This window comes from Aphidius gifuensis, linkage group LG3, assembly GCF_014905175.1.
Source record: "Aphidius gifuensis isolate YNYX2018 linkage group LG3, ASM1490517v1, whole genome shotgun sequence".
NCBI classification, from domain to species: Eukaryota; Metazoa; Arthropoda; class Insecta; order Hymenoptera; family Braconidae; genus Aphidius; species Aphidius gifuensis.
This window is the reverse complement of record NC_057790.1, coordinates 3,195,084-3,267,172: the sequence shown is the minus strand read 5'-3', so window position 1 is coordinate 3,267,172 and position 72,089 is coordinate 3,195,084. Positions and strand designations below refer to the sequence as shown.

The 72,089-nt window shown below is 27.5% G+C and overlaps 2 protein-coding genes across 2 annotated transcripts; both read left to right on the top strand.

Annotated features, from left to right (window-relative positions):
- Nucleotides 1–14,092: 14,092 nt before the first annotated feature.
- Nucleotides 14,093–46,137, top strand: LOC122853533 (chymotrypsin-2-like). The gene is made up of 4 exons (XM_044154034.1): nt 14,093–14,171; nt 45,246–45,443; nt 45,645–45,904; nt 45,994–46,137. Exons 1-4 carry the CDS (start codon nt 14,093–14,095, stop codon nt 46,135–46,137), a joined length of 681 nt encoding a protein of 226 aa, XP_044009969.1.
- A 570-nt stretch (nt 46,138–46,707) lies between these two features.
- Nucleotides 46,708–50,836, top strand: LOC122853532 (trypsin beta-like). Its single transcript, XM_044154032.1, has 5 exons — nt 46,708–46,711; nt 46,830–47,144; nt 47,227–47,489; nt 47,613–47,645; nt 50,804–50,836. Exons 1-5 carry the CDS (start codon nt 46,708–46,710, stop codon nt 50,834–50,836), a joined length of 648 nt encoding a protein of 215 aa, XP_044009967.1.
- Nucleotides 50,837–72,089: the final 21,253 nt, after the last annotated feature.

The window sequence follows — 72,089 nt, the reverse complement described above, 5'->3', positions numbered from 1 at the left end:
GCCTGAACTTAACTTCTTGAATACGCATTGTTAAAAAAAAATCACTCTTAGTTATTCAAAACTTGGTTTTACAGCGTGTATTTTTCTCTATAACACACCTCATAACCAGAGAATTTACGAGAAAGAAAATTTTTCTTTATCGTAAATCTGCACTGACTATATACAGTCGTGTTCATCCACCAAGATCTGTAAAAATAAAAATAATAAAAAAAACGAATTATTAAAAGCTCACAATATAAAAAAACTAATTCAACTACAAATAAAATAAAATAGTATAAATAATTAAACATAAAAAATTAAATATATTTTAAAATGACTTCTCACGAATCAAATAAAACGAAAAAAAAAAAATAGTATTTATACTAAATCTCTCAAATAAAAAAAAACACGAAAGTGTATAATTTTTTTTTTCATTTGATAATATACATGCATATGCTGATGAATCAAATAAATCAATAGACAAGTGAATATCACATAATATGCATAACACATAGCTTGTATAAATTGTTGTTTAATAGCAAAACGATTTGAGGGTAAAAAATAAGTAAGAGCTTGTAATGAAGACAGATATAAATAGACATATAAAAAATAAAAACTGTTTCAAAAAAAAAATTCAAAAAAACAGAAAACAACAGGTAATAATAATGATAATAAAAAAAAAACATTTTAACTTTTAAATAAACTAAATAGGGCAATCGTCCTTGGAGCAAACAAAGAGGCGCGATAAAAGGGTGGATATGAGCGTTAAAATGATCCCATTTTGCGCACGAGCGATGGATAATTCTTCAGCTACATTTGGAGTATTTATGATAGTTTTTAAAACGCAAAAAAAAGCCATTAAAAAAAGGGAAAACAATAAAAAAAAAAAAGGTCAACTGAAATATATATAACCACTTTTTCATTGCTTTTAGCGTCAATTATACTTACTTCGGGAATAACGTGCGAAGCATTGCGTAAATCGCTCTTGGAAATATCGACAAAGAACAATGATGAGGCAGCAAACCCATCGTTATGCTACTTCTTGGTGTTGCGCATCACGCCGTCAAAGAAATAACAAAAAAAAATCTGGAATAAGCAATATAAAAAAAAACATAAATAAATAAATAAATAAATGAAAAAAAAGAAAAATTATGAAAGAGGAGGTAACAAACGAATACCGCCCTTGAGGTCTACATTTATTTCTTAACTTTATCGTTGATGGTTCATCATCCAACCAGAATGAGCTCCCGGGCCTCGTGCACACAACTTGATGGCTATTCCAGTAACAGCTAATGTGCAAAGACTAACGTAAATGTACGGATCATCTGTTCATGCGCTCTTTACCTTTTTGCGCATCGATTACGATATTGCTTTACGATAGTTAGTCAACAGTTTTTGTGATCGTAAAGAAACGCCTTCCTCTCCATTTGACGTGTTATTTTCATCACTAAATGCCACAAAGTTCCTTCAAGGCACAAAAATATTTACTCGCAATTACTATCAGTAGAATCGACATTTACTGAGCTCATTTTGCTACTTTTTATCGACCACATGAATATAAACCTTTTCTTTTTTTTTTCTTTGTAGAAACGTTTTCATATTGTACATATATATTCTGCTTTATTTTATTTTATTTTTTTTGGTAGTTCATAAAATGTTTTATGAAAAAATCACAACGTTTTTGATGATCTCGGTAAGAAAATTTGTGGCAAATCATTGTATAAAATAACGAATTGATGGGAAAAATTGTTTGAAAAATACTTGAACTTGAAATTCCCATGGATACCAGAGACTTAATAAAAATAAAAAATAGCAACTATAATAACCAAAGCACAAAACTTCCCGTTTCTGGCTCATTTTCATTGTTCAAGTATTTTAATAGCATAAAAATAACACTGCCAACAGGTAATTTCTTTAAACTTTGATACAAACAGTCAGTTGTCTTTTCGATATTCAATAAATAACGCAATTCAATAATAATATCCATGGATACACATTCAAAAATTCGTTCAACAAACGAATTAAAGAAAAGAAAAAAAAAAAAAAACAGCAAAGAGTATATCTTTACCAACAAGCAATTTTTTTTTCTTTTATTTTTATGAAAAAATAATAATATGATATTCAAGTCAGTTACGCGGGTGAACAACGGGCACTGGGTGCCACGAGTTGAATGACAAACGATACCAAACGATATGGAATATTATTCAAGTATTTTGCTGGGTAATTGCCAGAAGGTGAGCATTTTAGCACGAAGTTCACATCAACGATATATCATGATTGGGTAGAATAAATTCATATACATAAATAAAAATATATTTGTATAACATTTACCTTTTAAATATCGAGGCACTCTTGAGAAGACACATCCCGGATATACAGTATTTATATTGAAGAGTCTAACGAAGACAAGCCATCAAAGATTAAATATCAAAAAAAAAATTCATCTGATATTGTGTGGTGTTGATGATGATAGACATACATCTTTGCACGTTCCCGGCTAATTTAACTGATGACCAATTAAATTTTTGGATTTCATCAGCAAGATTGTGATAAGCAAATATTTAAAACATAATTTTAAACTTGCTTCTTCTTTGTCTGACTTATTACCTGATTGGAAAATAATAAATTTAAAAATTATATTAATAATAAAAATAAATATACACAAAACAGAGTCAAGTTAACGAGTTTTAGCCAACATGAATATACGTACTTGATATAATAGTGTTGTTGTTGTTGTAGTAGTAGTATATATATACAAATTTTAATCTTTTCAGACCAGTCGCTTGGGGCAATTAATTAATTATTCTTCACAGTGTGTTCATATTCTTTATTCATAAATGAATAACTCCAGTGTGTGTGGAGGGCTATGTGTGTGAATATATATATATATATAATGTCACGTACTGACTTGACGATGGATACTGATTGTTGAGTCGTTGATCTGTCATAAGTGTGTCTGGAATTTTTCCACTCATTGCCTGATTGGTTTGGCAATCAATTTAAATTGATATGAATTACACGATGATTAATCAAGCAATCAACTTTTGCACCTATGGGAATTTTAAATATTAATTTTGTTAATCAAAATAATAACAATAATAATAATGAAATTTAAATTAGAAAGTTTGTGTATTGAAATAAAGAGCTATTGATTAAATTTATTGTTAATTTTTTTTTCTTTTTTGATTTCTTTTTGTTTGAAAATAAAAAATAAATAAAAGTAATTTTTTTTTTTTATGATATTAATTATTTTTAATTTATTTAAAATAATATATACCTATGCATAAAAGATCCATATCATCTGTTGGATCATTTTGACTGGCTTTTGTGAATCATATTATCTTGGTGTTTTAATCTTATTCGTCTTGACATGGCATTATATCACAATGCTTGTAATGGAAATGCATTATCTAGAATGATAAAGTTTAACAACTCTTGGTTGCTTGAGAATTGTTAGAGTTAAAAAAAAAAAATAAATATAATAAATAAATAATAAAATAAGAAAAAAGGTTGAATTGTACCTAGTCGTTATACAGTAGCCAGCATCATGCGCTAATGACCCTGAGAGATGAACCAAAGAGGCCAATGGGCACTGAGACTCGTCAAGACACTCCGTCATTGTGGCAAGAAAACCTAAAGATCAAGAGCCACCAAGAAGTCAGTCATTAATAATGAAAGCAATGCTTACTATATACATACAACAGTTAAAGGTGTCTTATTCACCCATAAATTTACTGCATGATAAAATTGATTAGTCAACGTTTTTAAGATCGTTTGTTTTAAATAAAATTCTCAAGACAAGACCTTTTTTTTTTTTTTCCTTTCTTTTCTTTTTCATTGTCTAAGATTTTGTGTATCTATCTTTTTATTTATTTTCTTTTTTCGTTTTATTAAAAATTGCCTGTTGAATATTCATTTGTTTTTAGGAAATTTTTGAAGAGTCATTTAAGTCAAGTTTTAAGTCTGTTTTGTTTGTCTGGTTAATGATAAATTCTTGGTATAATGATGAACATCACAGATCAGTCATTAATAATACGATCCGGGTGTCTTTTAACCGGCACCCCGTGACGAAATTGATTAGTCAACTATATCGAGATTATAAATACAAACGAAAAGTCCATGAAATGATGTTTAACAAAGATTGTCCATAGACAGTGTTAAATAAAATAAAAATAAATAAATAAAATTAAAAAGAAAAAATAAAAAAAAGTGTTGTTAACCTGGAACATTTGGATTAAACTTACCACCAAGGAGCAATCCAGCATCTTCTTTACTTGATGTACCATTTGAGTTTTATTTTTTTATTGAATAAAGTATGTTCATCGACATCGTGCAGGCGTTAGTCTGATCTGATGACACTAATGACGAAGCCATGTGTCGTTGCTAACTGGACCGAATGTCAACAGAAAATAAAAATAAATAAATTAAAACAAGTATGTAGTTTTGAGCATTACCACACATCAACAAGTGTATTTTTTCACCGCACTTGTTTGAATTTAAAAAAAAAAAACAACAACGTTCTTTTTTTTTTTTATGGAGAAAAAAAAATAAAACAAGTAAGTAGTGACATTAAAAAATAAAGAAATGATTTACCTTGCAACTGAGAATATTCTTTTCATATAGGTGTTGGTGAATTTATTGGTTATTTCATTTTCAAGGGTGGAAGTATGAACATCATTTTGCCCCCAAGGCCCATGACCAGCACCTCATTAACAGATAATTTACAGCATCCCCAGATCTCATAGCACTTGGAGCTGACACAGTAACTAAATACTCTGATTTAAAAACAAAAAAATAACAACAATAATATTAGTTGAGCATTTATTTTTTTATTTAAATAATAATAATAATAATATTTACCAAATTAAATATTAAAATTTTTATTGTCTCATTGTCAATATGAAGGATTTATAAAAACACCAACACAAAGTAAACGATACACCTTGTAAACACAAATAAAAAAAAAATAAAAATAAATACTTATATGTTCATTGAAAAAAAAAAAAAACAAAACAGCTGGGGAAAAAAATACGGTTGGATTGAACTTGACCTTGGGGGGGATGACGCCAATTTAGAGTCATTTTTTTAGCAAAAAATTAAACACAAAATAAATAAAATATTTATCTTTAACAATGATAATTATTGAAATAAACATGCACATTTTTAATACCAAATAATTAATGAATTATTTAATTAAATGAGTAAAAAAAAAAAAAGGACGCCGTCGTAAATTTGCACGATACATCGAACGTGTAATCGATATGACAATATAAATAAAAAAATCGATTTATATGCAATATGACTCTAAAATAAACTTTACAGTATTGCATAATAATTAAAAATTAATTTAATAATTTGTTATAATAAATATAAATTAATTGTTATGATGATAAATATTGAAATTAAATTAATAAATAAAGCAGTTCAATTACCCGAGTGAGATAGATGATTATTAATCACAAAATATATTGACATGTCAGTCATTGTTGATAAACAAATAGGTAAAACAACAATAAAATAATAAAACAATAATGTTTAAAATATCAATGAGTATTTATTTGACAAACTGTTGTGTTTTTTTTTTTTTATATTTAAAATATTAATTTATTATAATTGAATAAAATTATTTAATGCTGGTTAACCTAACCTATGACACTTTATTTATATTTTATAAATAATTTTTATAATTATTAATTTATCATTATCATTATTATTATATCTTAGGTTTTATTTAGTATGAATGATAATAAAAATTTTATGTTTAAAACTTTGTTACATTTCGTTTTTATCTGACAAGATAAATTGTATCTTTTTTTTTATTTCAGATACTTTTGGAGTTTAAATATCAAATAGGTATATTTATCAACAATGACAATTATATTTGGATTGTTATTTTCTTTAAAAATTGGAGAGTTGATATGATAAATAAAGTCAAAAGATTGGAGCTGATTAGAATGTGAGTATATGTAAGTGTTGATTATAAATGTCAGTTAGTTTATACATATATACACACAAGTAATGTAACAAAAAGAAAAAAAAATAAATAGCTAAGGAAAAGATGAAAGATAGAGTTGATACTAAACTAAATAATAATAATAACATCTCTTCACTAGATTCTTGCTGCAAGCATCATGCAGGACCACCCGGTGAAGCCAATGCAACAGACATCAGGCTTGAATGTGTTTGCCTCAGGTGTGAGTGATAAAATAATAATAAAAAAAAGAACATCACTGAGTGAGTAGGCTTCAAGGTATATTTAAAATAGTAATTTTAAAACGTTTGATCAATGATCATTGATAAAAACAATTTCAAATAGTCAACGTGTTTATTGTTGTCAATGTTTGTTGATGTTCAACTTGTGGTACTGGTTAACATGTTGTTGTTGTTATTGTTAATTCCAATGAGTTGACTAACCAGCTAAAATATCAATTAAATGAATTAATTAATATAAAAAAAATGATGAAAAATCAAGTAAAAAAAAAGAAAAATTGTTAAGTCTTTACAAGAAAATTACAAGTCATCATACAAACACATTTATTCAGCTTGATGGTGATGAAAAAATATTTAATGTTGACTATATACTACTGGCAAAAGTTATTTCTTATACCTTGAAGGCAAGTAGCCCTGGGTTAATTACTCTCTTGTGGTATCTTCCACACCTGGTACACGGAGGTCTACATTATGCATACAAAGACCCCGGAGGTGAGCTTATGAAAGGATCTGATTGAGTTCTGAGTATATGGCGTTTGGTTCGTCCCAAGAGCTGCTAATTAAACACCCGCGAAGAAGAAAAAAATATATATATATCTATAGTAGAAAAAATAAAATAAATAAAAAAATAAATACGATGAAGAAAGCATCCTGTACACATATCACTAGAATACTCAGAAATTATTTTTGTCTTCAAGGAGGGCTTGATATCTTCAACATTAGTTTGTTATATATACCTTGCCACCTTATTTTTTCTTGGCTGATTGATATTTATTTTTTAATCAATGGACAATGTATTTTTTGTTTCTTCATTAATTTACTTATTATTATTTTATTTTTTTTTATACATCAAGTTTAAAGTAGAGTAGTAAAATCGTTAATAACAAATGTTACATTGGCAATTTTTGTTGATGCCAACTAAGCTAGATGCCAAGTAGCTTGGCTCAATATATTTTTTGCACACCTGGTCTTCTCATCGTCTCTTCAATGTTCATCCAAAAGAGTCAAGCATTAATACAACTTGTACATACATATTTATATATATATTAATCTCGATTAAATTTATTTTCAAGGAACCATGTTAAACTTGTTCTCAATACACTTTTGTTGGACGTCGTTGTGTATAAAGAGGAGGTACACCAATGAGAGATTGGTAAAAGACATGTTGGAGGTGGTCTTTACAGTGTCAATGACGCCAATTGATTCTTGATGAAGCCAATGAGATTTTGCTGATTCGTATCGAATGCTGGTGAGTAAGATATAATATTCATTTTGAGCTGTGTGGGCTCAAAATTATCTGATGCTGAGCTCATCAAATTGTTTTTTTTTTTTTGTCATTCTTTATTATTCATTATTTATATATTTATTTTTCCATTTTAATTTTTAAGACCGGAAATAAACGTGTTATTGTAGTATTGATTGAATAAATTATCTTGACAACTAATACCACAAAATAATTTATTTTATTTTTTTAAAAATAAATAATAAGAAAAAGCTAAATATTATTTTTGTACACAGATGAGTATCATGTTGGATAATTCTTCAAGTTCGATGACTTTTTCTTCATTGTGAAGGTTGAATCAATCTACTCCCACTTGAAAATTTTTTCAAGTTGGATGATGCTTGTTGTGAGGACAACCTGAGATATATCTACCATGATTCTCTTAAATCTTTCTTGTTTTGGACAGACGCGTGTTAGGCACCTGTTGGTTAAATTGCACACGTTCCTTACTATTCTGCAATGTTCATTCGTGCGTACAAATCACCCCCTTTTTTCATTTGTTTTTTCCTTTTTTTTCGTCTTTTCGGCACTGAAATATTTTTACGGTTCGCCAAACAAGAACATTGCAACTGGTAAATGCCTCTCTAAAAATTATATTCAACAAATTTTTTAAATTTATAGTTGATTTATTTTCATCATGATTTAAAAATAATTTTTTTTTTTTCTTTTACTAAATTATCATTATTCGGTTTTTAAAGCTTTATTTTAAATAAAAAATTTATTTTCAAGCATACTCTTGAATAACCAAAAAGAAAACAAAGCCAATTATTTATTTTTTTAATTTTTATTAAATTTTATTTTACAGTAGCTTCATCAAGAATGACGTCAGCTTAAAATATCATCAAAAAATTAGAATACCAGGATGAAAAAAAAATAATAAAATAATTCAAGTTGGTTTTTTGTGTATGGATGATGATAAAGATGAACTCAGTTGATCAACAAATGTTCTACACGTAGGCTGGTACAAGAGTCTTCAAATATTTCTGGTAATTCATACATCTTATTTTGTCAATATTTAAATAAATTTTTACTTCATACTAATGTCTACACACAAATAGTTGTTGTAATATATATATAATACTTGTTTAGGTGGGTATATCGTTGAGCATAGAAAAAAAAAAAAACCACTCATCACAAGGGTCCACTACAAATCTCAATCGGTCTTTTTAGTTTCCTGGGGCCCTCAGCCTACCTATCATCTCTCATGCTATTCAACAACATACATGCTCGGTAATTATCTCATAATAACAGTGATTATCAACGCAGTGTCAAATTGCAGATTCACTTTATTCAATTTTATTTGTATATTTATTATTTTTTTTTTTTGATCATTACATTGAAATTTGATTCTAATTTTCATAAAGGTACCAAGAACATCATGCTCTGACAACCACACACTCCAACACACTGCAGGCACACACACACATGACATCTGGAATGGGATGGACAAATGAAAGAAAAAAAAAAAACTCATATACATTATACAAAAATAATTGTAACTGGTATGTATAAAGTATTTAACGAAATCATCAATGATGACGATGAGAGTGACAGTTGGCGGTAATCGTAAAGCCACCAAAGCAGGGGGTCGTCGTACTTTCATTTTGTCTACTCGCGCTTATAAACCTTCCCTTTGCTTTTCGTTACACGAGCACGGGGCACCCGCGTATAATTAGCGTAATAAGTAGTTTTTTCCTTTTTCATTATTATTATTATTACTTTTTTTTCCTACTTCGATGAGATTGTATGTATGAAAAAGAAAGAAAAAAAACAAAACAAAGCACTGGGTGAGTGAAAACAATGCCACGGATGAAGGCAGCTAATTTTTACTTGGTAGAAGGAACAATGAGTCCCTGCCAATGTGCGGTAAAATATAATGCTTAATGTTATATGCCTCGCACATCCTCCCTCGTTGCCCATTCACTTTCTCATTCATTCAATTTCGGGACTCAATTTCAATGAGACTTATAAAATGAGATAGAAAGGCACCCTTTAGCTAAATTTATAAATTTTTTACCATCCCAAAACAAAAATAATTCTTTATTTTTATTATTATATTATTTATTTAATTTATTTTTTTTTTTTCACCTCTTGTAAATTTTGTGTTTTTGTTTTGTCTCCTTCATTCTGGGGATATTTATTTGTGGATATATATTATGTATGATGGCAAAAAAGGTCGATGTTGTATATTATATATATATGTACACATGCCGACAAAGCAAGGGTTGTCTCACATTTTATGGAGGGGTGGTATGCCCTGAGGGGGGTTAACACACCCATCTTCATTGTGACAATGGGCCTTTTACTTTGGAAACGAATTAATTACGGTGTTTCAAACGATTATAATTAGATAGTCGATATTTTATACTGACATACATGCTGCTGATTGTTTTTTTTTTTTTTATAAAATGTTAAATTATCACCGACATCTGTCAATCAGCATATTTAATTATTCATTTTTAAATTATTAAAATTTTATAGGTATATGATTTAATGATAAAATTATTTTTTGATAATCATTTATTATATTCAAAATAATATGTAATATAATTTATTGATTTTATTATACATGTAGAACGTCCATGGTCCAGCGAGATAATCAAAAAAAAATGTGGTAGATTTTAGATGAATGTATTTAAAAAAAAAAAATATGGAACAGAGAAAATTCACAAGAACGATAAATGATAAGCGAGAAATCGATGATACATCAGATGCACGCTAATGCAAAAGTGTGTTTACATTGCAATAGGCCAGGAACTGTATAAATGTATACGTGTCATTAAGCATAACGAGATTGTTTGTATATGTTCATGTCTCTGATGACACTAACATTATATTATGACAATATTTTTTAGTATGTTATATACATATTTTATTATCAATAATTTCAAGTCTGTAAGGTTACCCAAGTGACATGCAATTCAGCCAATGCCGATGCACGCTCCATTATATCATACATTTGCCAGGAACATACATCGTTATCATATTTTTAATATTATTATTGATAAATTTTTTATTTAAATTTAATGATTATAACTTTGATGAAATGTAGGTTTTTTTTTATTTGTTTAATTAATTTTAGTTTGAGTCAGCAAGTAGACTAATTTAAATAAAAAATTTATCAAATTTAATATATTTTTAAAGCATCAGTTTAATGCTTGGATGAATACCTGAGTATTAAAAATATTTTAACAAAAATCATGAAAGTTTTGGGATGAAAATGATGACTTGAAAGTATATGTACATTATAAATGATGAAAAACGATTTATTAACTTGATCTTCAGAATTCTTAACTCTACTAAGAAAGAAAAAAAAAAAAAACGTATTACTGCTGAAAGAATCTTGCATCAAAATTTTGCGGTAATGTTGGAAGGTTGGTTAACGAAAACCACGAACCCCTGGTAAAACCACTTCTTCTGTACGCCACAAAAGTTGTCTTATTAAAGTGGATCCTGAGCAAGAAGAGTGTACGACGCAATTAAGAAAATGCCGCGGTCAGTGGAACTTTACTAATAACCCATAGAAAAAAAAAAAAAAAATGTAATAAATAAAATAGTAAGACAGAGAAAGAATGAGACTTGTTCTTAAAGTTTCTCAACTTGTATATAAGTTTTCTAAACTAGTATGTTGGTATAGTCAAACTGTTCTCATTCACTACCCACAAAATCAAGGGGGATGAAAATGACTCCAACAAAATGAACACAATTTCATTGGACAATTTATTTTTATTTTTTATTATTTTCTTCATTACCAAAAAGAATAAAAAAAAAAAAATCTGCCACTTAAATAACTTATCATTAATCAACCGAAAAACTAATTTTCTAAAATAATATTTCTCATAAATTTAATATATACCAATTTCTTTTTTTGTTTTTAATAAAAAAGGAAAAAAAATTATCTAATTTAAATCAATATGAAAAAAAAAAAATGATAGAAAAAAATTCAATAAATAAAATTATTATAAATTGATTTATATTTTTTATATAAATCATAATAAAAAAATTTAAAAAAGTAAATTAGAAGAAAAGAATTACAAGATCCACTTTGACTTGCGAATTACGATATTATTCTCTCGAGTCTTGATAATCTGTTTCGATCGGACGTGCTAAATTTACTTGATTTGTCCGTGCCTTGCAGTATTTCGATCGTGTTTCTTAGCCACACGCCGAGAATCGTCAGTAATGTGATGAGGGTTTGAAAATCAAGAAGGGGGTGATGCTTGTGGGCCCAGCCAACTCGATCGATATCAATAATAATAATAACAATGATAATATTAACAACAACAATAACAATAATGATAATAATAATAGGAAATGATCGCGACCGCAAGGGCACGTGATTCAATGACTATGCCCAGGAGGCGATGCCTCATTATTTCGATTTCCGAGTAACTAGTCGACGACCTTATGTCCGTCTCAAAATACAGAATGCCATCTTATTCCATCTGTACTTGTACCATTCCATCTGCATATAATAATATGAAAAATAAAATAAATTACGAGATTTTATATAAAAAAAAAAAAAAAACAAAATAATATAAATAAAAATCAAAGATGATTATAATAATAAAATATTCACAATATATTTTATTTTTTTTTTTATTAATAACCAAGATTTTCATTACAAATATAAATCAAACAAAATACATTGTTACTTATATTTGAAATTTTATTCTTTTATTAACTTCATGCCAACTTTTGAAATATTTTATGGCTCATAATTTGTGTCTACGAGGCAAAAATAAATGAAAAAAAAAAATATACAAAAATGTCTGGTATCGCACCTGTCTGACAAAGATTTTTAGCCTTGATTTCAAACGTTTTAGACCCTGCGAATTTAAAACGATTGATCGCATTCTCTGTGTCAAAAGAAAAAAAAACTGACAACACTAAAATAACTTGAAATATAATTTTTTTTTTTTTTAAAATTTAAGAATCATAATAAAAATATGATATATGTGTGTGAATATGGGAAAATTTTTTATCATCATAGTTATGTATATAATGATGAAATTTTCAGGAGAAAAATAAACTGTCTACTTCTTTGTTCCAATATATACAAGAGAACAAAAAAAAAAAAAAAGAAAAGAAGTTCGAAGGTTATGAGGTAATTATTTGAAATAACGACCATACAGGTTTGAAGTTTTATAACACATTAAGTACTTTGCTCATACAATTCTCTCACTTTGCTCGTACATAATATAATATACAACAATTTATTTTTTTCTTCTTTCGTTGCATCATATAATACATACAAATAATTTACGATCAACACTTTACAACTCTATTTTCTTTTGCAAAAAAAATAAATAATTTGTATATCAAAAATCATAATATTATAAGCATGATACTGATATTAAAAGAAAAATTTTTATATAATTTAAATTTAAACAATATTATCCAAACAAAACTAAGCAAACATAAATTATTTTTTAATTCATTTTGCAACTCTTCAACTTGATTTTTTTTATTTTTTTATTTATCAAGTACTCATAATGATTTAACGAGTCGCGAGTAATTTTATAATTTGACCAGACATACGAGGGATAATAGTAAGATTGTTATGATGATGCTTAAGCTATATATATATAAACAACAAATGCTCGTCATGCAATATATAAAACAATGTTTAAAAAAGATACCTCCCACGCCAACAAAAGACAGACTGTACCAAGTCTTTGGAATCTTCTGGCGAGCCAAAGTAATTCCCTCAATTATGAAATTATAAAATCCTGTTTACACCCCCAGGCAACACACTCTCTTGTCTCTCACTTTCTTGTTTAATCTTCCCTTGTTGGTCTCTTCCATCCCTCTTGTTCAATGCATTTTTTTTTTGATGCTTTTGTTTCATCCAAGTTCATCTACATGCACACTGATTTGTGCCTTCAAGCTCTTTAAAACTTATATATATAAAAAAACTTCGATTATAGGTATTATATTGAATATTGTTAATGAAGATGAGCAAACTGCTTCGTCTCGTATATCGACTCTTATTATTTATTATTATTTTAAATACCCTTAATTTATAATATTATTTTTTATTTTTTTAAATATGTAAATTATTTAATGTCCCAAGGATAAAATAAAAATTATTAATGAAAAAATAAAAACCATACCATCGTTTAATATATTAATGGTTTTTTATTTCTTCACTATACTTGAGACAAAATATTTTTGGATTATGAAAATAGAGTGTATTTTCATGTGGTAAAAAGAAAAAATAAATAAATTTTATTTTTTGAAAAAGATTTTCTTGTTGGTTGTAAAAAAAAAATTTATATTTGTCGTTAGGGTGGTGAAAAAATAATAAATATAACTGAAACAACCCTTGCCCAGACACTGGCAAGTTTTCAGTATCGTTCATAATCTTGCCTCGTATCTGCTCGTGACTTTCATAGTTCATTTTAGTTATACGTGATATTATAGCTCATAAGTGTACAAGTACAAAAATAAAATAAAATTACCACTTTGATAAAACAAATTATAACCATTTTTTTTTTTTTTTGTCATTTTATATCATTAATGTGTTTGGCATTTAATATTTATTTTTATATTTTATAAATTTTATTTTACAGAACTTGACTGCTAGGCTCAATGAAGACTCAATGATGGTTACAAAAAATGACTATAGATTTATGTCGATTGACAACACCAGCCAATGAAAATCAATGTCCAACAAGGCCTGATACTAAAAATATTGGTGAGTATATGGAAAAAAATTATGTTTAATTTGTTGATAACAAAAAATATTTAACAGCTATTTTTCAATGATCAAGGTAACTTGTTTATCAGTCAAGAAAATCTCAATGTTTTTTCTTTTGTCACCCTGTGTTTGATTTATATTTTTTTCTTTACCTTGTACCACTTGCACTGCATCAAGACTAACCATTTATTTTTTTTTCCTCTATTTTATAAACTGCCAATGATGCGAGGGTTATTATCTTTCATCTTTTTTTTCTCTTTCAGATGCAATTCTGTGTCGCTCAGTATGTTTGACTCCCAGCTAACGGCCACTGACGAATCAGCTCTTTAAAACGACAGGATAAAGCTGCAAAAAAAAAAAAAAAACAACAAAAAACGAAGCAATAAGAAAAAAGAGTGAGAAAAAAATGATCGTTTCAGAGTCTAATGCCGAGGTATTGTGAACCTAGTTAGCGCTGACCGTAGACCGCCCACGGCCTCAAGATATTTTACACGAGTGAGGTTTCATTTCTTAGAGTAGGTATCTCACAAACACATGATTCATTTTGATATCCACGAAAAATTATTGATCGATTGTGAATTAGTGGCTAAATATCGTTGCCTTGGGCTACGACACGTTTAAATGAAGATGGTAATCATTGAAAGGTAAATTCCCGCGCATCAATACAAATTCTTCTTTTGTCTTTTTTTTTTTTTTTATTTATCATTATCATTTATTTATTTTATTTTTAACTCAAAGATGATCTTGAGGGCATGCAAAAGGTGAACACCTTGATACTGAAGCATGTGTTACTTAAATATAGCAAATTTATCATTTTTATTTTACTCCATTTCTTCTGAGATTGATGATTAATTTTTGCTGATAAATCAATCATACCCTAAGCTCTTTTTTTTTTTTTTTCTGTCTTGATTGAAATTTATTTATTCATTTATAATCACAATATAAAAATGAAATTAAAATAATATATAATAAACACGTGTTTCATGAATTACATGATTATTAAATTTTTAAAATAACTCAACTTGTTTGAAAATTGAATTTCCTGAATGCCCACGCATTCCACTTCAAACTGAAAAAAAAATAACAACAACTGATTCAATCTCTGGTTAGAGTGTTTATAGTCAAGTTTTTGTACGTGTACATATTTTTATAACCATCTCAACTTACCATTGTCTCTATTATTCACTGAGACATATTGCAATTAACGATTCATATTAAGCAAAAAGACAAATAGCTCAAACATTTATATACAGCATATACATTCGATAAACCATCTTTGAATATATTATTTTTTACTTGTTGTTATTACTCTTGTTTTTATTTATTATTTTATTATTATTATCAACATCATTATTTTATTTTCCATTAAAATGTCCAATGCACACACACACACATTATCACTAAAAATTCCATCAATGAATATTTGAATAATCAAATTTTGACACCTCAAAAATATTTGCTAATTAAAAAGTAAAAAAATAAAAATTCAATTTAATTGTTAACAATTAAATTTGACTTAAAAAGCATTTTTTTTTTTTTTTTCATGTGATTAATATTGGTCAAGTTATTTGCAGATGATGGGTAATAAAATAAATGCATTTAAAATTGGAATTTATAAATTATACCAAGTGCCTCAGGGACTGTGTGTATATATAAAAATAAAAGGACCAAGGAAAAAAAACCGAGCATTAAAAAATAATATATATGTAAAAAAACAAAAAAAAAAAAAACGTCACGAGGGCAGAAATAAAATGACAAGTGGTATGTATACACAACGACTATATACATATCCTTTTTTTAAAAATCTATCTGTGCATAGTGCTGACGTGAATGTTGCCTCGTTGACACTTGGCCCCATGTTCGCTGGATCTCTTTTGATTCAAGCGCATTCGCGAGACATCTTCTCCTCTCCCGCAGTGCAACAAAATAACGCGAAAAAATGAAATAAATAACAACTCAAAATATGTATAATACAAACAAAGATAATTTCTTTGTATTGGTCAAGGCACTGAAGGCACCACATCATACTCTACTCAATCTTCTTTGATACAGAAATAAGAGAATTTTTTTTTAGCCAGAAATAAAAATACATAAATAAAAATCAACAACAACAACAAACAGTAAGATTGGCAAAAGATGCAAATGCTTGCGTTAGCCATCAAAATCTAATTAACCAGCAAAAGAATAATGCGAAGCCAGACGTCGAATAAAACAAGCTGAACTGAAAACGACGGGATACGTGCGAGAAAAGGGAGAATGAGGTGTGTGGTAAAAATAATAAAAAAAATAAAATAATAAGTTAAAAATTAAAAATAGAAAAAAAAAAAAAAAACAAAACAAAAATAAGAATGCATTCATGGTCATAAGAGTTTGGAGGTGTTGGAGGCCAGCATGGTTCGTTGCAGTTTTGCGCATACATTGGTCCAAGTATTTATACTCTTTGCTGACCTCTCTTTTTTATTCTCCAGTAACCCTTCTTCAAAAAAAAAAAATAAAATATATATAAATAAATAAAATAAATTCTCTATGTATACTAAAGATTGTTGAGCTGGGTTTATGTTGATCTCCATATATACAACACCCTCAAGCAAGATTATAAACTTTAGCAATTATTCGTTATAGAAATTAATATTCTCAAGTGTCCAACTGGGTGTCCAAACAGTTTAAAATTAAAAAATAAATAATATATAAAAATAATAAATATTAAATAATTTCTATCTATAATTATTCATCCAAGAGTCCAAGACAAACGGTGTGGTTACGCATTTTTATTTTTATTTATTTATATTGTGTTAAGAAAAATATGTGGACACCCTTGGGGCAGTGTGTGTGTGTGTGTATATATATATATTTACAGTGTACCTGATGAGTTAATTGAACGTACCATATTTAAAACAGCAACTTGATTTATATAATACAACAGAGTGAACATGTTCACCATCAGGTAGATGTAGAATCATCTTGCTCGTGAATATTCAAGAATAAAAAATCGTAATGAAGAGACTGTTATATTTTAATTGGAATTAGACCTTGTGACATGAACTTTCTCAATCATATGTATTTTTTTTTTTTCTGTTCAATATACATAGTCATCATTGATCATACTTATATTTATTTATTTTTTTCTCATAATCAAATAATATCAAAAAAAAAATATAATCTCAATGTCTTAAAATAATATTCAACATATATTTAATTCAGTATTGTGTTTAAATATATTATGAAAAATTTATTTTTTCATTATTAATATCATTATAGTGTTTATTGAATTGTCATGGAAGGTAACAAACTGTTATTCAATCATTTATAATAATTATCAAGTCGGTGGTGAAAGGATTAACGGGGCCAAATGAGTTGGTTACATTTTGGCCCTGAGAAATCAAGTTCGATGCTATAAAATCATGAAAATAATAATAATAATAATAATAATAATAATAAAAGGGCCCAAGTCTTGTGTGGGTCGTGGGTTAAATGCCAATCGTGGCCAAGGCATTGTGCTCCAAGTGCCCGCAGGCTTTATTCTCTCCATCTCACTTCTGATTTTTTTTTTTTTTGTTTTATTTATTTATTTTTTATTAACTCTCTGTCGTTGTTGACTTTTTTTTTTTATTTTTTTCTTTACATTAACTTTCATTTGTGTGTTATCTCGTCATAGAATAGTTGTTGGTTTATTAACGCTATCGATGCTAAGATTTTATCAGCAACTTGGATTAGTATACCAACGTGGTTGATGTGATTTTTTTTTTTTTTATTTTTCAATTTTACATCCTCATTCCATTCTTGTCATTATTGTCTCGAACAGGTACAACGACCAACAACACATTCATTTTTCATGTTTGTTTTTATTGTTGATATTATTATTATAGATTTATTTTTTTATTATATTATTTACATCCCACGCAATGATGTTACAGCTTTGGACGATTCATATTCTGGAATTTGATTATTATTGGATAATTTAATTCTATATTTTTAATATAAAATTATTATGTTTTACATATAATATTTAAGAGATAATGATTTTTTGATACTTTTTATTATATTGACAACTTATAATGATTTTAATTGCGTTAATATTTGATGACATATTGTTTATTTCTTTATATACATTTACATGCTAAATTTGAATATATTTAATTATTGTCTTGTTGTTAATCAAATTTGATATTTTAATACATTTTTGATTAACAACAAATTATTTATTATTGATTTTCTATGTTGTTTGTATATCATATAAATAACAGTATGCAAGTTAAATTATCAACTCAGTTAATTAATAATATGAAAATTTGTAAATTCTTGATATGTACATTGATGACAAGTTATCAATTTTAAATTTTGATTTTTTATTCAAAGTTTTAAATTTGACATTAAATAATCATATAATAAAATTCAATATGATTGTTTTTATTATATTGTTTATTAGCTTATAATAGTCAAAATTTCAGCATTTATTATTTTAAGTTGTTGAGTTATATGTGTATTTATTCTTTATTTTTTATTTAAATTATCATATAATATTGATTCATGTATTTTTAATTTTATAGACTGTATTAATTTTTATTTAATTAATTAGCAAAAAACTTTATATTAGAATTATATATTGTTGTGCTAATGATTTATTAATCAAAGAATCAGGTATTAGTAACTTGAGCAATATAATGTTTTGAATCTTTTTTTTTATTTTATAAATTTCAAGAGACTCAAATATAGAGATTAAAGACGAAATCAAAGTACATTTCAGTGTCAATTACTTTTTTCTTTTTACTTATTTGAAACAAAATAATGATTTGTTTTTTTTTTTTATCTTGTTTTGCAACGTTAATTTGCAAATCTTGTTGATCGTAATTTGTTATATATTTTTCTTTTTAAAAAAACAGTGTACATTGATTTTAGCAAAATTTAAAAGTCAGAATAACAAATGGAATTTAACATGGTAAGCGGCAAATTCAACAAGAGTGGTATTTTCTGTTAATTTAAAAATGAAATCAATTATTGGTGCTAAAAATTGGAGATCAATTGATTGAAAAAAAAAAAACAACAAATACCATTAAAGAAAAAAAATAAATAAATATGATAAACATAAATAAAATTGAAATAATAAAAAATCAGGTATATATGTTATGATAGTCTCGTGACGCTCGTGAGAGCCAAGGGGTTTACAATGTCCAGTATGAATTTACCTATTGATGTGCCGATTGTGTTTAACATCATCTCTTTTCTTATAATATTCGATCTGCGAATGATTCGAGTAAACGGCTGTTTGGTATCGCTCGCGATCACGATTTGCCTACAGGACCAACTGTGATCATTGCTTCTCGTTTAAAAATAAAAAAATATCGTCTGAAAATATCGATTGTCATGACCACATAAATATATATATACACACTGAAATTTCATATAAATATAATTTTGCTATTGTTTATAATTTTAGCTATCACTGAATTTCCATAAAGCACACGAGTTAACAAGTACAAAAATAAAAAAAAATATTAGAAATAAAAAATCAAGTTTATAATTTAAAATATAACCACAGGACTCGCGGTGTCTTTTGATTTTTTTTTTATTATTTATATATAGATATAGTATTTTGTCTTTTACATTGTCTTAGCAAGTATTTCTTTGGGTGTTGGACTGTTGGATATACTACAGTGCTTCTGTATATATGTTTACTGACGTGTTTGATTCTCTAGCTACTGAATGTCACGAAGAACGTATTGCAGGACTATTGGCACGACATACAACTATACTATCATTGAATGGCTTGAAAAATAAAATATAGTTATATTGTAAGAATGCATTTTTCAGTGGTTATAAGTAAGAGACATTCAAGATGTATATTTTGCGATACGTTATCCTGACTCGATATTGAAATAACAAAAATAAATAAATATAAAAGAAAAAAAAAAAAAAACAATTGGTAATTTATTACCCAACGGGTAGAATATTACGAATGAGCCATTCGCGGTAGTAGATATAGAGGAAAAAAAAAAAACTACTGTTTGGGAGGTAGGAGGAAAAAATAAAAAATAAAAATCCACAGAGACAAATATAATAGTTGTGCCAGATTCGTTTGAAATATAAATTCAAAGGTACTTTAAACGAATGTATATATAAAAATGTTACCAAATCGAATAAAGATCCTAGCACTGATATCTCCCTGAAATCCGTACCGATCGTATCGTATACAATTTTATAACGAATATCATACCATCCCCTCAACTTGTTATTTATACATAACCGAAACATTCAACTGACAACAGACGGATCAACAGACCCCTTCTTCTTTTATTTTATTTTTTTCTTTTCTTTTATGTCACTGCAGCATAATTTTTTTTATTTTATTTATTTTTATTATTATGAGAGCGTTTTTTTCTTATACTACAATTTAATTTTACTGATTAATAATTATATATATGATTTTGGGCAAAGTTGGCTTACTTGTTAATTCATTGCACCAGTGACATAAATTAATTTTAATTTAAAAATAGAATTTAATATTTTTTTAACAATAAATAATACTTGGACCATGATGAAATTTTTTTTGGAAATAGTTGAAACTTATTTCTACTTACCTGACAAATTTCAAAAATATCTATACACAAAAATCTGTAATAATTATTTCACAAATCTCTTGAAATTATATTATAATTTTTTATTTTAAAATTCAATTTCCTAAATATTTTATACATCATGGTGAAGAAATATCTAAACTTACATTTTTATCAGGTATTAATTTATACCTGGCTTTGTTTGAGGGGTTGAGAATCAAATATAAAAAAAAAAAAATAATAAAAAACCATATCTTGATCATTGGACATAATATGATCCTAAAATAACAATGAAAATATTTTGATGATCTACGACTAACATATTTTGCTTGACCCCATATCAACCAATGATTATAAAATAAAAAAAATAAAATAAATAAATATGCATGCTTAAATATTTAGTGAGAAAAAAAAAAAAAAAAAATTAAAATTCATAAATTGTTAAATGAAATAAAAAAAAAATTAAAAAAGTAAATATGAATTTATATACAGGTCGATGTTGTTGATGTTGTATATTAGTATATTAAATATGTGTGGGTGTCAGGTTAATGTTGTCTTCACCAGTGTATTTGTGAATATTTATTTATCTGTCTTTTTTTATTCTGTTGATTTCATGCACTTGCAAGAGCCTGATTAAATATATATTAAAAAATGAGGATAGAAACCAAAACACCGCGGGGGTCGTGGCAAGTTTTTTTTTTTATTAATTTTTTTTTACATTTGGGTGGGGACATATTGAGGGTGCGGTCTCAACTCATTTTAGCTTCTCTCAGTGTGTTGGACTTGAGATAAAAAATTAAAATAAAAAAATTACAATGAACATGTAGATGGACGCACCTTCAACGAGAACGAGCTTGTTCCATCAGATTTTCATGATAAATATATATTCAATGTATATTCTCTCATAATAATTAAATTGATAAATTGTTAAATATACTATTATATTGATACACATATTTTAAAAAAACATATAATAATTTTTTTTTTTTTTTCTAATTTAATCGAGTGTAAAAATTGAACTAAGCATCAGTGAATTTTTTTATTTTTTTATTTTTATATTGGGGTAATGATTAGGTTTTTAATCGAAACGGAAGTTTGCATTTATTTTTTTTTTTTCATGTTGATTCAACTCCCATGTTCTGACACAATAAATATATTTTATTTGACCTTGATATGAATTATTATTATTGTTATCATTGAGTTATTAATAAATGAATTTTAAATTAAAAAATAATAGTTTATAAATATTTATTATTATTTTTATTATTGGGTTTTTTAAAATGAGCCATGGTGATCAGTCATTAGGACAAGGTAAAGAGCTACCAAGTGTCCGTAAAAATGTTTGTCTCTAATGAGCCGATGATAATGGTCAAAATTTGTTCTTGACCAGTCTTGACAGGTATAACGTGTACATTAATACACGCTCAAATGATGATTCCGCTTGAAAACATAATGCGTCTCTAAACCGTCCACTCTTTCGTGACCAATACAAATGCTCTGGATCATAATGAAAATAAAAAAATAAAAAGGTTTGACAAATGTCTGTCGATTACATTGTTCAATGACTTTTTTTTTCTTTTTTTTTTTTTTTTTTTCTTTTGATTTATATATTGTCAATGTATATCTTGAAAAATATCAAAATATTTAATTTAAATTAAATTTGATATACAAAATTAAAAAATCATTTAAATATTTATGAAAAAATTAATTTAAATAATTTAATTATTAATATTAATAAAAATATGATGAAAAAAAAAACAAATTATAAAATTAAATTAACGTATAAAGATAAAAAATAATATTAAATTTAAATTATTAAATTATTTATTAATCAAAAAAAAAATTATAAAAATCAATATTATGTAAATTTAATAAAATTTTTTGTTGTTTAAAAAATTTTAAAGATAAATAATTGAGTTAAATTTGTATTAATGTTGTTAATTAATTTTTTTTTTTTTATATTACAGACTATTGAATTTTGTTAAAACAAATGTAAAAAATAAATAAGAATAAGTGACTCCTGTCAGATAAGTCATAATAGCGGCTGAGCTGTTGTTAATCACACCAAGATAGCGCGCTAATGTACGCATTTATTTGAAATATTAAACCGTGCACGAATATATATATGATGGGTTGGTTGGTGCTTCAAGTGGTTAGCTGGACAAGGATATGAAAATAATAAAATCAAATAAGATAAAAATAATAATGTTGAATGAAACAAGAGTTCTTATTTAACTTCTCTTTCAGAAATATAATGGTCCACGTGATATGCCAGTGCTTATACTCTTCATTCTTAATATACAATTATTGATGATGATAATTAACCAAGATTTTAAACTGTTGCACATCGTGCATTTGCAACACGCACACAATACATACACTGCATCAGTTCATACATACACAAGGCATTAAAACAAAAAAAAAATAATATTAAAAAATTCAAGGTGATTGAAATTAAAATGAAATATTAAAACCCATGTCGAGAAAGAACTTTCAAATTAATATCAATCTAAGGTTACATGAATAAATACAGTCTACAGTATATATATTTTTTTTTCTTTCAATCTTTATTACTATCACTTAAAAATTATTATTTATTTTTATATTTTGATTAGACAATGATAATGATGATGATGATCAAAAATAAAAAAAAAAGAGAGAAGAAGGAAAAAAAAAAAATGTCAGTTTAATCTGCTCTGTCATAATACAGAGTCATTTTTTAAAAACCCGATGGATATGGATGTATAATATATATTTACATTTAAACATGAATAAAAGAAAAAAAAATATTAAATATGTGTTTGATAGAAAAATTGAAACTCATCGTCAAAATCAAAGACTCTTAATATTTTTCACTTTTATTTTTCAACTGTATTTATCAAATGAAAAATAATAAAACAAGTATTTAAAAAAAATATATTTATATAGCACATTACAAACAAAAATTATATAAATTGAATATAATAAAATAATATAGAAAAAATAAGTTTCAATGAGTTAAATAGTTGAGGGTGGATAAAGAAATTTAAATTAAGGAATGTTGAAGGGAGTGGTGTATGTTGTAGAGGGGTCAATGAAAGGGGAAAGAAGAGCAAGAGAGGGATCAGGGGGTTTGTGACCTTTTTCAAGACTTTGCCCAGAATGACACAGGTTTTTTTTCTGTTGGTGATTTATGTCCAATGTTGTTCTTCAGGGTTGGACATCATCTCATAGAACGATCTACAGCGTTGATTTTTTTTTTCTTTTTGTTATTTTTCAATTATATCTATGTATCTTGTTTATTATTTTTTTTTTCCATCTTTTAAGTTGCTTCATTAACCTTCCAACACATTACCATTTAATATTATGCACATGTTAGCATAAAACCTATGGAAAATTTAACTATATAATATTGCTATTTCGTGATGTTTAAACGTGTAAACTAGACTGTTGTAAATTATTTAGGTTGGCCAATTGCCCTCTAGGTAACATTTGTTTTATAATAATCGTGCAAAAGCGCAATGTGAAAGTTAAGTATTTTAAATGAATATAAATTAACCCTCTTATATTTTTATGTATGTAGATATATTATACATATTATACATGAACATATAAACACACGAGTATAAATGAGCCTGATGGCTTTTACAATATTATCATTTTACCAAGATGAGAAGAAATAATTAATCATTTAACATATTCAATATCTCATGGTTAATGTTTCCAAAAAGATTATATTCTCATTTTCCATCAGTATTATTAATTTTATTTATTTATTATTATTTTAAATCTAATCGTTTATTTATTTATTCACGCTTTTACAAAATTTACGAGCTGGATTTTTGTTTTTTTTTTTTTTTATAAAATTACTTTTATATAATTAATGTCAACATTAAAAAATATATCGATTAATAAAATTCAAATTTTAAATTTATCAAATGCAATCAAAAAATTCTTTTAGTTTTTTTTTTTAAATGTATAGGTATATAATGTTGTTTTTATTTTTTTTATTTTTCTGCTATGTCTGCTTGATTATTGTATATATATATTTATGTGATGGAATGGAATTAGCACCTTTTCGATAAATTAACATACAAGATGTCTAAAGTCGTTTTTCTGTCACTTATGAATTTCCCCCCCTTTTGCAAGTATTTTGCATTAACTCTGCAAATATAAACTCAAGTGGTTGGACGAGAATTAACTGGCCAAACTAAAAATTCATAAATAATATATACCTATATAAAAATAAAAAATATATTTATTTTTAAATAGAGGGTACACGCCTCACGTCACTAAACAATCTCTACTTTATTTCTCATTACGAAAAAAAAAAAAAACAAAAAAAACAATAAAAAATACATATTTTATCAAAGAGCAAAAAAAGAAGAAGTAAACGAAAAAAAATGAATATATACAAAAATAAAATACAGAAAGGGACACATGATAAAAAAATGAAGAAAAAAAGTACCAACATAAATACAAACACAATTTAAAATGATATTACATAATGCATCCTCATATTATTGAGTAAACACCCGGGTTTTGCATTGAATAAAATTTATTTATTTATTTTTTAAATATATATAAACGAGAGAGTATCGATATTGAATGTGAATAAACAGTGTTTGCCTCGGGGACGCGATTATTAAACGGGCCATGATGCAGGAGGCGAATGTACCTTTTTTAAACCTACGACGATATACTCAGTATATATACATAAAGAGTAAAAGAAAAAAAAAAATAAAAAGAAACGAACGAATTACATTGCAAATGCGTCACGTATTTATTTTTTTTATTATTTCATTATTATTTATTTTTTTTTTATTATTTTTTTTAATGCCTTGAGCGACTTTATAAGCATTACTGGAGTATATATTAAAATGAGGATATATTTTTATATAGTGTATATTCATTTATATAGCAATTCATTTTGGGCCATATGAAATAGTCAGAGACAGGGATAAACAGATAAAGTTATATTAAAAAAAAAAATTATCTCAAGATAATAGTGATTAATGATCATTGAGTGTGTTGAATAACGTGTGGTCGCAATTTGTTAAATATAACGCCTCTATATTTTATATATCATGTAAATATAAACATTTTTTTTTTATTAATTTATGAATTATTGAATTTAAAAAAAAACAATATTCATTCAATTACTGAGAAATAATTTTTGATTTTTTTTTATTATTAATATTAATTTAATTATTATTTATTGTTTATTAATTTGGAATATTTATATTGTTTTTTTTTTTATTATTTCAAATTTATAAATATCATTTTTAAGGGTGTGTTTGAATGCATGAACTGCCATCTAGCGTAAAGCGTTTAAATGTACAATATACATGTTAAAAATTTTATTTTTATTTCTTTTAATTCTTTATTTTTTTATTTTATTTTTGCGCATGCTAGCGATGAACAAAGTCTGTCGAGACGAGCAATTTTCCCTAATTAACACATTAAGACTAATCAAAGTCAGTTGGTTCATTTATTGTATATAAGAGAAAAAAAAAAACCCACTCGCCTAGATTTAACCATTCACTGTCCAAATTAATTCTTATTATTTCTATAACACGATAGTGGGTCGTCAATTCAACATTATATTTTAATATTATTATCTTGGACTAATTTACAGTGCTTGAAAATTATTGATGGAACTTGTTAATGTTAATTTTTTTAAATTTATAATTAAAATATTTTAAAAATTTATTTATTCAATTTATTAAAATGATAATTATATTTTATTATTTTATTAATTTATTAAAAATTCAAATTGTTTTTAATTTTAAATTCAAGTTTAATATATTTCTAAAACTTTAACAATATTAAATTATTAAAATTTCATAATCCATATACAAGTTTAGTTGAAGCACCAAAGTTTTTAGCAATTACTGCATTCTGAACATTCTTGGGATGAAATAACTATTTTTTAACTTAATTTTATATATAGCTGTATGTAGTGTTATTTATGGTTTTTGCCATGAAACGATACTATAGTGAAAAAAAAAAAAAAAACATCAAGTGTACAAAGTGTAAGTAAGATCACCGATTCAATGTGACCCAAGATAGCAAAGACAGTCAACTTGCATTTTGTCGTGTCGAAAGAGTCGAGGGATATCAGTGGGTCTGTGTTCAACACGTGCCCGGTTAAATATTTCAACCAGTTTTTTGTCATAAAAATAACTATATTTCTTTTTAAAAAAAAAAAGATATTGAAAAAATTTAAAAAAAAAACAACATAAAATAAAATACTAATGTTATACAGGTGCGACAAAATAATTTAAAATATTTTATGTTATATTTTTTATTATAATAGATATAAAAAATTTGATATTTAATATTTTTTTATTTATTAATATTTTGCAGATGTTAAATTATTTCAATAAAAATACAAAAATTTTATTTATAATTTCAATTTTTTTATGGTGGTTTATTCATATAGAGTTTGGGTCATATATGGGACGATCACTGCCATCTGTGAAGCAACTTGTGGACCATCTATGAACATACAAACACACACGTGTAATAAATATATACAACAAGTAGATACGGCCAGATATATGTATGTGGTCAGACATGCCAGTTTACACAGTGGCAAATGCTCTCAAACCTCCACTTATACTACTGTCTCTTTTATTTTTTTTATTATTATTTTTTCCCCTCACAAGTTAGTCGTTATTTTTTTTAAATATAATAAAAAAAAAAAAAGAACAAGTAATTCATGACATTTATTTTCCAATTGTTTCACTTGAAAAAAAAAAAGAAAAAAAGTACCATCAATAATGTAACTGCTATTATTATCTGAAGGAAAAAAAAAAAATTAAATTGAAAGAAAATAGAAAAATTGTAAATTTAGTTTGATAAATGAAATGGATTTTTTTTTTTAAAAATTTTTTTTTATCAATGTCTATGTTGTAGAATTAATTTAGCAGTTTTTAATAAATATTTCACGTGTGTGTGTTGAAGGTGGATTTTTTTAAAATGATTATTTTAATAATTTCTCATATATATATTTATTTTTAATTTTGTAGAAATTCAATTTTATGAAGGGGCTACGGATGTTATTAACTCAAAAAAATCATGGTAGTTGTCGTTCAGGACGCCTTGGAGACGCCCGGAAGGTCTTTTCATCCGGATAAATATTTGAAACGTCTCGTGACAGTCTTGAGAGGTTCATTACGTGGGATTACCAGTGCCAACTCCTCATATCGACGACTTAGAAATTCTCACCGTGAGTTTCATGAATCAAAGTCTTTGGCGCTTCTTGATTCAAATGGAACGAATTAGTTCGTTCGCCCGTCGCGTTTCGTTTAAAGATTTCATTTTTTTTTTCTTTTTTTTTCTACCCTCTTCTCTTTTACTGGCCCTCTCCTTGCCTTCCCAAATACGTAACGAGATGCTCAATATATATCTCAGTATTTTTTTTTTTTCTTTTTCAAAACACAAATTCAAGACTATACTTTCAATCATTTCTTCCAAATTCATTCAATCAAAAATCTTTGATGTCAAAAGAAAAATAAAAGAAAATATACTTCTGTGCTTGAAAAATATTATTTTGCCTTGAATAAATTATTATTTAGTTGGAAAAAATCTTTAAAATTAGTTGAATTTTATAAATTTATAAAATCAACAAAAGTTCGTTTACTAGTTATTATTTAAATGTTACAAGTACTCAGTTATCTAAGTTTTTTCGTGCTTATTTTTATAAAACCCATTTTGGTTTTATTAAAATAATAATGCTAATAAAATTATCTATTTTTTAAAAAACAGCATTGATAAAAATTCTATATTAAAATGGAAAAAAAAAATATATAAAATAGAGTCGAGAACAATACATAAATAAATAATAAAAAAAACTTGACAATAATCGTAGTAAAATGTGAATCTTGTCGTGAATATATATATCATAATTCATAGGAATATATCAATTTCAACATTGCTTTCAAATTGCATTCTGCGTTGTATTTTCTCTCATCAGTATACATCAGGCTATCGATAACAATCATAATCGTATAATCAACTTTTATATTTTTTTTCTAGATCATCATTATGAGTATATACAATATCTATCTGTATACATATTTCAATATACATTGTACGTATTCATTTTGAGCTTTTTTTTTTTTTTTCATTTTTTACTCATCGTCAATATTCGGTACGCAGTTATGCGGAAACTCGTTATCCAAAACGAAATATACGTTGTACACCTCGAGCAATACACGAGCATTATATACAACAATATAAAATTATAATAAAAATAATAATAAACGGTCACAGTTCATTAGTGTTGGCTTTAGTTTTTGTTTAGCTCTACATGATTTTTATTTTAGCACACTTGGATATAGTTTTCTTGTTTTTCTTTTGACATTTTTCCAACAGAAAAAAAATATCAACGGTATACAAAAATAAAAAAAAACAATATATAAAAATATAGCTGAATAAAAAATTCAACTGTGTATGTAAATACTAAATTATAAATTTTTTAAAATAAAATCGAAAAAAAATAGAAAGGCACACTTGACGCTTCCTAAAAATAGAATAATAATAGTATAAAAAAAAAAAAAAATATTTAACAAATTGGCCTTGTCCGAATCGGAGCATCAAATGTATGCATGTTTGTGTGTGTATTTGTGTGTTCGATGAATGATAGTGCCGACTTGACTGGCACAGCAATTAATTTAAAAAAAAACGGTAAGTTTCTAATTCCAGCAGGTACACAACAGTTGGATATATATTGAGAGCGGTATTTTTGCAAAGAGATTAAAAATAAATTCCATGAAACAAAGAACAACCTTAAACCGATTTTGATCAGCCCTTATTCATGCTATATATTTGCGTATATTTTTATTTAACTCATTCCATAACCAAGCGGCAATCTAATTAATAACGGATCGGCGCCTGATTCTTTATTTCACCTCTACTTTAGTTGAGTTGGCCTTGCTAAAATCTCCACCCGATCATCATCAATACCTATATATATCTAAAATACAAACAGAAAGTATCGATGGTTAGTGAACACTTTTGCGGCTCTTTTTCTCATCATTCCCCTGGCCACTTTAAATTTAAATTGAAATGTTGGAAAAAACAAAAGAATTGACTATATTGCAAAATTAAACAATGAAATATCACGAGGGTGATGAGAGACAGATAGAAATAAAAAAAAAAAAAAATAATATAAAAAGAAAAAAAAGAGAGAAAAGAATGAGTGAGTTTGTGAGGGTGGTAGTGGGTGGAGGTATGGGGTGTATTTACAATACCAAGTTGAAGGGAAAAAAATATAAAAAAAAAAAAAAGAACCACAAAGGCACTTTCACACCCGATTGAACAAACTCTGCATAATAGAAGTAGATCCTGCTCAAACAGTTGAATCGCCATGCAAGAATTTCTAATAACGAGTTGTGCCCGCGGTCTGACACCGTATGTAGATAAAAACTATATGTCTATATAGCCAATTTTATTTATTGCCTCAACACATTTTTATCACTTCAACTGTGTGTACGTATATACGTAGGCTTGCAGAGTACTCGAAAAAAATAACCAGAATTCATTGGTATCAAGTCACACACAGAGAGACGGATTTTTTCGTTACAAAGAACTCAAAAAAAAAGTATATAAATATATATACTATAAAGGGTAAAACTCGCTGAAAAAGAAATTGAATTGATACAATTGTTGGAAATTTTTTTTAGACAAGTATATGACTCTTTTTATGTTTTTCATTTATTCAATTTATCAAATTGATTGTTGTTTTTTCTTTTATCATAACAATGATGTTATAAAAATTAGGCCAATGATTATTGGATCTTTATGTACATATAGAACCCCTTTTTATTTGATTTATTTTAAACATCAGGAAGAATATATATCATCAAAACAATATGTCTCAAATAAAATTAACAGATTTTATTTACATCCGGTTATGTGTGTCTATGATTGAGCGTACATAGAACATTGAGTGTGTAGTCTAAAAGTTGTTGGATATAAAATAAAAAATACTAAAGACTTTGATTATTGAATAAGGCGCTTATTGTTGAATGAATAAAATTGATGCGGGTCTGATTAATTTAGAGCGCGGATGATAATTGATTATGCTGTCGTGTATTTATTATAACAAGATGCAAAAGACAATATTACAATTAATAGGGGAAGTGAATGAAGAGTTAAAGTCGAGTAAACCATGAGAGTATTTTAGTGTCTTTGCGCGCGATGCCTTGATCATTGAAAGCATATGAAATAATGAAAAAGGCTCACAGGACGCAAGCAATTATACTGTTTAATGATGGTATATAGTCGAATGTTACATCCGTTATAATACCAAACGTGTTGTTTTGGTAATTACCAACCTAATGCCTAACCCGCCCCCATCATTATGTATCTTGCAACTCAGCAAGGTTATACAAGAGACATCAAAAACCAAAAGTATACGCATTTAAAAACCTATACTCAATAAACAGACAAAGTAGTCTTGGGTATGTTATTTTATTATTATTTTTTTCTTTATACAATTCTGTGAAATAAATTAAAATGTTATACATTTTGAATAAAAAAAAAAAAGATCTCATTTTTACTTTGTGGTAAATTATTGTTCGCAAGAGTGGACAAAAACTCAGTCATAAATTAAAATGTAATTTTTTAAATTCACAGTAATGAGTGTGACTTGAAAACTACACAAATTATCATTATATATAATTTATATATATAAGTAATTTATATTTTAACATTGCAAGAAAAAATTAAAAATAAAAATGCTGACGTGGGCGTGACTTTTGCTAAGAAACCAGACGAAAAGAAAAATTAAAAAATAATAATGAAAGGAGAAAAAAAAAAAAGAAGAGGTAGTCCGCCAGGAAACAGAGAGGGCTGAGTGAGGGTAGTAAAAAAAGAAAAAAATAAATAAATAAAATAAAAGTTGAGGGTGGGCAGAGAGTTTTTAATCCAGCGAGTCACCCTGTGTGGAAATGATTCCGTTTTTAAATTAAAGACGAGAATGCTTGGTCCAACAAACGAGAAAAGAAAAAATTCAGCGAGACAAAAAATGAATAAAAAAAAACTATACAAAAAGGTAAAGAGAAAAAGTGGGAGACAGTTTGCTATGAGGAGAAAAAAAAAGAAAGAAAAACAAGGAACTCATTTGCACTTAAAAAAATAATGAGCGATAAAATTAATGTCGTGGTATCCACAAGAATTAACGGCTGGTACCGAGGTAGCAAGTGGGTGGGAGAAAAGAAAGTACAAAAAAAAAAAAAAAAAGATAAAGAAAATGAAAATAATGAAAAAATAAGTACAACAAATAAAGGAAGAAAATCTTTGGCACGAACGTTAACAAATGAATGGTCGCTTTATCGGGCGGAAATGATTTTGATTCAGCAAATGAAAAAAAAAAAAAAAAACTTGTAATTTAAATATCGTATAGCGTGAAAAGTATATAACAGGGAGTTTTCTTTAATTGGATTTTTAATTGCCACGATTTTCACTACATTAATCCATCCTGTCCCATCTGAATCTCTTTTTTTTTTTTCTTTTTCTTTTACCGTGACTTGTCGTTAGCCGATTATTATTCTTCTCATCATCACCCCCCCTCTTAAAATACGTACAACATTATTACATGGTCTTCATATTTTTTATTTTTTTTCATCTTTTTTTCCCTCTTCCTAAAAAGATTCTTATCTGGTTTCAAATATCCTCTCTTGAGACCAGTGGTTTGTGTACTTTTAATTATTGTAATCTGAAAAAAAAAAATAATAATAATAAATATACATAAATTTTTTTTTCCAACATTTGTTATAATTTTATTTTATTTTTCCACTCTAGAGTATATTTAAAAATTTTTCTTACAAAGAATAAACAACTATGAATATTCCTCATTAATTTAATATTCAAAAAAAAAAAAAATACTTGAGCATAAAATTATGATACAAAAATATTCTGTATTTTATTTATTTTGTTTATTGTATCCATTGTTTAAAATTCAAAAAAATCATCAAAAGCTCTTTACATTTCTTTTCATCTTATTCACAAGAATTCAAGACAACGATAATAATCTCGACAAGTCTCTCAACTTCTCATTGTACAATATAATTTAAACGAGTAATGTGTCTATATGGCAACATTGACGACAAGTTTATACAGTAAAATTTACGCTCCACATCCGTTACCTCAGTCTTTTCACCCCGCGAATAACTTCCTCCCTCTTTATGTCTCTTAAAATGTGTATCTATCTTTATTTTTGGCGTAACAGTGCGGCAAATAATAATCGCAATAATCGCAATTCGTCGACGCTAGGCCAATTTGAATATGAATCCGAGTGCGAACAATGTCATCGGGGGTTTATATAGGTACGTGCCGTATCTCCCCCACGAATCGAAAATATAAACTGTCTATGTATATATCGCAATACATGTGTATTGTCAAGCTTGTGTAACTATTATACAACTACATTTAAACTATATATACAACAGCCATCGAATCATCATATCTATCTCGCTCTTTATTTCAAAACTCACTCGTTGGTTCGTTACTAACTGTCCGTATACTGTTAGTTAACTAGCCCGTCCCGGTGACAGTCACGTAGTGAAATTCAGGGACAACTCGTTCCACTATATAACATGAACGGAGAAATGAACAGTATTACAAAAGGGGGTTGGCATCAGATAAAAAGAGAGAGAATGAACTCAAACTCAAACTCAGTTGTAAATTGGGGGCGTGGGTGGATTGGCGAGAAGGAAGGGAGGAGAGAATAGAGGAATAGAAACACATTTGAATCCGGAACTCTCATCAGAATCAGTGCTCGCTACGTTTAACCCGATAATTAAACTTGTCGTTGGGAAATAATATTCATACCCTCGACCATCGTTCTATGACCGATCCTCAACCCTTTATACCTATCACCAATTCACAAACCACCCACTCATATACTGCACCACCACCACCCATTTACAAATGTATATATACAAATTTTAACTCATTTCTTCATAATCGCTTTTACGCTGTTTCACATTGAACGTGCAGATTAACTTAGCACGTAAATTATGTACAATTTTATAAATTGTATAATATACATATGCATGATGCTAGTTTATTTCTTTTTTTTTTTGTATAGTTAACCCTTTTAAGATAGATATCATTATGGTATTCATGTAAATTTTAAATTTGTTGAGATTCATTTGGCGTGGGGTTTATACAATTTGTAAAATAATACATTAACTTATTGGCGCTGAGAGAAAATATATATGATTCATCTAATGAAAATGAGTTATAAATAAAATAATTGTATTTTCAATTCATTATTCATACATGTATTTAAGTCGGGTAGTTTTATGAATATTTGTAAATATTAAATGAATTTAATTACACCCTCTCATTGAGAGTCTTGAGGTGGTCTTGCACGCAACAAATATCTTGCACGGCGCCATCGTGCTTAAAGGCATATGAAGGTTTTTATTATTTATATTTTTTTAGCCAATATTTATTTATTTATTTTTATTTTATGTGTTAAAGTTACTTAGTTGTGCGGTGGATCGTGCTCATGGTAAATATCAGAGGAGAAAAAAAAAGTAGTAGCAGTATAGACAAACAAGAAAAATAAGAAAAAGTGATGTTGATGTATATAGAAGAGGGGTGATGAAGGGAGGTCATAGTCTTGGAGCAATGCGCGATCTCATAAACGTTGTTCGCGTGGCTAAGAAACATTCGAAAAGTGGATGGTTAAGCCTGCGGCAAAGGTAGTGGCGATAGTGGTGACTGGCCCCAACAATTACACGGGAATAAAAGCAAATAAAAAATGCAAAAAATTAGATAGAATAAAAGAGAAAAAAAAATATATAAAGAGAGTGAGATGAGTAGGTGGTAAGAGGGAGGTTACAACAAGGGTGAGAGATAGTTAAAACAGAAAAAAAAAAAACATAGTATAGGGACAAGAAAAAACAAAGCTAGACAACAATAAAATTGTTAGATTTCGCGTGGAAGATTGTTGCCATGGGTAATAGTAAACCATTTAAAAATAGAATTTTATATATATCTAACCAGCTTGATTTCGATTTCGTGACTATCACCGTTATATGTAATATGCATTGTTTTTTTTTTTTTTGGATTACATGCTTTACGTGTCCCCCTTATGATTCTCTCATTTCAAATTTTTTTTTTTTCTATCTATTAATTTTATTTTCTATATATATATTTTTTTTTTTTGAATTTCATTTGTTATATTGAAAGAAAAAAATATTCACTAACTTTTTTATTTTACAAAATTATATTTATTTTTTTCAATTGAGACATTCAATTGGGAAGGACAGGTCGCTGCATCTGTTGGCAAGTGCACAAACTTAGAGTGCCGGTCGAGCGACTTAAATATATATAAGCTATTTTCTCCCTCTACTGTACAGTGTACGCCAAGGGGTTGTGTCCAGTCAAGTACAGGCCAACCCCACTGCTCTTCCAATCCCCTGAGCCAACGAGTTTTCTCAAGTAAGCGTGATTACAGCATTCTTTTACGACCATCCTTCCTTTTTCCATGCTTTTCCATTACGTCCACCCTCTACCTCCTTCTCCCTCCCATGTCCTTCTTATTTCTATTTTTTTTCTTTTTCTTTTTTATATTTTTTTTTCAACTTTTACTCAACCTATCCAGACTCAAGTGCACAGTAAAAAAAAGCTTAGAAAGGGAGAGAAAAAAAATAAAAATAAAATAATACAAGTTGATTGTATATATAGAGCTTGAGGCCTAGTTAGTATGCATAGTACGGGAATTCACCGGGAATGAAATGTCAACCCGAGACTCGTCATGCTGGCCTTGTGTCCTTTCTAAACCACCATACAGAAGTACATGAACATTTATGTGTGGAGATATTTTTTGGTTGGTGTACACAACGATCAACATCCTTCAGTGATCTCATTCGTATTTTTTTTTCGTCTGATATATACTTTTTTAAGCCTCTTCAATTTTTTTTATTTCTATCGAAAAATAAATAAAATAAATATAAATAATTTTATTGATTGCATTTTCATTTGAAGCAAATTTAAATAATTATATATTAAATATTTCTTAAATTTATAAACAAGTTTTTTTTAAATCGTCAGTGAAAAAAAAAACAATAAAATTCAATACAAAAACAATTCATTTTTCACACTAGTATAAGTGTCAATTTAAAAAAAAATGAAAAAAAAAAAACAATAAGGGGTGAAGTTGTAAAGCTGTTTCGTTAATCTTCTTTATGGTTCTTTTTAAATATTAGAATAGAATTGTAAGAGAGCGTCAAAAGGGTTACACCAACATCACTTGACAGGATCACCATAACGTTAGCACGGCAATTAATATTTGACTATGGAATGAGAGGATAAAGAGAGAAAGAGGGGATCAATGAGGGTAGTATACAGAAGAGTTGAAAACCAAGGCAAATCGCCGACGGCATAATATGCTTTATGTAAAATATACATATAAAAGGGGGGTGAGGTTGAGACATTAGTTGGACAAGTAAAAGAGAGAAAGAGAAAGGGGTTGACTTGTAGTATGCTTCGTGATCTCGTCGACCGGATGGTAGACTCACGCGTCAAAAAGGGGTTGATAGTAAAAGATATATACTATGTTATAGTACAGTGAGTCGGTTGGTTAACAATGCTAATAATATCCGAATACTAGTTCTCTGAGTTTTGAGATGAAGGAAGTAAAAGAGATGGAATAAAATACTTGATATAACAACAGAAAGAGATGATAAATATGTGAGTACATTCAAGTCATTCATATCATCCCCCTCAGTTCGTCGATTTCTCTCTCTTTATACACATTTAAAGTCTTGTTCACAAGTCCAAATCACTTTGTCTTCAGAGTCAAAGGGTTACAGTATTCGTGAACCCAGGAACTTCCGTTATGATTTCATCATCAAGTGAATATATGTTATATGGTAGTTGTATAATGAAGGGGAAATTAGAAGATCGTCTGCAAAGCCAATTAAACCTTCATTCATAGTCAACTAATTATCTTTTGCAATCATCCCTAACCAACCACGTCAAAAGTTTCACAGCCCTTGCATATTATATTCATATTCGTATATTATACATATATAAATTCACAAATATACATTAACAATATCTATATATATATAAAGTATCACGCGTCATTTGTCCAATCAGGGGGAGGGCACCATTGGGTCGTTAGCCGTTTGTTTCGAAATAATGGCTCCGGACAAATACATATGTAGATACAGAATGAATATAATTTAACATGAAATCGGTATTAAAAAAATTTTACATACAGAATATATATCTATTATACATTTAATGATGTCAATTACTTAATGAACCACTTATTTTTTTAAATTAATTTTTATTCAACAAAAATGACACTAATGAATCATTTAATTATAATTGAATTTGATTTTTTTTAAATAATAAATTGTTATATATTTAAAAGAAAAAAAAAATTACTTTTTGGTATATACTTTGATATATTTAGAAAATAAAATATAAAAAAAAATTTTAAAAGGTTTATTTTATTTTTTTTTATCGTACTTAAAGTTTGAATGTTGAGTATATGTATATACTATCGAATTTCCAAGCCATGCTACCAGACAAAGAGCTTTGAATTTTTACTGCAAATGTAGATAAGGGATGATTCGATCGGTCTAATGTCACGAGCATCCGTTCTCAAGAATCTTGGCCACCATTTGTCCGAAACAACCCTGGAATCTTTAAAGGTGGCCGTAACGACCACCAGGGGGTCGTCGCGGCCGCGAAATCGATACTACAGTTTCTCTAAAGTTGTTGTACTTGTAGTAGTTGTGGAAAATGAGAAGGAAAAAAGAAAACGAGAAAGGGATGAAAAGAGAGAGAAAGAGAAAAGTAAAACCGCGAAGAAAGATCATCTGCATACATTGACCTCTTTACTCTTCTTACTTGGTTGTTTTATCTCTCTTTCTTTTGGGACATTTTAGACTGGTTGGTGGTTTCTTCAGTAATCCCCACCTCAATGTCTTCAACCCTCTTTCCACTTGCTCATGAATCGTTCTATGTATATGACTTGAGACAGGATCTTTAGCCCAAAGGCATCCTTGTCCAGTTTACAATCACCTTTCTCAGCAACGTGTGGCTTTAGTTGCTTTTACTTTTTGGTGTCCTCAAAAAGACGAGGGATGAATGAACGACAATCGGCCAGAGGGCAGTTCAAAACTTGACATGGGATGAGTTACGCTGGGACAAGATAAATTCAAATCCAAGACTCAAGTCCCAAACCGCAAATCACCCATACTATTTCAAACCTAGGATCATCCTTCTCTTCGTCTGACTTTGTCCTGCTTCATATATTCTTCTCTTCATTTCATACTTTCTCATGTTATTTACTTTACCCTCTTTTGCAACAAAACCTTAGTCGCTTTATATTTTCATCCAATGTCATGCGATTGGGTCAGAAAAGACGACATTTGGATTTAACATTTCCACCTTTTTTTTTATTTTCTTGTCCATCTCCCTATTACTTTATTTTTTTTTTTCCCTATACTTTTCGTTATTCGAATATCTTTTGCCTTTTGATAAACATCATTTTGTTGATACTTATTTTTTTCTATATATCTATATTGACATGTGTAATGTACATATATACATACATCAGATACAACTATTTATTATATTTCAGGACAAGTAGAAATCACGTACAAAACTCGTTCAAAGGTTAATCTTAAGTATAAAAAAAATATTAAAATATAAAAAATGATATATAATAAAAAATTTAGAATGGAAAATAACAAGCACAACAATATTTTCAAGATAGACTTAAATTACAGTTAAAACTTGACAAGTTAAGTTTTTTAATATTTTCAAAATTTTGACGTGACTGAATTGAAATTGGTATAAAATGATGTATATACATAATAAACATATACATTAAACATGTGTACAAGTAAAAAATAAAATTCTGGTATTTCAATTTTGCAAGAAAACTACTCAATTTCATATTCATAATGTACCTCTATACCTTTTTCAACATTTATAAATTTTATAAATACAAAATATTTCAAATAAAAAATACATATATTTTGATATTAACTTCAACTTTTAACATATTAAAAAAATTTTTTAAAGTGTTAAACAAGTCAGTAAGTTACAAAAAATTCTATACTGATGTCCAATATTAAAAATAAAAATAAAAAATCATTTATACAAAAGAATGGACGTATTGTTAAATAATTTTTAATTAATTAAACCATAAAAATTTGTCCTAAAAATTCTATAAAAATTGATGAAACCATGGAGAACATTGAACAATGCAAATAACGATTTGAAGAATGAAAAAATTTGGAAAAGTTTGATGATGATTGAAATGTAAATTTGAAGATCAATAGAATCAAACAATCTCTCACCATGATGTGTCATCAATAAACATGCATATACATGATTTGATTGTAGCCAGTTTGTCCGCATATATATCTATGAATATGTATATCATATTAATATTCATGTTGATACAGTATAAATGTGTTCAACATCCATTTATTCAGTGATAGTTTTGACGTGTTACATTTACCAATATAGTCAAATCAACTGATATGAATTTTCCCACAGCTATAAAACATAAAATCTCCGTGCAGATATACGCATCAATATTGAAAATGTTTAACATCATGTTGGTATATTAAATATTAATATTTATATTTGCGCGCATGATCTACGTACAGTGTGTTTAATATATATACATATGTATCGAAAAGCAAAATGAGCAATACCATTGAAAACGGAAACAAATTCTATATACACCATGGGCCACCACTGCAACATCAACAGTCATCTACCATCAATGCGCGGAACTTTGAACGATTATTTTGTTGGAGAATGAGGTATATATACTGTGGACCATTGGGGGAGAATGGTTTGGCTGTTAAAATTTGCATGCATATGACACCGCACACCACTGTGCTCTAATATCACCAAGCTCAAATGGAAATTAAGTCCCGAATCGAGAGTAACAATCTGCTTTTATCATCTCCATTTTATTTTTTCATTTATTATTATTTTCATTTCATTTCATTTATTTTTTTTGGTTTCTCTGTTGCTCAATACGAGCTAGCTATTATCATTACTACCCCTTTAGCTATGTGGACATTAAAATCATTTTGAAATTCATGATTTAGCAAATGCAAATGTGTATGTGATGATGGTTTACTTCATGTATTTATTTGGTCAAAATCAATATTCAATTTTGTTGTATATATACAGGTAATATTCACGATTTTGGATGAGATGATTAATCACCGTTACGAAATAGCGGATGTATTTGAGAAATTCACAATTCAATATTTACTCGTGGGTGTCGGTACTTTGGTCTATCTATATTTTGTATATGCTTTAGGCTATTTAATAAATACATATACGTTTTGAGTAAAATTATAGAATTATATTATATATGGATTTTCAACGTGCTTAAACTGGAAGCAACCGACAATGCTTCCAGCTGTGACCAAAAAGGGAAATAGAAGAAGACTCCTATGACAAGACATTATATCATCAAGTCACACACATGTACACATTTATTATCATTTACATATACTTGTAAATTATAATACAACAACACAGCTAATAATATTTTGCTACTATATTTTGCTAAGCTTTGTTTTATAAATATATGTATACACAATTCGCCAAAATGCCGAAACACATTTCTAATATAATATAGTGGATAAAAAGGTATATTATTGTTGGATGCTCGGTTTATTTTTTTATACATCTTTTGCGCCCTTGTTTATTTATCGCATATCAAAATCTATAGATGTGAATTCGTGTTACCCAAGATGAAACATTTGCACGAATAAATTTTATCCTTTTGGCTTTTTTTTTTTTGATCTTGGACCACATATTGACGTTGCGGCTCGTGGCCTGTTGTCTCTCTAATAGATGATTTAAATTTTTCAATATACATATTTGCATTTTTTATTTTTTATAAAAAATTTGAATTTTTTTTTTCTTTCTTATTTCGGCTTCTGAAGCAACTTTTGCACAAGTTTTCGATGTATGGCCTGTGTCCTTCCTTATTTTATTATTTATTTTTTATTGCTCTTCTGTTTTATAAACTCGACGAATTTTAAATTTTATTTATTTATTTTTTTTTCCTATATATTTTATATCATGATTTTTTTATTTTATATTTTTTTTGTGTGTTTTAGTTTTTGTTTGAGGCCCACCGCGTTATTATTGTAGTCGTCGTATATTTGGAGGACTTTACCAGGCCGAATTGGTACTGCAAAGATGAGAGAAGGATGACTATAGACCACGAATCAACAGGGGGTTGAGGAATAAAAATAAAAAAAATTAAAGTAAAAAAAAGTGAGAGAGCAAGAGGGAGCGAATGATTTTGAAATATTTGTCGCCGTGCATAAATTCGAAGGCGGCGGTCGCGCATACTTAAATATGGTCAGAGCATCTTTTCTATTTTTTTTTTTCTTCATTTTTTATTTGCATCTTCTGTTATTTTATTATTCCTTTTTTTTTTTTTTAGCATTGCTTTACCAACTTTTTTACTGCTCCCTCGTTCTAGTTGCAGTTTTTTCTCTTCTCTTAATTTTTTTTTTTTTTTTTCCATTGCCGCTTCTGCTCTCTGTAAATGTTACTGCCGCTGCACTTACCTCACCTTCACTGTATATTTCTATTCTTTTTTTTTTCTTATTTTTAAGTTTAATATTTTTTTTTTTTATCATCTGTTTTCTTGTTTTTTATCTTGAACTCCCCCTCATTCTTTTGGGTCTCGACCTCCATTGTCTCGTGAGCGCTAATAAACTATCCCGCGGGGGCCACCCCCGTGTATAGATATTCATTATTATTATTTTTATTATTATTATTGTTATCATCATCATCATTATTATTATTATCTTACGTTCGAAATGCAAAAAACGAATCGTCGCCGTTTTGTATTGCAAGATGCACCCCCATGGCGTGCATTATGGAATTTTTGCTCTTTGTCTGTCCTCCCTTTTCACATCTTCACGTTTAATATATATTTATTTATTTTTATTATTATTATTCATCATCTTACGTAGATATACATACCATATATACAAACTGAATTCTCTTGTATTATTATTTTTTTTTTTCGATACCAAGGGGAATCAAACGTGACCGCAACTCGGGTCATTCTCATAATTTTACCTGTCTTGTATAAACCATTTCTTTTTTGGTTTTTTTTTTTCATTCATGTTCGATTATTTCTTTACAGTCTATTTGAGTTTTTAATTCTATTTATTTATTCATTATTATGATGATTTTTTTTTTTTTTTAATGCCTATGTAATACTATACAATTTTAATAATTTCCTTTTTATATTTTTTAAATTCATTCCGTCAATTTGTATTTTTTTTAGGAAATTATAATAATAATTTTTTTTTTTTTTTTGTTTTCCAACTGGTCTTAAGTTGAGCGAAAAAAAAAAAAAAAAACAGCTCATCGGCGTTTGAAATCGAGTCACACTCGGGGGAGCGTGCGCGCCCGTAACATTATATTCTTTCGTAGTCGGGGAATCTGGTGAAATTAAGATTACGAGATAAGGCTCAACGGGCGTATACCGTCTTCGTCGTAATGGCCGCAGGACGGCTTCATTTCAAATCCACCTCGAGCACACACAAAAGTCTAAAAACCACAATTTATCTTGTTTTTTTTTTTTTAATTTTATTATTTCTTTAAACTTTTTTTTATGATCTTTTCTTTGCTCTGCTTCTTTCAGTTATATTCGTCGACATGTAATGATAATCGTGTAATAATCGTAATGCTGATAGTCGTCGTTGAAAGAAAAAAAGGTGGGCCGTTTATTTTACTTTTTTTTTTCTTTCGTGTGAGGGTAACTTTGAAGTTGGAAATTGAAGAAAAAGTAAAGAAATGATAGAGGTAAAAGTACAAATAAAAAGTCTGTGTGTGTGATGGTGGAAAATTGAGGAAGGAAATAGAAGAGCACACAGAGTGGATGCATATATGAAAAATTGAACTGTTAATAAAAAAAAAAAGACATATAATGATAATAATGTAAAAAAATTAAATAACAAAACTGGGTATCTTATGGAAGACGGGGTCAGAATAATACAGGAGCTCGTGTGGGCATGATTTTTATAATTTTTTTTAATTTTACATGATAGAATAAAAGAGTCATCTTATTTTGTTTTATTTTTTTATTGTCGCAAATTATAAAAAGAAACTTGACAACGGGTAATATGAGAATCTCATATAGTAGTACCTTAGATTTAATCTTTAGCATGTGTTTTTTTTTTTTTTACTACGTTTATAAAAGAAACACTAGACTATTTATACTTTGAAGTGATGGACTTACACCAACAAACAAGATCAAACCAGCTGGAAGCTTCCTGGAAGTTAGGTAAATTAAAAAAATAATATTTAAAAACAAAAAGTATCATAAAAAATTTAATTTTTTTTTCTCTTTTTCTTTCATTATTATTATGTTGTTTATAATATTTTTTTTTTGCTTTTAAGGTTATCCAAAAGAAATGAGAGGTCATCTGGACCATCAAAGATGCATTCTAAGCTTTTTTTCATTTTTTTTTTATAAAAATATTCAACTGAGTTTTGGGTATTACTGTTGGAGTCAAATAAAATATCAAGATGTCAAGAAAATAAAGCGACAAATTTCTAGATAAAACTATAAATTTAAATTTCATGGAAAAACATTTTTTTTTTTAACGCCTTCCAAATGTCATTCTCTCAGGCAACTTCCGTTTGGAATAATTTTTACAAGTGCAATATGCGCACAAGCTACCTTCCCTATACAATTAAGCTAACCAATAACAGGTTGTCAGTATAGTGGTGACAAAATTTTTCGTGTCTCAACCCAACAACCATTATTATTTTAACAAAATTTTTGTTACATTATATATTTATTTTTATTTTAATGTTTAAAAAATTATCCTGGAATTTAAAAAACTTACTGTATGCACGAGACAATAACGAAAAAAAGTAATAGTATTTTATTTATTTATTATTATTATTAAACCTTATATTTTGTCTGCATTTAAACTGGTTACGATCGATACTGGCTGGTGTGGAGTTTGCAGTCACCAGGCTAACCAGTTGTTACTGGTCGTTGAGATAAGAACTTGAGTATTTTACCTCGATGGAATGTCCGGGTTTATTATATACAGATAAACCAACATTTATTCTAGAAATGCTAAAATACATTTTGATTATTGTTGTAAACGTTGGAAAAAAGAAAAAATTAATTTTAATGAATTAAAAAAATTTATTATAAAAGAAAATATAATTTATTTTTAATGATTTTTAATAGCTTCAATAGATATTGAAGCTATATGAGTAGAAATATTTTTCAAGCATATGTATAATGGTTAAAAATCCTTAAATTAAATTAGCATATTTATTATGTTGAGGATAATAAATTGAAGGCAAAGTACATATAGAATTTACGAGTTGTTGTGGGGTTCAGAGCAAGGTGTGATACGAGGGATGAAACGGAAACAAAAGACCGATCATTATCTTCCCTCGAATACACGTCACGTTGTCCGGCTGTGGCCTCTCTCTCTCTTTATCTCCTTTTCTATTTTTGCTACCCTCATTTTGATACGTCCCACTCTGGACTACTAGTGTCCCTTTGCTTGAAAGAGGTAGTCTAAACCACTCCTCTGTACACCAATCGTCTATACACAATACAAAAACATACATACATATTTGTTATTGCTACCACCACAAAGCATGATAAAACATTACTCTATTATCACATTGTTTTTTCGAATATTTTTTATTTTTTTATCTTTAATTTTTTAAGGCTCAAATTATAAAATGGCAATACAAAAATTCAAGTATGACATTTTGAATTATATAAGAATATTTTTTTTAATTTTTGAATATAATAGATTTATACTTGCCATTTTTATTGACGATAAAATTGTAAATGATATCTTTGAGTACACAGTTATGACTATACCCTCAGAATAACAAACACATCTATATTGTTTGAGTAAACAAAAAAGAAAAAAATTGTTATCTATAATTTGAGTAATTGTTGAATTTGATTTTAATTTAGTATAATGTATAAAATTTTTTTTAGTTCAGTTTTTTTAATATTTTAAATCATGACGAAATTATAAAACTGCAAATAATAATTTAAATTTAGCCATGTTTTTTAATTTATACACATTTTTTTTTAAATAACGTTGATAAATTTGATATCTTAAATAAAAAAAATATATTTTATTCAGCAAAAATTTTTTTTATCTGAAAATAAATATCATTTTAAAAATTAGACAATCAGTCAAGATGAGATTAATAAATTTTTAGTGGGTAAATATAGATAAACAGAGTGAATATATTCTGTCTGACATACGCACCTATATAAGAAGAAACAACTTGACAAATGAAAAATATATATTAATTCAAATTTTATAACAAAGTAGATTCTAAAAAATAAGTCGTTATAAAAAATCATGCGTAAAGTCAACATTATTATTTGGAAAATATGTTTATGTTTTTTTATTTTAGGTAAGTATATTTATTTCAATTGTTTGGCATATATTTTAATAATTTTTTTTCTTTATTTATTGTTGATTAGTCGTGAATGGAAATTTACCAAAAAAAATATTTGGTGGTGAAGATACATCGATTGTAAAATATCCCTATCACGTATCAGTGCAATATCATAATTATCATTTTTGTAATGGTGCAATAATTTCACAATATCACATTTTAACAGCAGCAAATTGTGTGATGGCTGATCGTTATGTTGTATATGCAAATATCCAAGTGTTAAGTAAGACTGACCAACTGAAACCAAGCTATAACGATCTTAGAAAAATTTATCAAGTTGCGTATGTAATATTTCACGAAGGTTACGATCCATACAATAATTGGATCAATGACATAGGTATTTGTTTCATGATGATTTTTATTTGCTAATTTATAATACATTTTTGAATTCATATAGATATACGTTTTTTTTTTTAATTTTCAGCAATTCTTAAATTGTCATCAGAAATTAATTTTAGTGTGTTATCTAAAGCAGTTTCAATGCCAACAAAAACTCCAAGTAATACTGTACGTGTAACGGGTTGGGGTATAAATCCAGTGACTGGAATCATGACAAATGAACTTCAGCGTTTATTTGTTGAAACAATGGCCTCTTCAAATTGTGTTAAAAAATTTCGTGACCATACATTTCTTAGGGCATCCCAGCATTGTTTAATTACTAAACAAAATTCTCAACTAACACAGGTATATTTTTTTTATTATTTATAATAATTTTAATGATTTCATCAAGCTACATAATAATTCAATGATGATTTTTGTTTTCAATTTTTAAGGGTAATGGTGGTTGTCCTGTAATGGCAGGACAAAGAATTATTGGAATTGTTTCTTTCATTCCTTATTATAAAAAAGATCCTGTTATTTTCACTTACGTTTATTCATATGTCAAATGGATCGAGGAAATGAAACGAAAAATTTAGTGTTACAATTGATAATTATTTTTAATATTTAAAATTATATTATATACATTGTTATTTTTCGTTTTATTAAATGAAAAAAAATTCAACCAACACACAGATTTTTTTTATTTATTGATTTATTTTTCATCAATATTCAAAGTGTTATAATAATTGATAAATTATGACTTAACATATTTTTTTATAAAATTACAAATTGATGAGTATATTATTATTCGGTTTTTATAGCAAAATGAAATTAATTTAATTTAACAGAATTCACGTCAAAGTCAATAAAAGAGGATTTGTAGGATTGTTTACTTTTCTTTTCAGCAGTTTCATAAATCTAATAATAAACATGTATTTTTATTTCACATAATTATGCTTAATCAAATGAATATTGATCTTAATATTTATATAAGCAACTACGTAGTGTTCATGCTTATCAGTGATTTATGTTTTCGTTGGATACACAGTCATAGATAAACCGAGTAACTAGCTATAAAAAGCCCTAACCCAACGAAAAACAAGTAGAATCATTTGAATTTTTTCCGAAGTTTGATTAAAAGAAAAAGAAACGTGAGTTTAAAAACCATGGGTAAATTTTTAATACCAATTTGGACAGTATATTTATTTATTTTGCTATCTGGTATGTATTTTTTTATTAAAATTAATAATTTGCAGAGATTATTTACCATTTAATTTGTTTTCAATAGTTTCGAATGGAAATCCACCAGATAAAATATATGGTGGAGATCTTGTTGAAATTTCTAAATATCCACATCAAGTGTCTGTTCAATTTCGAAATGAACATTTTTGTGGTGGTGTAATTATTTCAAATTATCACATATTGACTGCAGCAAGTTGTATTCTCGATGGTAATAATGTTTTTTATGCGAACATTCAAGTATTAAGTGGATCCGATAAATTAATACCAAGTACTTATAATAGAAACTGGAAAATTCATCAAGTTTCATTTGTTATATTTCATAAAAACTACAACCCTCGTGCTCATTGGATCAATGATATAGGTATGATAAATTTTTTTTATTATTATATTAATATTCATTTGTTTAATACGTTCACTTATTAATCTATTTATTTCGTTATCAGCTATTTTAAAATTATCATCAGAACTGCGCTTTTCATTTGCTTGTAAATCAATACGAATGCCAACGACACATATGAGTACACGAAGACACATAACAGGTTGGGGTCGAGATCCAAATACTGGAATATTAAATAATAATCTTCAACGTCTTTGGGTTAGATCAACACCTGGCCCAAGCTGCCAAAGAAATTATGGAATACAGACAATTATTTATCCAACTCAGTATTGTTTGACACCAAAATCAACTGACACTCAGGTGACAATGGTAACTGCCTTATATATAAATCACATCGTTTAAATTCAATAAAAAAAAAAAACTTTTGTTTTCTTAGGTTACATAATAATTAATAGATTTTTTTATACTATCATTATTATTTAATTTTTTCAGGGTAATGCTGGCAGTCCTGTGGCAGGAGGAACGGTACTTGTTGGAATTATTTCTCTGATTAATTCTAATCGTAATTATCCAGTCATTTATACTTACGCTATGCCGTATTATGAGTGGATTGAAAAAATAAAACTTGATTATTGAAAAATAATTATTCAACACATCATAATATTTTCTAGAATTTTTTTAGAATAAAAAAGGTGTAGAGTATTGGTCGAATAATAAAAAAATAAACACTAATCAATAATGAGGTTAATTTTTTTTATAAAATTCATGAAAATTATGTAAGATGTTGGTATTTAACTGTTAAAAAATTCAACTTTTTTGTTAAATTATGTATCTCTTGTTTTTAATTAAAAAGGAAAATTGTCTAAAAAATTTCATGCTCAATTCTTCTTGAAAGTAAGAGTCAATAGTTGCAGCAGTAAAAAAATTCACAACAAATTTACAGCTACAGGTATTGTTTACTAATAATAATATACAATTACCAAAAAAAAAACTATATTATTTTATAAATACCTCTCATTTAAAAACCTAAATGTCTAACAATTTTATTTTTATTGTATATTATAAATTTTTTAATTTTATTTTTTTAGGTTTTTCATTTTTTATATACAGACTCGTACTGTTTGCGAGTGGGTGTTATCGTCGCTGGTATAGAATAAAAAAAAATAAAATAAAAAACCAGATATAAACAAATGAAAAAGTCTGAGATTCGATCGTATATATACAAAGTCTGACTGCGGAAGCCCGAGGTTTATGAGCCATTGTTTCATCCTGAGGTTTATCTCGAGTTCCAATGAGATTTTAGTCTGGCAATTTTTTTATTTATTTATTTTTTTTTGATTCTCAAACGTTGCAGACACTAAATATATATAAAACAAAAAAAAACAAAAAAAAACATAAACTTTTAAATGAATAAATAAATTTATTTATTTTTAAATACTTATCAACTGTCATTGTCATCAATTTGCTTGAATTTTTTGTTTTCTAAATTGATGCAAATGTTATTCAGGATTAATGTTGTAAAAAAATTTTTGAGCTTAATATATGTATGAAATTTTTATGAGTCTGTAGGTGAATATATTTGGTTAGATATATATCATAGAAAAAATAAATCTATTGTAAATAAATAATTTAGAAATAATAAAAAAAAAAAAAGACAGTCGATCAAGCAGAACGTGCTGTGAAAGTTTTTTATATTTTTTGTTTAGTTAATGTTTGTTTTATCATTTTTTTTTTCTTGTGGATTCAAGGGTGTTTAAAATTAATTTGGTCAAACGGAAAACACGATCGATCAGGGTAGACATGGTGTAGGATGTGTATAAACTTTGAAAATGAAAATAAAAAAATAAATAAATAAATTGAGAAAAAAACAAAATCAACTGTGTGGTTCTTTACTCAAGTGGTAGAAGGTGTAGGGGATTATATAGCTCGGCAGGGTGTGTGTTTGATTTTAGAATTTTCGCTTCATTAATCTTCGACGCCATCGAATCCTCGTCTGTCGTTTTTTATTTTTATCCCTACACTTTGATGCATATATATCCTTCTCTTCTATTTTACTTCTGAAAGTTGACCTGGAGAAAAATATAAGAAAAAAAAAATTGAATAGTAAATCATTGAGGGCGCCTCGAAATTCTCAACGACCATTGTTCTAATTCAAATGCAGAAATAAAAAAAAACAGATTAGATCTTGGATTATTCAGAGAAGAGTTTCATCTCTAACGGCTTGTTGGATATTTCCACGCGACTTGTTTATAAGTAGACGGATTGTAATCGAGAATAATCGATTTATTTTGAGTGTTTTTTAGAGATCTACCAATATTTAAAATATAATAATGATCATCATAAATAAATAATGTGTTGCATTGCGAAAAAATATATGTATCCCCTCAATAAAACATGTAGCTGTTATATATTTGCAGATATATTTTTATTTTAAAAGTGAATATATACAATTTTTTTTTTTATTTTAATTTTAATGTTTTTCATTTTTGTTTTTTTTTTTTTTTGCATTTCAAACACTTCTTTTCCATTTTCTAATTTTTTTATTATTTTTTATTTTATCGTCGTGTCTTCTTTTCAATATTCTTCTTATACTTTTAGATGCAAGCCTTTTTCTGTCGATCGACATGCAGAGAAATGCTAGAAACTTTTAAATCTCGATTCCCGTCGACCTCATCATTCACCCACCACAACTTTATTTTTTATATGTGCAAATATACATATGAGTGTGTATAAAGGGGGTGGTAGGTAGCCAAACTTTTCTACAATTTTTCTCATGCAAAAAAATAGAATATTTCAAGTCGAGCTCTTTTCGAGTGTCGTACTAACGAGGCGTTTTTTCTATCCACCTACCATCATCATTCTCGTTTCATTCTTTGGCGCTTTTTTTTTTTTTACATTTTTTTTCACACCCTTACCCCACTTGCGCGCATATACTCTTATCGAAATCCTTCCAAGAAAACTACCTCGTAGAAACTGCGGTCGTGCAAAGTGTGCTGTTGAGGAAGAAAAGAAATTTTAAAAAGAGAATAAAGTTTTTTTTTTTGAAAAAAAAGAGCAAAAAAAAAGAAACAATATAAAAAAAATTATGTGATCGTCAGGTAAATTTTTTTTCTTTTTTTTTACTTAGTTGCGTCGTTGGCGATAATCAGGTTACTTTAACAAATTTTTACTTTTTTTTTTTTCCAGCTTCTTGCATACGACAAAGTTGAAATCTCAATTCACCAAGCTAAATTATCTCACGTAGGTCAAATTCGTGATTTAAAAAAAAATATCATTTTTTTTTTTTCATTAATTTTTTAACTTTTAATAAATTTTTATTATTAAAATTACATAATGATGAAATAAAATTACTAAAACGTCAATTTACATATACAAGCAAAATTTAATTCTATGATTTTAATGAAAATATAAATAAAATTAAACGTATTTTGACTTAAAAAATTCTCAAAATCAAGAAGCGTGTATAAATGAACAAATAAAATTACGACGAAAAAAATAAATATATAGCAATAATAACAATAACAATAAAAACGCTACTGAACAGTTAAAAAAAAAAGCAAAAAATGTACATTGAATGACGTATCAACTGGCTTACGAACGTGCCTCGTCTTTTTTTTCTTTCACGTTTACAAGTATAACCAGTATAACCATGTGTTTATCCATAATTTTATCTTAATTTTCAGCAAACATCTCCAGTTCAACAACATGAAAAATAATAAAGCACGTCATGACGAATTGTTTTGGCCGTGAAAAAACGTGATTCTTAACTCTCGTAGCTTCTTCTCTTAGTTCATTTCTCTCTTCTCTCTCTTCATCTTTTTTTTTTTATCTATTTTCATTATTTTTTTATTATTCAATTTTTATCATGATTATTACTATAATTTTATTAACATTTATACTGTTATTATTACAACAGTATAAATGAAAAATTGAATAAACATCATGTACATTTAAATTATTATTTCTATATTATTAAATCATTATTATTATTATTAATTTATTCGTTGATTTTTTTTTTGTTCTATTTTTTTCATACAGTTTTTCTTCATTTACTCTCTATCAATTTAATTTTTATAAATTGTCTTTTATTTTAATTTGTAAAAACAAAATAAGAATATATATAAATTTTTTTTTTTTTTTCGTATCATTCGTATGGCTCCTTCGCGCTGAAAGACACCGCTCTTTTTAGATCATGCCGGCTGATTACGAGTTGCTCAGAATCAGTACCAAAATCCGACAGGGAGTTTCATCCTTTAAAATATTCACACATGCACAAACACACATACACACATGATCCAGCATGAATGAACCTTCAAATGAAACTTTTGTAATTCAAAATATTTGAATTCGTTAGATGAATTCTCGTTTAAAATAGGGCTCCTCTTCTTTCTTCACCTTCATCACGAAATTTAATTTTTTTTTTTTTTTATGTGTGTATCCTTGAATCTTTTGGACATTTCCTTTTGATGGTAAATCTCGTGGTGAAACACAAAGAGCCACTGATGCTTGTCTGGATTAATTGTCCAGTCAGAGAAGATGTAGAAAGCGATTTTAACCATCATCCACTATATAGCTTCTACTTTGGAATTCTATGTATGCAAGTTGAAAATTAGTTTCTTGTTTGTATCAAATATTTTGTATGGATTAATCAATATATAATTTATGTGTGTGTGTTTGTGCTTATTTAAAGTACAAATTCATTGCTTTGAATTAGAAATTTTTAAGTAATATAAATACCAAGTATTTTATTTATTTAATGCCGTTATTTTAAGTGGTATATTTTATCCAGAATAAAATGACATCGATTTGTTTTATCATGTCTAGTTGTTTGATTATACACTTGTATATATAGTTATATTGATTTTTGATTTTTTAAAACATTACACAAACATTCACATGATTATTCTTTAACTTGTACGCGAACTGTTTTTTTAAAATTAAATTACTCATTCACTCACAATCCTGATGATAATAATAAAAAAATATACCGTTTAAAAAAAAAAAATAATATATAAATATATAAATAAAAAATATATATAAAGAATGATAAAAAAAGGTTGCTTATGTGTGTTGTCAATCGTTGAAGAAAATTACCGTGAATGGTACGTTGAACTTTTATATAAATGTTGAATTCCTCGGTTCGCATTATGTGTCACAAATGACATGTATAAATTTATGTTATACTGTGTTGCACTTGGATTGCATTGAAATTAAGTAATTACTTATTCGTAGAAACTTGAAAATCAAGGAATTTTTATTTCATTTCTCTTAGTCTGTATTTTATTGATGAGAAGGAGGAAATATTAAAAATTAAAAGATATATTTTTATAAATTTTTTTTCTCACATCACTGATTATTGATTGGTTGATTTTTCCTTGATTATTATTATTATTTTGTATAATTTTTATTTCGTTGAGGAAGAAAAAAAAAAGCATGTTTGTTGCATCAGAGAGTTTTCTGAGATCGACAGATTGAAAATGATGGTGATTTTGTTTGAGGCAAATTAAAAATGTCGAAGAAATTTTTATGGATCATGAGAATCTCACTCTCTTGCTTAGAAATTTATTTACCGCAGAAAAAATAAAAAATACTTAAAATTTATCAGGGTCTTTGGTAATGTCAACTATCATCAATTCATCGATATATATTGACTCATTGCTGACACTGGCAATTTATCTTGAAAAAAACATTATTAAAATTTTAATAAATTGCAATTCTATACGATAAATTGATTTCAAAAAAAATAATACTTTTTATTTTAAAATATAATAATAAATAAATAAATGAAATTAGAATTATAATAAAATAAAAAAATTTATAAAAAACAATATTTAATATCATTTCATTAAAAAATATATACAAGTAAAAAAAAAAGAATATTCAATTTACAGAACTGATGGAAAATTGGTCTTATTTTATTTACACAATTTTTTTTTTTATAATTTTTATTCAAATTGTTATTGATTTAATTTATTGTTCAATTTTTTTCGTAAGAATTGGAGTATCAAAAATTGAATATCAAAAATGGTAAAATGCATCCGGGAGGTAAGCCACACGTATGAGATAAAAATGAAAAAATAAAAAAAAAAAAACAAAGGTAATAAAAAATATATATATTCTTATTTATAACCAATGGGGTGTCTCGTTACACACGTGTGTCCTGCGCAACTACTGCAGCCATATTATTCGTTATATTTATTTACTTTTTTTGTTTCATGTGCAGAATAATCTTCAACACGTATCGGGATATGCATAATAAATGAGAACGAATAACCAAAGTTACCATAATGCTGAATATTATAAACAATATTTTGTCATAATCATCTTGGTGTTTTTTTTTTTTCTTTATTTATTCATTTTTATTTTCCATATATTGGTTTACTTATTTTTCAATTTAGACAAAAATAACATACATGTAATATACAAAACTTTTTTTATTACTTTATACTAGAATTTTTTACTTTTTTTTTTTTTTATATATGATATTGTTATAACCAGTTGAGAAACAACTTTTTTTACTAATTTAAAAATTTTTAATAATGTGCAAAAATACAAAATACACATTGTCGTTTAAAGTCATTGTTTTTTTTTTTAAACGAGAAAAAAAAAAAAGTTACGATGAGAGAGGACCAAAAAAAGCTCTACGTGGCGTGAATTTAAATGGGCCACTTTAAATGGCGCCGGTTGTCTAGCGAGAGGATCTACCTCACGTATATATAGTTACTCGGGCCACTCTCTTAAACATTTTGGACTTGTTTTCCTATAATTTTGAAGAATTCACTGCCGACCAGTACCCTGAAATAATCATTAACCAAGCACATAAAAAAACGGACCAGTACATTTCCTGTCGGCCATTTGCTAACGACTCTTGAGACATCTTCAAATAAATGACAAAAATAAAAAAAAATAATAATTATTCATCATTTTATTTATATTCTATTCAGATATAATTATTTTTTTTCTTTTTTTTCCATTTAAATGGAATTTTAATTCAATTTTTTCCAGATCAAGGTTTTGATTTTATTATATTTTTTTTTTGAAATAAAAAAAGTTAAATAATCACAAGTTGTTATAAACTTGAATTCGATGTATAATTTTGTATGGTGTGTTGAATATATATGTATACCGCGGTAGAAGGTAAAAGTGTATTACCTTAACGGACAATCAGTGACGACAATCTCGATACAGAAAACCAAAGTTGGATGTTAAAAGGTGCGATTCTTTAACCATACACACATTGAGAATTCGTTCACCACACATACCGCTGGACAATAAATCGTGCGAACCGTCGTAGATCGCAATTATGAGCGGACACGCTGGCAATGCTTGGGATAAAAAAAAAAAAGCGAGAAAAGATTTGCGAATGAGACTGGTGATAGAATAAAAAGGTATAAATGTTTTTGCAGAAAAAAATTTATATTTATAAAACAGAGTAAAAATACGAAATAAAAAATACAATTTTTATTTTATCGATTCATTTTAATTTTATTTATTTAGAGATTTATTGTTTTTTTTTTTCTTTTTGATATTAACTATCTTTTCAAAGTGCACTTTACATCTCCCAACTGCAGGAGTTTAACACACAAAGAACTTTTTAAATTTCATTTTTCTTATTAAATATTTCGATATACTTTTGTCATTATTTTTTCATTAAAAATATTTATATTTCTGTTGATATTATATAGTTTTTTTTATCTAATTATTTTTGTGATTTTTTACTGTATCTATTTTTTGATGATTATCTGTTTTATCTTTATTTTTTTCTCACTTTTTTATTTTTCAATTCTTTATTTTTGCTACTACCTTATTATCATTGGTCATTTATTTTGACTAAATTTGATTCACCAACAAGATTCAATCTGACATTCAATAGATTTTTGTCTCTGCAACCGCGCCTAACGATCTTTCACTGTTTCAACTCGTCAGGAGCATCACCACTTTTTCAAAATAAACATTTAAAAGCCCTATAAAATACTCATGGATTCAATTCAACCAAATCGTCATCATCAAATGGCAAAACTTTTTTTCTTTTCTTTTCTTATTTACTTTTATTCTTTTCAATATATATGCACACTTTTATATCTTTTTGTTTTCTATTCTCTTCTTTTCTCAAATGAAAAAACAAATTTAAGAAAAAAAATTAATTTTTTTCCATTATTGTATGTATTTTAAAGTCATTGAATAAACTTATTATCATCAAATTTATGACCGTGAATCTATAGTTTAAAGGACACAATTACAATTTTTATATAAAAAATAAAAAAAAATATATAAAAACTCATTTGATTCATTGTGAATTTAATTTTTCTATCTGACATAAATAAATTTTTTAAAAATTTTATTCATTTATATATAAATACTGTAGCAATATTATAATGAATGAATAGATAAATATTCCATGATGCTTTTGACTTTAACAAACTAAGTTGATAACTTGGTTTTGTTATTTCAGTTGCAACAGGGGTTGATTCTTTGGTCCATGAAAGTATCTATATACTACAAGTTGAAATGAATAATTTTAAAAGACGTCGCACTTGCTTTAACCATTTGACTAAAATATATAAATTGAAAGTCAGTGTGCCGCATTGCAACTTCTATTGTCCATTGGCGTTTAAATTTAAATCATGAAGAATCTGATCGTTTATTGTTTAAATTTGTAGACTAGTTTCTTAATTTGAATTTTAAATTATTCACCAGATCGTTTTGTGTGAGAGAGAAGAGACAATTTGACTTGGTGATGGTCGTCAATGTTACTATTTTTATGGCCCTCTTACATATAGTAAAAACAGACTGTCTATGTGTATATGTATATGCACTTCTCTTCAAACATATATTCACATTTACCTGCACTTGCAACATATATATATGCGAGTGTCTTCTGTATGCCATGATAAACACACAAGACATAAAATCCTCATATGTTTAAATATGTATGTGTCTATGTGAAATACACGCACGAATTGTTTTAAGTGGTATACAGATCGTTTGTCTGTTTTTTTTTTTTTTTCTACTAAAAATATTCAACTTGACATGAATTGTGCACACATACACATTTTACAAAATTTTTACCATACCTCCATTATTATTATCTTTCATTTTACATTATTTTTTTTTTTTCACTTATATATCTACTTTGTTACTATCCACATTCTATGTGCATAATACACATGACTAAAGAATAATAAAATAACGCGAGTGTGGATGTCATAAAGTCTGGTTATAACTTGCACCCTCTTATTTACGCAACAAATATATATATTTATTTATATTTATATGTATACATGTATGTTATATGGACATAGTAATTTTTTTTTTTTTTTCTCAGTACATTCATCTATTATACAGACTATTTGACTGCTAAGTACAATTTATTATTTATTTTTGTAAAAAAAATTTGTATACATTTTTTTAATAATTAATTTTTAATTTTATATTTGAATTTTTTATTATTTTAGATTATTGTAAAATAACAAATTTTAATGTCTATATTTTGTGTATTTTTTTTTCTTTATTTAGGATATTGTTTGAAATTTTTTTTTTTATAAAACGTTTGATAATTTAAATGACAATTTTTTCTTGTAATTTTTTTTACAGATATATAAAAAATTCACGATACACCTTCACCTTCACGGAGGTCCAACAAATCCGCATAGAAAATTTGTTTGCGCGTATAATAATGACGATGTGACCCCACCGAATGGACATTTGTTATTCCGACTGTACTTATCTACATGGCATACAAAATAGGGGGATTCTTATAGCCCGCGCTTTTATACACATGATAAAAAAAAGAGTTTAGTTATTTTTATTTTTTTTTTTTTCGGTTTCTATAGTTGTTTGTATATATATCCATGACTGACGTTAGTCAATCAAACCAAACAGAAACGACTTTACAAAAAAATAAAATATATAAAAATAAAATACTCACCTTGGTGAACAAACAAATACAACAACGAAATTCCTCTTTCAGCTGACTCAATGATTTGCTCTTGTTTTACAACTTAAAATCAAACCTTTATCTTACAATTTTTAAACTTTATTTATTTATTTTTTTTAAACAATTTTTACATTTTTTTATATCTTTTTATTTTAGCTGTATTTATGTGCATACTGCTGAAGAATTTATACTCAAATTATCTTCTGTTTTACTCAGATTTATTTTTAAAATAAACAAATAATAATAATAATTTAAATGAAATATAAATACTGAATAAAAATATAAAACTTGAACATTTTAAATTAAAAAATTGATTAAAAAATACTTTAAATTAAATTTTTATAATAATAATTTAACAAAAAATAGTATTTTAATATTTTTTTCTACATTTATTTAGTATTTATTTATGATAGCATTTTTTTTTTTATTTTCAAAAATATCGATTAAACAATAGACATTTATTTTCTATTTTAATTATTTCATTATATTTTTTTATTTTAATTTTACATTTGCTTTCTATTATTTACAAGTGGTATTGATCGTGGGATAATTGGCAATCGACAAGGCCACTGAATATTGCAACCAATTTCATTGTGTCTACGTGGCCATTGATTGGCAACTCGTACATTAAACTCTCTGGACTGCTATAACAAGTATTCGTGTCTTTCCATTTGCCTATTTCTCCATTACTAGACAGAACAAAATTAAAAAGAAAAAAAAAAAAAACGACCAAGTGAAATAGACACTGAGACTGTAAAAATAAGATAGACAAGGAAATAAAGTGTGGAAGCAAAAGCAAATTAAAGGAAATTCACTTGAGTCAAGCTATATATTTATACATTCAAGTATTGATCAAATATTCTTAATTGAATTAAACGTTTGATTGTGTGCAGACTGAAATATATATATATTTGAAACATCAAGAGCAATACCTTCCCAGTAGAATGAAATGAAGAAGGAAATTCAAGTAAATTCTCCAAAAAAAAAAAAAACACCAAATGAAAGGTGGTAAAATAAGATTAAAATAAAAAAATAATGAAATAAAAAAAAACCAAGATGAAGAAAAATAATATGACAATGAAAAAAAAAAAAAAAAAAAATGGGAAGTGGACAGTAGTCTTGGTACCGGGTAGCAGGTGACGCAGTCTCAGGGTGATTTTTTCTAATTTTTTTTTCTTTTACTTTTTTTACCTTCTTTATTTATTTTATTGTTTTTTTTTTTCTTTTTTATCTTCTTTTGTCTTTATCTTGTATCTTATTTTATCTATCATTTTGTCTTTTTTTATTTTTTATTATTTAATTCTCCTCATTGGCTTTCATATATAGCCTTTTCTAGTTGCTAAAATAATAAATTTAAATTTAGCTGATCCTGGCATCTGTTGTTCGAGTGTGCCCGTCGGCTAGTCAGATTAATTAGGGACAATATAAAGGTACCTTAATAACACAAATATAAAACTACCAGGCTATTTGTATATTTAATTCGATCTGCAATAGATATACCACGATAGACTTCTGGCTTTTATTTTACCGTCTTCGATAATTGCATAGGTTCTTGTTTTTATTTTTTTGTTCCGGTCAATTTTGATAGCGTCAAAGTGAATGACCAATTATTATAACACAAATAAAAAATAATATAATTTAAATAAATTTAAATTATAATTTTAAAAAATCCTGTATGTTTATTTATATTTTATATATACAATATTTATTTATTCTTTTGTTTGTTGACCGGACGTGGAAAAAAATTTATATATTAGGCAAAATTTGTATTCCAAATTATTCATAATTGAGGGCGCCACTTTGTGGATAGTCTTGCAGGATATTTTAGGGGACTATGTGCTTTTTAAAATATGTCTGTATAATTTTGTTGTAAATGGATATATATAAAAGTTATATGTATATTCAACTGCGTATTTTATAATAATGTAGACTATAGTTGAAGCCAATGGAACGGATCAAACGGCCGTTGCTCTTTTGTTCGTTAATTTAATTGTCAAGAAATTTGAATGTGAAATCGACGCTCAAATGAGACTGTACAATATTAAAGTAGTGGTGGTTTTTTATCATCCCCCTATGAAGCCGCAAGCTGGCCAAATGTTTGATTACATACGGCTACTTCAATCAAATGAAAATTACAATATGCATATTAAATATTTTGGCATAATAAATACAATCAATTTTTCAACTCATTTAACATTTGACATATACATGTAAATAATTTTTTTTTCATCAAAAGATAATCAAATTTAAATAATCATTTGCTGGAAAAATATTTTAATTTTCAATTTACTCAAATTCTAACTAAAAAAAAAATTTATAATTTTACTTATATACAATTATTTGTCAAATATATATATATTTTTCATTTTTTATATTCTGGAATTTAACGGATGGAAAAGGACTAAAGTAGATACGGCAGTCAACGTAATGGGGTAGGTATCCAGTAGTCCGTATAAATATGCAGAAGAGCGCTGGTGGAACGAGACGTGAAATGCGAGGCAATAAAAAACGTCAAGAGTGTTTCTCACTGGGGTGTGTCACCCGTTGGGGATAGCTAGTTTTCAAGTATATCTATGCTTACACTAACTCGCCACTACGTCGACAAAAGTGGCAGTGTTACACTACACCTACAAAAAAACACATACCTTAATATACCAAAAAATATATATATAAAATTATATAAACATATAGCTATATGTACATTGTATAAATATAAATAAAGTTTTAGTATATAGTCTTGGTGAGAGTGTCTCGTGTGTCCTCCTTTTTATTTTAAAAATGTACCTTGTAAGTTTATAACTTTTTAGAGGATTACGTCGTTATATAGACGGTTTGCTCAAGTAGACGGAGCAACATTCTCACCCCTCAGGCCAGAGTTTTAATAAATTAAACAAAATTACCTTCTCGCTTCGCGCTCAAATAAATTAAGTTGATGGTAAGAAGGAAAAATATATATATGCATATTTCAAGTGCTCATATATGTGCATATATGAGATTATTTGCTGAGGGAATGAAAAATAATAATAACCATCATAATGATAATAAGAAAAATAAAAATATGTGGTATAGAGACGTTAAAATCTGAGGGTTATTTCTTACTTTCGGTGGATTAAATTGTCCAGCAAGCACTTGGCTCTTACAGTACACTTCCAGCTGGTTGCTAAGTGAGCCGACAAGGGAGTGATTTTCCCTCCGACGAGACACATCCATTTCATTTTCTCAGAAGTAGAGAAAATATATAAAAAAAAAACAAAATAAAAACTTTGAAATATTCATATAAAAATGCACAAACTACTGGTGGATTACTTGAGAATATATTCCACTTTTTTAATGGAAACTTTCTTGGAAGATTATTTATTTGCAAAGTCCACCCGCCATCAACCATATATAAAAATATTCACTTTATACTATTTTATTGTAGAGCTGAAAAAAAAAAATATACATTCATGCACTCTTATCGAAATATAAAAAAAGAATTTATGATCAAAGTCCAGTAGGATATATCAGAAATTAATCTTTCTATTGTTTGAAAGTGTAAAAAAAAAAAAAAAAAAAAAGTAAACAAAGTTGAAGTAAAAGGTTGGGGCGTGTGTGTAATGGAATGGTAAAGGGTGGTGGGGTGTTTCTTGCAGTTATTGCTGGGCAATAGGGGGTGTTGGCAAAAATGAAATATGAAGGACGAGTGAACAAGTGAACGAGCCTTCGGTCTCGTGTGTTGTTTCAACGAGGGCGAACGTCAACAGGGTCGTTTGTCAGCTTTTCGTATATTTCCCAGACCAATCGCTTTTCTTTTTTCCTCCTCCAGTTGATTTTTTTTTATTGTTATTTTCATCTTTGTTTTTTTTAATTCTCACTCTCTTTTCATTTCCAACCACCACCCACTCACCACCCACTCATGTCCCTCCATTTACTAAAGAAATAAATTGTTCTAGCTCTCTATTATGATAAAAACAAAAATAATATAATAAATTGTTATTAGATTTTTTTTTTTGTGTTCATTTATTTGAGGAAAAAATATACAAAGTAAAACTGATGTAATAAATATTGCTTATATATATTCTCTTCTTGTAAATAAAAAAAAATAGAATTAATAAAAAAATATATTTATTAACAAGTTAATAATATTGAAATAAAAAAAAAATAAATTTTTTAAAAATAAATAGTGATAATAACAGTATCATAAAGCCCGGAGAGAAAATACGAGGCAATTTAGTTTGATGAAAATTCATATAAATTAATTATCTAACCGAGCTTACTTTTATGTATATATTAATCAACCCCTTGATTCTATACACAGCTATTTTCAATATAAATTATTTTATAAAAATTAAAAAAAGACAGATTTACTTTGAATGAAAAAAAAAAAAAAGAAATGAATAATAATAACAACATCAGCATAACATTGCCAGCTCACGTTTGTTCCATCTTACTGAGATTGGATTTAATTAAGGATAAAATTAAAGTCAGACAGAGTAATTGCGTGATTAGCCGGGCAAGCAGCAATCCAATCAGTGTATTCACTGAGTGGCCAATCAAACCCTCTTGAAGGCGCTATCCCAACCAATTTGCATGGGATTTACATGGCTAATCGACTGTATATATATACTTGTGAGTACAACTTCAACTCATCCACGGGACAGTGTATTATCAAATAGCTTCAATAATATTCTATATATATAAATGAAAAAGAGCAAGATAAAATTTTATATAGCATACAATAAAATTCATAAAATTGATTAATGAAAGAGAAAAAAAAATAGAGAAAATAATTTAATTTAACTTTCTCAGTTTATTTCCATCAGCAGCCAATTTACTGATGGAATTAATCAAATATAATTATTTTATATAATCATAATATACTAAATTTAATTAATTAATTTATAAATATTTTTAAATTTACATTTTATAATTATTATTTGACAGATTTCATTTAATTTTTTTTTTTTTTTGTTTTAATTTAATTAAAGTTTACTGATGGAAAAGGATAATTTAAACTCACACTGCATAATAATTTATCAGGAAATTAAATTCCTCATTGAGTAAAAAATAGGCAAATGAAAGGAAAAAAAAATAAAAAAAAGAGAAATCGATATCAAGATTGACCGCATTGCGCGCATACTCAAGAGCAAGATCTCATTTGTCGAGTGGGCGTAGTAATTAATTTGTGCAGTACTGAAAGAAAGAAAGAGAAAATATATATATCAAGAGGTTACCGCCTTTGATATTGCAAACGAGTGGTATGAAAAGGGGATAGGCGTGGCCAGTTGAAGCCTAGAAACAAACTATACATATATATATCATTGCTTACTCACAACCCCTGCTTGATTTTGCGAGTGTCTGCCCACGTGATGCTCACAGCCAATCAACAAACATTAATGAGGGATCGACGGTTCACCCTTCTAATTACTGTCCAGTGATTCGACGTCAATGCTTTGGTCTATTGGGAGACAAATTCATTACCCTTTCTTTCATCATTAAGGATCCCTCTCAGCAAGTAGTAAAAACCTTATGTGTCAGACGCCCAATTTTTTTTCCTTTTTTTATTCTCTCTTTGCATTTCTACTAATTTTTTTTTTATTTTCAATTTTATCTGATAAGTTTTTCTTTTCAATTTTATACTCTCTTTTATGTTCTAGGTTATATTTTTGTTTATATTTATTTTATTATTATTTTTTTTTTTTTTTTTATAAAAAATCTCAAACAAAATTTTTTTTCAAGATATTTTTACTGTAAATTGTGACGATGTATGTGGAAAAAGGTAAAAATGTTTTTTTTTTTTTCTTCATTTTTCACTCACGTGGTAACTGAGGTGAGATCAAAGAAAATTTTCCACAACGTTTCTCCATCAAGCGGTTGAAAAAAAAAAATGAAAAAATTTGATTATCAGTTGGTAGAAAATAAAGAAAAAAAAAATAAATAAATAGATATGCTCAAAGGCATATTCAAGCAGAGTCTTTAATCGTCATGTGCATATACAATGTGTGTATTTTTATACATGCATAAGTGAAAAATTTTTAATAAACTGTTTATAGAGGCAAAAAATGTCGTGATTTATTCTAAACGACTTGAAAAATTCCATCACTTGTCGTCATCATCGTTCTCGTCATCGTCGTTGCAAGCTTTTTTTTGTTGTCACACACGTGAGATGTACAAAAAGAAATTTAAAATACACATATATATATATTCCAATTCAATGAGAAAGAAATGTATCATTTTTGCGTGTGTGTGTGTGTGTGTGTATAAGTCTATACTTATGTATGACTGCATTTCGCACGACTACACCAGTGTCTTTTCTTTCCTTCAATTTCTTTACGAAAATAAAAAATGGAATGAAAAAGTATAAGGTTAAAAATGCACCTGTGTCACTGTCACTCATATACTCGCACGAGTGACAAAATACCGAAGGGATTTTTGTCGTACATGCATGCAAATCGAACAATACGTTACGTACATATCAACATCGTTTTTTTTTTTAAATTTCTATCACGCATATTTACACATGCACTGGATGAAAAAAATAAATAAAATAAACGATAAAGATAAACGAGAAAAGTAAATGTAAAATAAAAAAAAAAATACAAAAATAAATAAAAGAGTCTTGAGTACAGTCGAGAGATATATACTTATTGAGTGTCCTCTTATTTTCCTCAAAATTTCAACGAATCGTATATATATTTTTGCCCTGTATTTTTTTCCTAAACTTTTACAGCAATCATTTTAACATGTTTTTCATTATGTTTGTATGTTTCAGTATAAACTTTAACAAAATAAAATATACATTGAGGCTGTGCATTCAAATTTATATATATTTTTTTGACAAAATTACAATTCCAATCGAAACATTTGAATATAAATTTGAAAAAAATAAAACATAATTGTGTATGTTGTAAAAAAATAGATGAGGGATATTTTTTCTAAAATAAAAATATGCAAAAAAGAGAGTAAGATAAAAAATTACAAAGTGTACATGGCAGTGGTAATGGTGACGCTGATGAAGAAGCTGGTGAGGTAGACAAAGTAAGAATAAAAAAGAAAAAAAAAATAGATAGAAAAAGAAGAAGGAAAAAAAGTCTCGGGCACATTCGTATATATAAGGATTCCAGTTTAAAAATACAAATGGAGTATCGAGCTTTCGAGGAACGTGCTGGCAACGGCGTAAAGAGGGTGAGGAGGAAGTTTAAAAGTGGTGGAATCGACAGGGGAAAATAAAATGTAAGTGAGACAGACTGATGAGAGGTAAGAATGAAAAAAATGAAAAAGGTAGATGAGATTGCGTTTATAAGAGAGAAAGGGTGAGTCAAAGAAAGCAAGATGACGAAAGACGAGGACAATGATGAAGATGAGAAAGAGGTCTATGCAGAAAACTACGAGGACGACGATGATGACGACGAAGACGGAGATGACAAAGATGAACGGGTGGCCTAACTCACTACCCCCTTTGTGAAAGAGTCGAATGCGGGGCAGGGGGACTGTCCCCGAGTTTAACAGTGGGGAAAGAGATATTTCAAAAATCGAATATTGATCAGAGCTGCCAATTCTACCCTCTGTAATCCGTACGTGTGCGCGCGCGACTCATGCAGTATGTGTATTTATTTTATTTTTTTTTATTTTTTAATTCACTGTATGCGTGTATTCATTGTATATATATATGTGAGGTCTCTTCTGATACTCTCATCATCTATTTCTTCAACCCCTATCTAGTTTTCTTTCAACGACCCCTTTTCTTTTATTTTCTGATTCTTTTCCTTTTTTTTTTTATTTATTTATTTTAACTATTTTCTTTTTTTCCATATAGTTTTTTCTTGTTGCTTTTTTTTCATCTCATTTTATCATTCTTATTTCTTCATCCCTCGTCTTTGTGAAGCATTGCTTTGCATGGCTCTCTCCCACAGGTAAAAAGATATATGTATCCAACACAGACACACATCAAAAAAAAAAAATACAGCATCCGCATGCATGTGCAATTTGTTTTTTATTTATTTTTTTTTTCTATCCTTCTTTCGTTTTCTTCTTAAAGCGTTTGCATATATAGTTTGTGTGTGTGAGTGTAGAGTTATATATATATGGATATCTTCTCATATGCATACGAGTAAAGAAATAAGGTAGGAGTGAAAAATTTTGCACACATAGATTTCCCCTTGCTCGAAGTGTCCACACCCAAGGGTGGCATACATAAGTAGATAGACACACACGCGAGTTTGCGTCGGACGTATTCTTAACTTTTATCTTTCTCTTATTTTCTCTATATTTTTTTTTATAATATAATTTTTTTATTTTTTATATTCTTATATTTATTTTGTTCGTTTGCTCGGTTGAAATGAAGGGGGTATATGGTATAAAGATGGTACTGGCATATAGGGTGACCAGAATGAGAAAAAAGTGGGAGGATATTGATGCGGGTTGGGTGAGAAAATAAAGAAAAAAACATAAGAAAGAAGGGGTGGACTCACTCAGATTACTCACCCTTATATATGGGCATCGGTGGGGGTGAAATCTTTTAATGGCAGCCATCCAGGCACCCAACCAAGCATCCTTTTCTCTCATACATTTTTTTTTTTTTTTTTTTTATTTTCTCAATTTATTTTTTCCAACCACCTCTTGCTTTTCCTCCCAACCGTCCTTATACTGCCCTTCTAAACCCGTCCAAAATGAAAAAAAAAAAAAAAAAAATTATCTCTCACTTCCTTGGACTATCTAACCATTCTTTTTTCTCTTTTTAGCATTTTTTTTTTTTCCTTTATTTTCATTTTTTTTTTTCGTATTCTTTGGTATTAGCTATTCTTATGTCCACCCAACGAATACTTCTGATCCCTTTTCAGAGTATACCCCATTCCGTAATCGCATTTTAAATTACCCCATGAGATATAAAACCCATGTGTAAAGATATTACTTCTATATTTCCATTTTATGCTATATAGTATAATATCATTTCTACTTATACACATATACATATGCATACATATACTATTCAAAAACTTTCATATGTGAAAATATGATATGTGAAGATCCTCTGACACTTTTACCCTGGCTGGTGTGGTCTCAGGATCAATATGTAAGATGCTGATATATATGTATACCTAAAATTTCAATATAAAAATTAAATGAAAATATAATTATAAAAAAAATCAATAAATTAATCTTTCATACTACTTTCATTGCCAACACATACACATCTTTTTCCAAATAATAATAACAATCAATCTAAAATATAATTATATTAAAAATGATAATAGTAACAACAAAGAAAAAATATTCATTTTTCTATTATAAATTTTCCATTGTTCAAGTTAAAAGAATTTTCTTGGTTATTTTTAAGGCATGTGTGTGGGTGTGTATGAGAGTATGTATTTTTTCTTTATCTTGAAATTTTCTCCACCCTCAGGGTGCACTATTATAATATACATATATTTTTTTTACCCACATATACATATGCACATGGAGTACAGAGTGAGGTAAGAAAATATAACTAAATGGAAACGCGCGTTTCATATACGCCCATACGAATAAAACAGTAACAAAACATGCCCCTCTTGTCCTTAATTTTTTTTTATTCTTATTTTTGAGACATTTACCAATACAAAGAAAGTCATTTTCTCATAGATGAATATGTGTATGTATGTGTTGATCCCTTCTCGCGTATTCGCGTGTATCTCCCTCGAGTCCTGACCAACCGGTCCCGTCTAACAAACGAGCCACAACACCCCACACGTAATGGGAAGATGCTATAGCTTGCCTTCTTATATGTGTATGACGTCACACATGAGGAAAATATATATTATCTCTTTTTCTTTTTTGTCTATCTTAGTCTTATATACTCTTTTTACATTAATACATACACCCACACACTCACATGCTCATATTTATTTATGTATATACATATGTGAAGAAAAAAAAATAGATCGGGGTAAATGTATACGTGAGGTGGATAGAAGGAAGATCCAACTTTTCTAGATGAGGAGGGATAAATCCATATTTTACACCACCACCTCTAGAATCTTTAGCCAGCGTCCCAACGCCTCCGGCCTAACGTCCACCCTCTATATACTAGTTATTTTTTTTTTTATTTTTTATTTTTTCTTTAAACTTATTCTTCTCCACTTGTTTCGTTCGTCTTCCATATTATACTTGCTTTTCTCCTACCTTGACTCATCTCCACACATGCTGAGGAGCTCGCTTGCCTCCCAGATAAATAGGGGTGGGTTAAAAGAGGTTCAGGGACCAGAGAAGGAGTTCGTTCGATCGAGCCATCTTCTCTCACAGTAATTGATCCAATGCATGATGTAATAAGAATATTTTTTTCTTTTTTTTTTTTCATTATTTTTCTTATAGTCGTTTTATTTATTTATTTTCAATTTAATTTATTGATTTAGTTTGCTTGGTTGTCTTGGGTCAAACCCTTCAATTTTTCAAAAACATGATTGATACTGTAAATTGTCAACAAACTTAACTCGATCAAATCAGTCAAATTATATATGTTTATCCATTTAAAAGAAAAAGGATTCAATTTATTATTCAATTTTTTAAATGTTAAACCCTCTTATTTATATATGTATCAATAATAATTAATCTGGGTTGGTCAAAAAAATTTTTTAATCCAAAGAATCAACAAGAGTTGAGTGGTCGAGTGGTTTGTTTTTGTTCTTCAATTTAATCCAAAGTTAAAATATAGGGCGGACACTGACCGATCGTTGTCATAAATGAGATGGACAGCTTTTTGGACACCTGATTATAAAACTCACCCCTCTAACTCTTTAGCTTGTTGAAAAAAATTAAATATATTTAATAATAATAACAATGAAACATTAAAATAAAAAATAGATACAAAAAAAAATTATAGAATATTTTTTTAAATAGATAGTTATTAATCATTTTTCCTATTAAAATGGGTTTTAGTTTTTTTTTTTTTTTTTCTTTTAATAATAAATGACGAATCATGGATAAACTAACGATGAAAAATATATTGCTTGTATTTGTATAGAAGAAGGGGGTGAAATAAAAGCTCCCTATTTTTTAAATTACAAGATATATGTGAAACTATACGCATACATGGTTCTTAACATTAAACACAAATAAAATCGATACAATATTTCTGATCGGAATGTTTTTTCCCTTTTTTTTTAAGAGTTAGTTTTCACGTTTATATATAGGGTTATACAAAAAATTGAGAAAGGGGGTTAGTATAAAAAAAAAGAACGATAAAAAAAAATAAATAAATAGGGTGGACAATTGGAGATTCAGGGGGTAGAGAATTTGAAGGCATTGGGTGTGGAACTGATCGTTTTCGGACGTTATCGATCACTGGAACGTGTGTCATCAGCACAACTTGTTTTCCCGGATGATTAAAACTTTCCCATCAAAAGGGGTTTTTTTTTAAATAAAAAAAAATATATATATTTTAAGTTTTGTATAAATGATACATAATTTTGTGTACATATTGTATTGAGTCATTTGGATCGACTCAAGTTTGAAGGTATATACGAAAAAAAATAAAAGTAAAAATGACCCAGGGGCTGAAAATGAAGCGATATAGCTAAAATTGGCCGTAAAAATTGGCCTCTACTCGTCTTATTATGCAGCACGAGTGTATAATGTCTGCGTAGGGCCGACTGATGAATTGACTCCTGGGGTACCTCCTCTGGGAAATACTCATCGTCGAGAACCCCCAAGAGCTATATATGAACTCGTCATGTTTCGAGTGTCTTTTCTTTTTTTTCTTTTTTATTTTCGCAACAAATACTTATACTGTTTTTTATTCCTTTTTTTTTTTTTTTGCCTTTTTTCAATTCAAATAAATACACACATATTTTTTTTAAGAGTGCTCTTCGAACCATAACATAAACATCTAATTTTCAAGGATAATTAAATTTGAAATTTATATTTTAATTTAAAAGTATATATATTTTTTTTCTTTGTAAATTTAAAAAGTATAGAAAAACGACTTTTTTATAAAACTTAATTTTACATTCAAGTGTTTGTACACAACAAATAACAGTTGTCCTTGTGAAAGCAATATTTTTTTTTTTTTTTACATTCTCTATATGTTTATAAAATTGTCGTGATTGCTGTGAATGTATAAATTTTTGAAAAAGATGAAAAATGAATTTATAAAGTCATGTCATTCGTTGATGGAATATATGACAATGTTTGTTCACATATAAAAACTAAAAAATTCACATTGTATACAGTCAGTTAGTTAACAGAATTTTTCAGTGAATTTTTTTTTTTATTTATTTTCACAAAAAGCTTTTTGTAAAAAAGTAACAAGCATAAAATGATGGTGAAAGAAGTGATATTCAAAGAGTTGAAATTCTAAGCAAGCTTTTCGACAGTTGAAAACATGTAAAAAAAGAATAAAAAGATAATAAAATTTTTTATCTTTTAAGACTATAGTTACTTTATAAATAAAACAACTAATTCCTTTTTTTTTCAAATTCATCAATAATAATTTAATAAAATTCACAAAAAAAAAAAGGAAAACAACTAATAATTATATCTAATTTTTCCATTAATTTTAAAGGTCAAAAATAATATAATTCATTATTATTTTATTATTTCCCAGCATATGTTTTATCTTTTTTTATCAATTTTCAAATGATACAATGTTTAGTATTGTATATGTTGACAAGGAAAAATTGCCAAGTCAGTGAGTTGATATATGATGTTGGAGGCTGTCACGTATAGTAGCCAAGACTAGAGCAATACATAAAATTCGCAGCCTATAACCAACATATATAATAATATATAAAAAGTATCACATACATATATATACTCTCGGTTCTATATTCTACTTTCATTTTCCTCATCCAAGCCCTCTTTTTTGTTTTTTTTTTTACCCTCATACTTACTTTATTTATTTATTTTTTCTTATTTCCATTCTCGCCCTCTGTCATTCTCATTTTACTTCAAGACATGGTCTTCCAGAGAGTGTCCTGTGTGTATACCCATAACCACCATTTTACCCCTCACAAAGCTAATCATATTTTCTAATCCGACATTGGAGTACGAGAAAAACCAAGGCGAAAAAAAAAAAAAAAAACCACCCGCACGTTATTCTCAACTTTGCTATATCATATAATTTTCCGACAAAAAGCACTTACCCTAGCTTCTTTCTCGTTGAAAAGTCTTCGTTCTTTCTTTTTGTATTTTTATTTTTTCCTTGAAGCTCTTTCAATTGCTGTCCTGCTGCCATCTTTGGCTTTTACTAGAACGTGTCCTTTCTTGGACAAGGGACCAAAATGCATTTACTCATATATCAACATCAATTTATTGAGCTTTTTACAATCTCTTAACTAAAATACATATATATTTGTCTCTATTTTATCAACAACAAAAAAAATCAAACAAACAAATCAAAATAATATTTTTTGTCAATATAAGCTTTTAGTTAATTTTTTTTTTTCTTCAAATATATATTTTGCTAGTAATCGTTGACTATTTTTTCTTCTTTTTTATTTCTATTTTATGATATAATATTGATACAGTGTATTTTCTATTCATAATTTTTTATTTTTTATTTTTTATTTTTATGAATAGAAATATACTTGATAATCATAATATTATGAAGGCAGTGAAAATCATGAGGTTAAAAAAAAAAAATGATATAAAAATTGATGTTGAAATAAGAGTGAAAAAGATTGGTAAACATGGACTTTGTGAGTGCCAAGCAAACGGATACTTGTGTCGGCATCTGACGGCACAAGATCGATTCATAGCTTTCTGTCTTTATTCAACAAATTATATGTCTATATATATATTTTGAACTCTATCGTTTTACTTACACGCGACAATAGAACCACGATGTTGCTCATTGTTAGTAATACTTCAAGCCATTCAAACAACACCACTTGACATTGTTATAGGTAAAGATATACATGACTTATACACTTTGCGTGCAGTACAAGTTGTATATATAGATATAATATTAAACCTATTGTATACACAAATGGTTTTTCAAAAGGAAGGAATATAAATTTAACCGACGTGTCGCACGCGCGCATGTAAACTACATTTTTTTTTTTTTTTTCATTTTAACTCTATCTATATTGAGAGCAAGTAGATTATTTAAAAAAATAAAAACTAGTCATTTACAAACCTAGATCTATATACATTACTCCAAACTTTTTCAACATACCGACATATGACTTTTTCATATTATTTTTTCAAACGTCTCTTCGTTTCTATTTATGTCGTTCAAGTTAAACAATAATTCTTTCTTCTTACTATTTACATTTTTTACAGTAAAATTTCATTCCTAAAAATAATACAATAATAAAATATAATTTCAATAATATATAGATAGAAGAAAAAGATACTTGGAGAAAGAATAATTTATAAAATTTAACTACAGTATATAACAGTGTTAAATCTGGATCACTATGAAGCCATATATATTATAACTGGCTAAACTCAATTTCTCCCATGTTCGTTTGAATATTCTCAGTCACGATCATTTCCAATTCTCGTCCATAACTCTTGCATAATTTTCAACTCTAAAATGAGCCCTGCCAAACTCTGAAATCAACTGATGGTCTATATATATACATATACTTATATATAAAAGAGGCAGAGTTAAAGAGAAAGATACCACTAGAATTGAGGGGTAGAAAAAAAGCGAGATAAACAGTAAAAAATATACATATATATTCACTGGATTTTTCGAGGCTTTTAAAACACATCGGATCGTTACCGTCCACAAGAGATGGAGTCAGTGGTATAATGGCCAGAGTCGTAATCGTATAGTCAGAGTCGGAGTCTTGGTTAATATATGCATATGTATATATGTATATATAAAGTCGAGGTGTATCCTTGCATTAAAGAGCTGGAAATCTACGCTGTATATTGGTACAATGTAACGAGCAAAGACGACCCTGAAGTGGCATATCAGTATGAGCGAGAAAAATATAAAATGAGAAAAAAAATTCTTAGCCAGTTGCGAATGACGAGGGTGTAGGAAAAAAAAATAAATAAAGTATATGTATATATGTGTTTATATATTTTCACATGCAGGTGTTGTCTATATATATATATGTACT

Bases quoted from the DNA above. Each gene is read 5' to 3' on its own strand.
- LOC122853533 (XM_044154034.1), top strand. From the start codon at position 14,093: ATGACTATAGATTTATGTCGATTGACAACACCAGCCAATGAAAATCAA. The intron at 14,172-45,245 runs GTGAGTATATGG...ATTGTTGATTAG, and splicing joins GCCTGATACTAAAAATATTG to TCGTGAATGGAAATTTACCA. The intron at 45,905-45,993 runs GTATATTTTTTT...TCAATTTTTAAG, and splicing joins AAAATTCTCAACTAACACAG to GGTAATGGTGGTTGTCCTGT.
- LOC122853532 (XM_044154032.1), top strand. The intron at 47,490-47,612 runs GTAACTGCCTTA...TAATTTTTTCAG, and splicing joins CTGACACTCAGGTGACAATG to GGTAATGCTGGCAGTCCTGT. The intron at 47,646-50,803 runs GTACTTGTTGGA...CTTAATTTTCAG, and splicing joins GTCCTGTGGCAGGAGGAACG to CAAACATCTCCAGTTCAACA.